This window comes from Ranitomeya variabilis, chromosome 1 (assembly GCF_051348905.1).
Source record: "Ranitomeya variabilis isolate aRanVar5 chromosome 1, aRanVar5.hap1, whole genome shotgun sequence".
Taxonomy (NCBI): domain Eukaryota; kingdom Metazoa; phylum Chordata; class Amphibia; order Anura; family Dendrobatidae; genus Ranitomeya; species Ranitomeya variabilis.
In genome coordinates, this window is record NC_135232.1 from 65473644 (window position 1) to 65541204 (window position 67561).

At 43.5% G+C, this 67561-nt stretch overlaps 1 protein-coding gene across 1 annotated transcript; it reads left to right on the top strand.

Annotated features, from left to right (window-relative positions):
- The first annotated feature begins 25404 nt into the window (after window positions 1-25404).
- Window positions 25405-59545, top strand: UBAP1 (ubiquitin associated protein 1). Its single transcript, XM_077284434.1, has 7 exons — window positions 25405-25682; window positions 35027-35067; window positions 37391-37515; window positions 39105-39983; window positions 52257-52457; window positions 56443-56544; window positions 59238-59545. Exons 2-7 carry the CDS (start codon window positions 35034-35036, stop codon window positions 59376-59378), a joined length of 1482 nt encoding a protein of 493 aa, XP_077140549.1. The 5' UTR covers window positions 25405-25682; window positions 35027-35033; the 3' UTR covers window positions 59379-59545.
- Window positions 59546-67561: the final 8016 nt, after the last annotated feature.

Genomic DNA, 67561 nt, shown 5'->3' on the forward strand with positions numbered 1-67561 from the left:
GAAATTATTTTCACCACATAGATAGAAAAGAGCCTAGACATGTTTGGTGTCTATAAACTTGTAATGACCTGGAGAATCATAATTGCAGGTCAGTTTTAGCATTTAGTGAACCTAGCAAAAAAAACAAAGTAAAAAACCATTATGGAATTGCACTTTTTTTGCAATTTCAAGGCACTTTGAATTTCTTTCCCGTTTTCCAGTACATGATATGTTAAAACCAATGGTGTTGTTCAAAAGTACAACTCGTCCCGCAGAAAACAAGCCCTCACATGGTCATATTGACCAAAAAAATAAAAAAAAGTGATGTATTGGGAAGAAGGAGAGCAAAAACAAAAATGCAATAACGAAAATACCTCACGTCATGAAGGGGTTAAACCAAATAGTTATACCACACAAAACAGATAATAAATAACATAATCACTAATCCCGCCCATCGGCAACGCCTGTGTCACATGACCTCGGGTTGCCAATAAATTGGCATGACAACCCAGGGTCAGCATCAGCGGTCAGTGCCTGTAGCAAGTGAGAATTTCTGCTACACACAGCAGGGCTGCAGAACTGCTGTGTGTAGCAGAGGCGATCGGAAGATTGCAGCTTCTAGTCTACCATGGAGACTATTGAAGCAAGTGAAGAGCAAAAAAAAAGTTTTAAAAAATACGAAAACAATAAAAAGTAAAAGTTTAAATCACCCCCATTTGCCCCATTTAAAATAAAACAATTAAACAAAATATTAAAAATACACATATTTGATATTGCCGCGTTCAGAATTGCCCGATTTATCACTATTGGTGATGAGCGACTATAGTCGTTGCTCAGGTTTTACCGAGCACGCTCGGGTGACCTCAGAGTATTTATGACTGCTCGGAGATTTAGTTTTCATTGCCGCAGCTGAAAGATTTACAGCTACTAGCCAGGATGAGTACATGTGGGGGTTGACTGGTTGCTAGGGAATCCCCACATGTAATCAAGCTGTCTAGTAGCTGTAAATCATTCAGCTGCCGTGATGAAAACTAAATCTCCGAGCACTAACAAATACTCGGAGGTCACCCGAGCGTGCTCGGAAAAGCCCGAGCAACAAGTACACTCACTCATCACTAATCAATATATAAAATTAATTAATCTGATTGGTAAACGGCGTAATGAGAAAAAAAATCAAAATGCCAGAATTACGTTTTTTTTGCAACATTGCATTAACCCCTTTCTGACCTTGGACGGGATAGTACGTCCGAGGTCAGATTCCCCACTTTGATGCAGGGCTCCGGAGGTGAGCCCGCATCAAAGCCGGGACATGTCAGCTGTTTTGTGAATCGCACATATTTGGTATCGCCGAGTTCAGAATCGCCCGATCTATCAATAAAAAAAAAGCATTAACATGATCGCTAAACGGTGCAGCGAGAAAAAAATTCAAAACGCCAGAATTACGTTTTTTTGATCGCCGCGACATTGCATTAAAATGCAATAACGGGCGATCAAAAGAACGTATCTGCACCGAAATGGTATCATTAATGGAGAAATGAAAGCGGCACTCACCCGATGATGCTGTGCAATAATGTCCTTTATTCAGAGCATATATTCGCAGACACATGTCCTCTTGCCTCCTCCTGCACCCCTCTCCTCACCAGCCGCCTCTCCATTTTATGTCTGCGAATATATGCTCTGAATAAAGGACATTATTGCACAGCATCATCGGGTGAGTGCCACTTTCATTTCTTCATCTTCAGGATTTACATTGCTCTACACGTTGTGCACCTCCCTAATGCTACTGAATGTTGCATGCCGAAGTGGTTCTGAATTGAGTCTTATGTGCCCTATGCTATAGCGTTTTAAAAACGGGCAAGGCACAGGCTGTATTGATTCGTGGAGAAAACATCTAGTGCCATTCTACTCCAATTGCTACAGGTATCATTAATGGTATCATTAAAAATGCCAGCTTGGCACGCAAAAAATAAGCCCTCCCACCGACCCCAGATCATGAAAAATGGAGACGCTACGAGTATCGGGAAATGGCGCACTTTTTTTTTTTTTTTTTAGCAAAGTTTGGAATTCTTTTTCACCACTTAGGTAAAAAATAACCTAGTGATGTTAGGTGTCTATGAACTCGTACTGACCTGGAGAATCATAATGGCAGGTCAGTTTTAGCATTTAGTGAACCTAGCAAAAAAAGCCAAACAAAAAACAAGTGTGGGACTGCACTTTTTTTGCAATTTCACCGCACTTGGAATTTTTTTCCCGTTTTCTAGTACACGACATGGTAAAACCAATGATGTCGTTCAAAAGTACAACTTGTCCCGCAAAAAATAAGCCCTCACATGGCCAAGTTGACTGAAAAATAAAAAAGTTATAGCTCTGGGAAGGAGGGGAGCGAAAAACGAACACGGAAAATGCCAAGGTCATGAAGGGGTTAAAATGCAATTACGGGCGATCAAAAGATCAACCCACACCAAAATGGTATAAATAAAAACATCAATCCCACGCGCAAAAATGATGCCCTCACCCAGCATCAGATCACCAAAAATGGAGACACTACAGGTCTCAGAAAATTGCGCTTTTTTTTTTTTTTGCAAACTTGGATTTTTTTTTTTCACAACCTGTAAATGTTTGGTATCTACAAACTCATAATGACCTGGAAAATCATAATGGCAGGTGAGTTTTAGCATTTGGAAACTAAAAAACAATTGTGCACTTGGATTTTTTTCCCATTTTACAGGACATTATGTGTTATAATCAATGGTGTCATTCAAAAGTATAACTTGTCCCGCAAAACAAACCCCTCACATGGCCATATTGATGGAAAAATAAAAAAAGTTATGATCTGTACTTACATTGAGTCGCGGTGAGGCGCCCTCTGCTGGATGTTCTCATGAACTGCAGCCTTGGAAAAGTTCCCACGCTCGAGTTCATGTGAGTTCATCCTGCAGAGGGCGCCTCACCGCGACTCAATGTAAGTACAGATCACCCAGCTTTCCTTTCAGCACCCGGGGAATTACAGGCACGAGCGAGTGCTTTAGCACAGCTCCTGCCTGTAAAATGATTTAACCCCTTCAGATGGATTTACTTCGTGGGACGTGACAGGTCATCAGAGGGTATGTATATTGTTGTTTTATTATTTTGCCAAGCGAGGGTCTTCAGCTGGATTGAGAGAGCAATAAAATATTAAAACAACCTGTGTGTTTATTTCATTAAAATACCTTTTAATAATGTGTGTGTGTGGTTTTTAACCCTTTCATACAATTGGATTAATGATGGATAGGTGTCATAATTGACGCCTCTCCATTATTAATCTGGCTTAATGTCACCTTACAATAGCAAGGTGGCATTAACCCTTCATTACCCCATATCCCACCACTACACGGGAGTGGGAAGAGAGTGGCCAAGTGCCAGAATAGGTGCATCTTCCAGATGTGCCTTTTCTGGGGTGGCTGGGGGCAGATGATTGTAGCCAGGGGGGGCCAATAACCATGGACCCTCTCTAGGCTATTAATATCTGCCCTCAGTCACTGGCTTTACCACTCTGGCAGAGAAAATTGCGCGGGAGCCCACGCCAATTTTTTCCGCCATTTAACCCTTTATTTTAGCAGCTACAGCACCCAAATTTTGCACATACACACTACTAACATTAGTAGTGTGGAATATGCAAAAAAAAAGGGATATGAGATGGTTTACTGTATGTAAACTGTTGTGAATTCCGTTCCTGAACTCCCTCCTTTGGTCATGAATGGTACTTCGGTGAGTTCTGTCCGTGGACTCCCTCTGGTGGCTGTGAGTGGAGCTGCTGGTTCTGAGATTCCTTCTCCAGCTGCCCTCGTTTGGGGCTAGGCTGATTCTCTATTTAACTCCACTCAGATCGTTACTCCATCCCAGCTGTCAATGTTCTAGTACTGGTTCAGATCTCTCCTGGATCTTTCTGAGGACCTGTCTACTCCAGCACAAGCTAAGTTCCTGCTTGTTCATTTGTTACATATGGTTTTTCTTGCTAAGTCCTTGTCCAGCTTGCTATCATGAAACTACCTGGCTAGCTGGAAGCTCTGGTGGTGCAGAGTGGCACCACCGCATCGTGAGTCGGTGCGGGGGTATTTTTTGCACACTCTGCGTGGTTTTTGTAGCTTTTTGTGTTGACCGCAAAGATCCCTTTTCTATCCTCAATCTGTTTAGTTAGTCTGGCCTCTCTTTGCTTAAACCTATTTCATCCTGTGTTTGTGATTTCCTCTTATCTCACAGTCAATACTTGTGGGGGGCTGCTTTTACCTTTGGGGAAATTTCTCTGAGGCAAGTGAGGCTTTGTTTCCTTTCTTTAGGGGTAGTTAGCTCTTAGGCTGTGAAGAGGCGTCTAGGCAGAGTCAGGCACGCTCCACGGCTATTTCTAGTTGTGTTGATAGGAGTAGGATTTGTGGTCAGCAGAGTTCCCATTTCCCCAGAGCTCGTCCTGATTCCGTGTTTAACTATCAGGTCATTCCTGGTGCACCTAACCACCAGGTCCATAACAGTACAGCTGGCCCACAAAGTGTTAATGCATCTCAATAGAGGGAAAAGAGAAGTTCTGAGACCATTTTTTTTTCTCTGCAGTGTGTTTTGCCTTTCTTTTCCCCTTAAACTCTGGGTGGTTCAGAACTTAGGTGTGGATATGGACATTCAAGGTCTGTCCTCTAGTGTAGATCAACTCGCTGCAAGGGTACAAAACATTCAAGATTATGTAGTTCAGAATCCTATGTTGGAGCCTAGAATTCCAATTCCTGATTTGTTTTCTGGGGATAGATCTAAATTTCAGAATTTCAAAAACAATTGTAAACTGTTTCTTGCTCTGAAACCCCGCTCTTCTGGTGACCCTATTCAGCAAGTAAAAATCATTATTTCTTTGTTGCGTGGCGACCCTCAAGACTGGGCATTCGCCCTGGCGCCAGGAGATCCTGCATTGCGTAATGTAGATGCGTTTTTTCTGGCGCTGGGTTTGCTTTATGATGAACCGAATTCTGTGGATCAGGCAGAGAACATTTTGCTGGCTTTGTGTCAGGGTCAGGATGAAGCGGAGGTATATTGCCAGAAGTTCAGAAAGTGATCTGTGCTTACTCAGTGGAATAAGTGTGCCCTGGCAGCAATTTTCAGAAAGGGTCTTTCTGAAGCCCTTAAGGATGTTATGGTGGGGCTCCCCACGCCTGCTGGTCTGAATGAATCAATGTCCTTGGCCATACAGATCGATCGGCGCTTACGTGAGCGCAAAACTGTGCACCATTTGGCGGTATCCTCTGAGCAGAGGCCTGAGCCTATGCAATGTGATAGGACTTTGACCAGAGCTGAACGGCAAGAACACAGACATCAGAAGGGGCTGTGTTTTTACTGTGGTGACTCCACTCATGCTATCTCTGATTGTCCTAAGCGCACTAAGCGGTTCGCTAGGTCCGTCACCATTGGTACTGTACAGCCTAAATTTCTTCTGTCCGTTACTCTGATTTGCTCTTTGTCATCCTATTCTGTTATGGCATTTGTGGATTCAGGCGCTGCCCTGAATTTGATGGACTTGGAGTTTGCCAGGCGCTGTGGTTTTTTCTTGGAGCCCTTGCAGCATCCCATTCCTTTGAGGGGAATTGATGCTACGCCTTTGGCCAAGAATAAGCCTCAGTACTGGACCCAGTTGACTATGTGCATGGCTCCTGCGCATCAGGAGGATATTCGCTTTTTGGTGTTGCATAATCTGCATGATGTGGTCGTGTTGGGTTTGCCATGGCTGCAGGTCCATAATCCAGTATTGGATTGGAAATCAATGTCGGTGTCCAGTTGGGGGTGTCAAGGGGTACATGGGGATGTTTCATTATTGTCAATTTCTTCCTCCACTCCTTCTGAAGTCCCTGAGTTTTTGTCGGATTACCGGGATGTATTTGATGAGCCCAAGTCTAGTACCCTACCTCCTCATAGGGATTGTGATTGTGCTATTAATTTGATTCCTGGTAGCAAGTTCCCTAAGGGACGACTTTTCAATTTATCTGTGCCAGAACACGCCGCTATGCGGAGTTATATAAAGGAGTCCTTGGAGAAAGGGCATATTCGTCGTCACCATTGGGAGCAGGGTTCTTTTTTGTGGCCAAGAAGCATGGTTCTCTGAGACCTTGTATAGATTACCGCCTTCTTAATAAAATCACGGTCAAATTTCAGTACCCTTTGCCTCTACTGTCTGATTTATTTGCTCGGATTAAGGGGGCTAGTTGGTTCACCAAGATAGACCTTCGAGGGGCGTATAATCTCGTGCATATTAAACAGGGCGATGAATGGAAAACAGCATTTAATACGCCCGAGGGCCATTTTGAGTACCTGGTGATGCCATTCGGCCTTTCTAATGCTCCCTCTGTGTTTCAGTCCTTTATGCATGACATCTTCCGAAAGTATCTGGATAGATTCATGATCCTGTATTTGGATGATATTTTGGTCTTTTCGGATGATTGGGAGTCCCATGTGAAGCAGGTCAGAATGGTGTTTCAGGTCCTTCGTGCTAATTCCTTGTTTGTAAAGGGATCTAAGTGTCTCTTTGGAGTTCAGAAGGTTTCCTTTTTGGGCTTCATTTTTCCCCTTCTACTATCGAGATGGATCCTGTTAAAGTCCAAGCTATTTATGATTGGACTCGGCCTACATCTGTGAAGAGCCTTCAGAAATTTCTGGGCTTTGCCAATTTTTACCGTCGCTTCATCGCTAATTTTTCTAGTGTTGTTAAACCATTGACTGATTTGACCAAGAAGGATGCTGATGTGGTGAATTGGTCCTCTGCGGCTGTTGAGGCTTTTCAGGAGTTGAAACGTCGTTTCTCTTCGGCTCCTGTGTTGTGTCAGCCAGATGTTTCGCTCCCTTTTCAGGTCGAGGTTGATGCTTCTGAAATTGGAGCAGGGGCTGTTTTGTCTCAGAGAAGTTCTAATGAAGCCATGCGCTTTCTTTTCGAGAAAGTTTTCGCCTGCTGAGCGTAATTATTATGTTGGCAATCGGGAGTTGTTGGCTATGAAGTGAGCATTCGAGGAGTGGCGACATTGGCTTGAAGGAGCCAAGCATCGCGTGGTGGTCTTGACAGATCACAAGAATCTGACTTATCTGGAGTCTGCCAAGCGGTTGAATCCTAGACAGGCTCGTTGGTCACTGTTTTTCTCCCGTTTCAATTTTGTGGTTTCGTACCTTCCGGGTTCTAAGAATGTGAAGGCTGATGCCCTTTCAAGGAGTTTTGTGCCTGATTCTCCTGGGGTTCCTGAGCCGGCTGGTATTCTCAGAGAGGGGGTAGTTCTGTCTGCCATCTCCCCTGATTTGCGGCGGGTGCTGCAGAAGTTTGAGGCTGATAGACCTGACCATTGTCCAGCGGAGAAACTGTTTGTCCCTGATAGATGGACTAATAGAGTTATCTCTAAGGTTCATTGTTCGGTGTTGGCTGGTCATCCTGGGATTTTTGGTACCAGAGATTTGGTGGCTAGGTCCTTTTGGTGGCCTTCCTTGTCGCGGGATGTGCGTTCTTTTGTGCAGTCTTGTGGGACTTGTGCTCGGGCTAAGCCCTGCTGTTCTCGTGCCAGTGGGTTACTTTTGCCCTTGCCGGTCCCGAAAAGGCCTTGGACGCATGTTTCCATGGATTTTATTTCAGATCTTCCTGTTTCTCAAAGGATGTCGGTCATCTGGGTGGTTTGTGATCGCTTCTCTAAAATGGTCCATTTGGTACCCTTTCCTAAATTGCCTTCTTCCTCTGATTTGGTTCCATTATTTTTCCAACATGTGGTTCGTTTGCATGGCATTCCGGAGAACATCGTGTCTGACAGAGGTTCCCAGTTTGTTTCAAGGTTTTGGCGGTCCTTTTGTGCTAAGATGGGCATTGATTTGTCTTTTTCTTCGGCTTTCCATCCTCAGACAAATGGCCAAACCGAACGAACCAATCAGACTTTGGAAACTTATCTGAGATGCTTTGTTTCTGCGGATCAGGATGATTGGGTGACCTTCTTGCCATTAGCTGAGTTCGCCCTTAATAATCGGGCCAGTTCGGCTACTTTGATTTCGCCTTTTTTTTGTAATTTTGGTTTTCATCCTCGTTTTTCTTCAGGGCAGGTTGAGCCTTCGGACTGTCCTGGTGTGGATTCTGTGGTGGACAGGTTGCAACAAATTTGGACTCATGTGGTGGACTCATGTGGTGGACAATTTGACCTTGTCCCAAGAGAAGGCTCAACGTTTCGCTAACCGCCGTCGCCGTGTTGGTCCCCGACTTCGTGTTGGGGATTTGGTTTGGTTATCATCTCGTTATGTTCCTATGAAGGTTTCTTCTCCTAAGTTTAAGCCTCGTTTCATTGGTCCTTATAAGATTTCTGAAATTCTTAATCCTGTATCATTTCGTTTGGCCCTTCCTGCTTCTTTTGCCATCCATAATGTGTTCCATAGGTCGTTGCTGCAGAGATATGTGGCGCCTATGGTTCCCTCCGTTGATCCTCCTGCTCCGGTGTTGGTCGAGGGGGAGTTGGAGTATGTGGTGGAGAAGATTTTGGATTCTCGTATTTCGAGACGAAAACTTCAGTACTTGGTCAAATGGAAGGGCTATGGTCAGGAGGATAATTCCTGGGTTGTTGCCTCTGATGTCCATGCTGCCGATTTAGTTCGTGCCTTTCATTTGGCTCGTCCTGATCAGCCTGGGGGCTCTGGGGAGGGTTCGGTGACCCCTCCTCAAGGGGGGGGTACTGTTGTGAATTTCGTTCTCGAACTCCTTACTGTGGTCATGAATGGTACTTCGGTGAGTTCTGTCCGTGGACTCCCTCTGGTGGCTGTGATTGGAGCTGCTGGTTCTGAAATTCCTTCTCCAGCTGCCCTCGTTTGGGGCTAGGCTGATTCTCTATTTAACTCCACTCAGATCGTTACTCCATGCCAGCTGTCAATGTTCTAGTACTGGTTCAGATCTCTCCTGGATCTTTCTGAGGACCTGTCTACTCCAGCACAAGCTAAGTTCCTGCTTGTTCATTTGTTACATATGGTTTTTCTTGCTAAGTCCTTGTCCAGCTTACTATCATGAAACTACCTGGCTAGCTGGAAGCTCTGGGGGTGCAGAGTGGCACCACCGCATCGTGAGTCGGTGCGGGGGTATTTTTTGCACACTCTGCGTGGTTTTTGTAGCTTTTTGTGTTGACCGCAAAGATCCCTTTTCTATCCTCAATCTGCTTAGTTAGTCTGGCCTCTCTTTGCTTAAACCTATCTCATCCTGTGTTTGTGATCTCCTCTTATCTCACAGTCAATACTTGTGGGGGGCTGCTTTTACCTTTGGGGAAATTTCTCTGAGGCAAGTGAGGCTTTGTTTCCTTTCTTTAGGGGTAGTTAGCTCTTAGGCTGTGAAGAGGCGTCTAGGCAGAGTCAGGCACGCTCCACGGCTATTTCTAGTTGTGTTGATAGGAGTAGGATTTGCGGTCAGCAGAGTTCCCATTTCCCCAGAGCTCGTCCTGATTCCGTGTTTAACTATCAGGTCATTCCTGGTGCACCTAACCACCAGGTCCATAACAGTAAACCATGTCTCATATCCTGTCGGGTTTGGTAAGGAGAAATGAGAAGCCGGCAATTGAATTCAGCAATTGAATTACCGGCTTTTCACATATATCGCGCTGAATATAAATATATATATATATGTGTCTCAATGACATATATATATATATATATATATATATATATATATATATATATATATATATATATATACTGTATATATGTTTTACCGAACATTTGAGCACATAAATCCATTAGATGTCGGTTTTGCAAGCCTGCGAGAAAATATCGTAGTACGGATGCCATACGGATTACATACGGAGAATGCCTTGCGCAAAATACGCTGACACACCCTGCCTACGGATGACATACGGACCACTATTTTGCAGACTTTTCTGCGTATTACTGCCGTAAAAAACGGACCGTATTTACATACGCTGAGTGTGACGCCGGCCTAAGTGACCCTATTTTACAAACTGCACTTCTCAATGAATGGATGAATGGAGTCATCATATTGAAGCCACGGGTGTGTCACATACAGTGGGTATGGAAAGTATTCAGACCCTTTTAAATTTTTCACTCTTTGTTTCATTGCCATTGAGTAAATTCAAAAAAGTTATTTTTTTTTCTCATTAATGTACACTCTGCACCCCATCTTGACTGGAAAAAAAAACTGAAATGTAGAAATTTTTGCATATTTACTAAAAAAGAAAAACTGGAATATCACATGGTCACACGTATTTAGACCCCTTGCTCAGACACTCATATTTAAGTCACATGTGGCCATTTCCTTGTGATCCTCCTTGAGATGGTTCTACTCCTTCACTGGAGTCCAGCTGTGTTTAAATAAACTGATAGGACTTGATTTGGAAAGGCACACACCTGTCTATATAAGATCTCACAGCTCACAGAGCATGTCAGACCAAATGAGAATCATGAGGTCAAAGGAATTGGCCAAGGAGCTCAGACAGAATTGTGACAAGGCACAGATCTGACCAAGGTTACAACAGAATTTCAGCAGTACTCAAGGTTCCAAAGAGCACAGTGGCCTCCATAATCCTTAAATGGAAGAAGTTTGGGACCACCAGAAGTCTTCCTAGACCTGGCCATCCAAACAAACTGAGTAATTGGAAGAACCCCAAGATCACTGTGGCTGAGCTGCAGAGATGCAGTAGGGAGATGGGAGAAAGTTCCACAAAGTCAACTATCACTGCAGCCCTCTTCCAGTCAGGCCTTTATGGCAGAGTGGCCCGACGGAAGCCTCTCCTCAGTGCAAGACATATGAAAGCCCGCATAGAGTTTGCAAAAAAACGATGAAGGGCTCCCAGACTATGAGAAATATGATTCTCTGGTCTGATGAGACGAAGATAGACCTTTTTGGTGATAATTCTAAGCGGTATGTGTGGAGAAAACCAGGCAATGCTCATCACCTGCCCAATATATTCCCAACCGTGAAACATGGTGGTGGCAGCATCATGCTATGGGGTGTTTTTCAGCTGCAGGGACAGGACGACTGGTTGCCATTGAAGGAAACATGAACGTGGCCAAGTACAGAGATATCCTGGATGAAAAACTCTTCTAGAGTGCTATGGACCTCAGACTTGGCTGAACATTCACCTTCCAACAAGACAATGACCCTAAGCATACAGCTAAAACAACAAAGAAGTGGCTTCAGAACAACTCTGTGACCATTCTTGACTGGCCCAGCCAGAGCCCTGACCTAAACCCAATAAAGCATCTCTGGAGAGACCTGAAAATGACTGTCCACCAACGTTCAGAGGATCTGCCAGGAAGAATGGCAGATGATCCCCAAATCCAGGTGTGAAAAACTTGTTTCATCATTCCCAAGACGACTCATGGCTGTACGAGCTCAAAAGGTGCTTCTACTCAATACTGAGTAAAGAGTCTGAATACTTATAACCATGTGATTTTTCAGTTTTTCTTTTTTAATAAATTTGCAAAAATGTCTACATTTGTTTTTTTCAGTCAAGATGGGATGCAGAGTGTACATTAATGAGAAAAAAATGAACTTGTTTGAATTTACCAAATGGCTGCAATGAAAAAAAGATTGAAAAATTTTAAGGGGTCTGAATACTTTCCGTACCCAATGTAGCTTTATATAATTGGGCAGTGAAGAAAAAATAACTACATTTGTACCACAAAAGTTTTGTTTTAGCCCCAGATTTTACATTTTCACATAGGGAAATGGATAAAAATGGCACCAAAATTTGTCTCACAATTTCTGCTGAACGTGGCAATACTCCATATGCGGATGTACAGTAGCCACATGGCGAGACTCATGAGGGACGGAGCGCTATTTGATTTTTGGAGAACAAATTATGGTAGAATAGTTTGCTGACTCCATATACAGAGCCCCTAAGTGCCAGAATAGTAGAATCCCCCTAAAGTGACCCAATTTTGGAAGTTACACCCCTCTAGGAATTTATCTACAGGGGTAGTGATGATTTTTACTCCATGGGTGTTTTGCAGAAACAAGCAGCAGTGGATGTTGCTGAGTGACAAATTGCAAATCTGGTATTGTAGTGCCCGTACGTTGTAGTGCCCAGTACATTGTAATGCCCATACATTGTAGTGCCCACACATTGTAGTGCCCAGTATGTTCTAATGCCCATACACTGCAATGCCCATACACTGTAGTACCCAGTACATTGTAATTCCCATACACTGTAGTGCCCGTACATTGTAGTGCCCAGTACATTGTAATTTCCATACATTGTAGTGCCCGTACATTATGTCCAGCTCATGATTCTGGAGACACTCACCTGTAAGTTATGCAGGCTCTCATCGCTACAGAAATGCCAAACATTTACCTGCTAAACGTGGTTTAGGCACAATGGGGATCAGAAGAGAGGGGACATTTGGATTTGGGAGTGTATAATTCTGTTCATTTCTTTTAGGGAGCGAGGAGCCATAGTGCTTTTCCAGAGCCTTTGTGCTGCCAGTAATATGGAAGCCCTCTATATTTCCATTGACAGATGATGGACCTGAGTGGGGACCTGCTTTTTTTTGTGGATTGAATTGAAGCTTTCATTGGGAACATTTTACATAACATATTGGATCACATTTATCCTGTGCTCTGTGCTGAGCACTAACATTGGGGTTTCCATCTGAATCTCTGAATGACATGATTCAGATGAAATCCCCAAGGGAGCCACTCACTATAATGAGGCAGCAGAGCTACTCTGGACTCTGTGTGGTCTCCGTTCAATGATGTCTTTTTTTTTCAGAAGTATTCAAAACTGTAGCCGACCACGCTTTTATGCACACTTAAAAAGATGGACACCGCCTGATCATAGGCCAGATGGTGTCCACAGTGCCTAATTCTGCCTCGATATAGGGAATCTTCCATCAGGAGTTCCATCCGAATCAAGTATTTCAGAGATTTAGAAGGAAACCCTGGTACAAGCGCTCAGCGCAGAGCGCAGGATAAATCTGGGCCGAACCTTACTGCGATCTATGGGAGGCAGAATGAACAAATCGACAGCAGGTGAAAAATTGGCTTTATTTATTTTTGACACCATTCCTCGTATAAGTGATTAGACAACTTTATTCTTTGGGTTGGTGCGATTACAGCGATACCAGACTTATATAGTTTTTTTATGTTCGGCTTCTGTAACACACTAAAAACCGTTTTTTTTTACAAAACATAGTTCTTGCATCGCCATATTCTGAGAGCTATATTTTTTCTATATTTTGGCAGACATGTTATTTTTTTATCGCTTTTTATTCTGATTTTTGAGAGACAGAATGAAAAGAAACAGCAATTAAGATTTTTACTTAATGTTGTTCACTTTGTGGTAAAAGCGTTAATACAGCTTTATTCTTCGGGTCAGTACACGATAACGGAGATAGCACATTTATATAATTTTTAGATAGTTTGCCACTTTTACACAACAAAAATTGTGTAGAAAAAAGAACTGTTTTTGCATCTCCATATTCTGAGAGTTTTTTTTATTTCTTTCCTGATGAAGCTGTATGGTGGCTTGTTTTTTTTGCAGGACAAGATGACTTTTACAACTATACCAATTTTATTTTCATTCGTCTGTTTGATCGCCTTTTATTTCACTTTTTGTTTTCGGTGGTTTGATGAGAAAGCACATTTTTTGCCATGTTTTTTATTTTTTACAGTGTTTCCTAAAGGGGATAAATAGTGTGACAGTTTTATATGTAGGGTTCCTCTGGACGCGGCAATACTAAATATGCGTACTTTTTAATTTTTTTGTTGTTACATAAATAGATGTATTTATTGGGGGAGGTTTTGTTCTTTATTTTGTAATTTAAAAAATATATATTTTTACAATTTTTTAAAAACTTTTTTTTTTTTAACTTTGTACCTTTATAGAACTTTAACTTTTTTTTACTCTGAACGCTGGTATAATGTATTGCTGGTATCATGCTCCTTGCAGTGATTGCCGAGTCTCAGCTATCACTTAGGCTACTTTCACACTTCCGTCTTTTGTCCTCCGTTGCAATCCATCGTTATGGGCAAAAAACGGATCCTGTAAATGTGCTTGCAGGATGCGTTTTTTGCCCATAGACTTGTATTAGCGACGGATCGCGACAAATGGGCACACGTCGCATCCGTCGTGCGACGGATCCGTCGTGTTTTGGCGGACGCGACGCACAAAAAAACGCTCAATGTAACGTTTTTTTGTGCGACGTGTCCGCCATTTCCGACCGCACATGCGCAGCTGGAACTCCGCCCCCTCCTCCCCGCTCATCACAATGGGCAGCGGATGCGTTGTAAAACTGTATCCGCTGCCCACGTTGTGTTAAATTTAGCACAACGTCCGTCGGGCCGACGGTTTGCGACGGCCCCGTACCGACGGAAGTGTGAAAGTAGCCTTAGCTGTTAACCTGCAGATATGGCATTAATCTACAGGTTCATAGCTTTATTAACCTGCCCGCACTTAGCCGAACGATGCATGTAGAAAATGAACTTTCAATCACGGTGGCAGTGCCAGCGCTGGTTCAGTCACCGCTCTGAGTATACAGAGTGGCGGATGGAACCGCGCCCCCCGACCTGAGGGACAACCGGCCCTAATGCTGACACTGGTCAGTCAGTCCAGGGGGCATGGTTACAGCCGCCGCTCTGTATTCTCAGAGCGGTGACTGATCCAGCGCTGCTGCTGTGACCTAAACCAGAATGTTGAGGGGGGAACAAAGTTAATTTTCTTCCCGCTGGTTTTGGCTAAGTACAGGTGCCTGGCAGGTTAGTAACGCTAGTAACCTGTAGATTAACTCCATATCTGCAGGTTAATAGAGTTTTTTCTGGTGACAGGTTCCCTTAAAGCCGATCTCCCGGTGCTGACCGCTTGGATGTACCAGTTCGTCCATTTGTGAGAACGCACTGCAACAGAGGACTTACCAATGCATTCAATGTTGGGGAGGGGATAAGATGGAATAGATTATGGATGCCATGTTGCCATGTTTCTCTCTCTCTCTCTCAACTCTATCCCCAGGTAAAAAAATGATCGAGCAGAAAAACGGATCTGTCGCATCAGTTTTTCACAATTTGAAACGGATCCTTTTTTTTTTTTTTAAATAGCCGGATTGTGCCTGACAGCTAAAAACTGATGTGTGAAAGACGCCTAATACTCATCCCACCGCTCACATCTCCGGTCGCCCGTTTCTCGCACTCTTTCCGCCACTGTCACGCACTGAATGAGGCCAGAAGTCCTTTAGTGAAGAGGCCGGAGCTACAGAATTTACTGACAGTGGAAAGAAGAGGGACCGCTAGAGATGAGTATTAGTTTTTTTTTGTTTTTTTTTTGCAGAGCCTGTTACTACTTACATACAAATTTGGGTTATGAACAAACCTACAGAACCTATCTAGTCTGTATCTCAGGGACTGCCTGTACACAACTCAAGCAATTCATCTAATGGCATGGTGACCATATTGAACCTACAGGTGCTTCACAGAGTTTCATATTTTTCTGTGAAGATGAAAAATTACATTTTTTTTTCCACCAAAATGTTGCTTTAACCTTGATTAAGATATTTAAAAAAATGCTTTCCTTATACACTGTACTAATTATGCAGTCTTTATCCTATCTCATCATTAATTCTCGGTCAGATCTGGATACTAACAAAAAAATAATATACTTTTTATACCGTGTGTAATCTTTTACTAATAAATGTTTCTTTTTTTAATATTTTATTATCATGATCCCTTCCTCTTGTGGGAACTCAAGTCTTTTCTATCCCTTGAACCTGATTGCCTTGATGCTATCTCCATGCTTATCCCACATGTCTAGAAATAGCAATGTCTTTGTTTCTTCTAATATCTCCTATGTGTTCTAGGATTCTTTTTCTGAACTGTCGACTAGTTTTCCCAACATAGCTTTTTGGGAAATCACATTTTTCCAGATACACAATCCCCTCTTTTTGACAATTAATGAACTCCCTATTCGAATACGTTTTTCCAGTGACATCACTGGTAAAGGAGTTCCTTAAATCCACAAAATCACATGCCTTACACGATCCCCATTTGTAAGAACCCGTATGATTAAGCCATGTTGGATCTGTTTGTCTCGGCTGCAGACGACTATGGACCAAACAATCTTTCAAATTCCGACCTCTACGGTATGTAACTGATAGTCTTGATGCCACCATCTCCCCCCATATCAAGGTCCATCTTCAAGACATCCCAATACCTCTTTAGGATGTCCATCACTTCTTTTGATTTATGGTCATACACACCTATCAGAAGAATTAAACCATCACTCTCTTGCTTAGGGTTATGGACTAATAATGATGTTCTATTCACGACCTTCGCATGGTAGTATACTGACAATAATACGTTATCCACATAACCTCATTTAACAAACCTACTGCCTAGATCCTTTGCCCCTCAAAATCCTCAAGAGAGGAGCAATTCCATCTTACCCTCAAGTATTGACCTTTTGGGAGTCCACATTTTAAAGGCAGTGGATGGTGGCTTCTCCATTGTAGTAGGTTATTCATTGCCATTAATTTCCTGAATAAATCAGTAACCAAACGACTATTAGAATTTTTTTTTTAATCAAGATGTCAAGAAATGGTAGCTGGTATTCATGTATCGTGGAAGTGAGTCTCAGGCCAACATTGTTCTTGTTCAAGATTGAGACAAATTGCTCAAACTGTCCAGTTGTTCCAGTCCATAGGATCAGGACTTAATCTATAAACCTTAACCGAAGCAATACTTTTGACATCCACTCCTCCTGATCCTCCTTAAAGACTAGAACCACCTCCCACCAGCCCAGGAATAGATTTGCATTTGTGGGAGCACAAGGGATAAGGAATAAGAACACAATGGATGTTGCAGAGTATGTTGCAAATATGTCATTTTAATTCTTCATACACTGATGGTGGTCTGATTTTGTGAAGGAACAAATTATGAAAGGTTCTCCATTTTGTGCTAGATTCTCCATTTTTGTGTTTTTGACTCCATTTTCTTGTTGCTTAAAGATAAATTCTGTTATTTAATTAGGTAAAAGGTTACAGCTGCCATGAAGTAATTTTATCTTGTTGTTCACAAGCCTGGTATGCAACTAGGCTATGGTTCATAATTGGTATAAAGACCTTGGGTCTTCTGACTCGAGCCAGATAATAGATTCGGGGGTGTATCACTATACAAGACTGAGGCATCTGTTAGAAAAACACATACTATGCCAAAAAGACATGACCATATCTGTAGTTTCCATTTTTCCTGTATTCTCATGGGTTAAGTTTTTCCTGTATTCTTATAGGTTAAGAACTGTGAGCGTGTTCTTATGCTGATTGGTTGAAGTATAATTTCTATGACTATGAAAACTCATACACAATAAAACGGGGGCCAGAGATCTGCTCGATCCCCCATACAGAGGCACACGTCTCCGTCTGGTCATTTTCAGTTGCCGGCAATGCCCTGTAGATTAATTTGGAAATCACTGAGTTAACCGTGAAGGATCAATTTAGATCCTCCCTCAACAGTTGGCGCCCGAGAACGTGGGGCCCCAAGCAGGAAAGCCTCTGCCCCCCGGAGGACAAGACAAAGGACCCTCGGACCGGACACAGGCACTGGAAAATTGGGACTGATCATCCCCCACAACAACCACGGTAAGTTGGCAGTTATACTGTCCAGACTGACCGTTTGGTGTGGTTTTCCTGTGTTTGTTGCTGCAAAGAGAATCTGAGGTTTGTCCCCGAAGGTTGGGTGGAATCATATAGAGGTGTAGTTCCGTTGGGAGCCCAGTGCTCGAACCGTACCTCATAAGGGACGGACACCCCGGATTGACCAGTGATGTAATTCTCTTTACAGTCAAAATATCCTGAATTCCTGATCACTGTTAGAATCAGGCGCGGTGAGGTGATCGAAGATTGGGTAGGATACGTAACTCAGGTATATATTGATTTAAATATATCCAGAGGTGTCCGGAGGGAAGTCTAAGACGCCCTCCTCCTTTCACTGAGTACCGCGTTTTTGGGTTGTCCCAGCGGGGGACAGAGAGACCCAGTGGAATAAAACCGTAAGGCCGTCGGTATTATGTACAACTAAGTAAGGGTATTTAGCTCTAAAGGAGAATCAGTTTCCGTGGAAGAAAAAGATTTTGAATTTGTGTGATGAAGATTTGATATTGTTAGCCCAAAGATGGGGAAAGAAATCTGTCAGGAATGCAGGGAAAATATTCTCAATCTGGCATGTGAATTGTGTGATGAAGATTTTGTAGAAATTAATTAAGTCTGAGAACTGCTGTATTCCGTTTCTGTGTTTATCTCTAAAATATCCGATGGGAAGGGTCAAGCAGCTGCGCTGTTGCTTTCTCCCTTCTGCGCTGAGGAATGCTGTGATTTTCTTATCTATGCTGTGTTTCTGGTGTGGAGGGGGCACGCACGTGGCTGCGCTCTTGAGTTTCACTGTATTTTCTTGGTGTAGTACGCGCTGGTAGATCTGTGTTTTGTTTAAGGCGACAATATTGTTTTGAAGTACAAAGAAATATTGTAAATTGAAAGTGAAATCTAGTGTCTAGTTTTAGAAGGAAATTTGTAAGTGATTGTTTGATTATCAGTGTAATTGAAAGATTCGTAAAGGATTTACCTGTTTCAAGTTGAGTGGTTAATATATAGTAAATTGAGGATCAACAGAGGAAGTGAATTCTGATTGTTTTGTCACGTTGAAAAAGGGAAGTTGTCTATTACTATGACAAAAACTGGATGTTTTGTGGTACCAGAAGGAATTGAGAAAGTGATTGAGGGTAATGTGTTAGAAAGACAAATATTTAAAAATAATAATCTGAAACAGGGGGGCTCCCTGTTAGATGATATGGTCCCTCCCCAGGAAATCAAGCCTCTCCTCCCGACTGTAAGCTCCGTGCCCCTCAATCCCAAAGCACCAATATATACTGGGTTGCCAAAACTTAGTGCGCCCCCACCCTATGATCCTGCTGGGTGGATTTGTGATGTATGCGGAGTTACTAATTCTCAGTGTAGAGAGGTCTGTTACAATTGTGGAGCGAGGAGATCCGGGGTTGTAGCCCCCACCTTTCCCTTGCTAAACGCTGACGGCATCTATTATCGGCCACCGCCAGCACCAGCTCCTGTTATGCCTAGTATTGCTAGTGGTTATGAGTATCCGCCCCCACCTACCTTAGTTATTTGGTCAGAGACAGGATATACAGAGGAGATAGAAGATTTCCAGGAAATGTATTCTAATGTTATTCCTGGACCCCACCGTCATGATGTGCTCTTTAGGATAGGGACAGGGGATCTCACAAAACAACACGTTGGGGCCATAGTAAATGCCGCAAATAATCAACTCCACCATGCTGGAGGACTGGCTGCAGTGATTTCACAGAAAGGTGGACCCATGATACAGGAAGGATGCCGCCATGGTTATAGTATCAGCAATAGAGCGCTGTATACAGGAAAACCCCATAAAATTGGAGGAGGTCCGATTTGTCTTTGATAGCCGCCTAACGGCCCATTAGGCAATACAATCTCTAACTGTAACAGAGCCTTCTGCCCCGCTTCCGCAGCAGATGCCTCTTGTACCGCCACCTCCTCCCGCCCCCGAGTCAGTAATATCAGAATTTGAAGAAGATGATGTGAAAGCTACTCCTGACAGGGCAAAGTATACCCCCTTTTCTCCATCCCAGATAGACACCCTTTGTAACCAGTTACCCGATCCAGAAACCTCCCCCTTGGTTTTCTATAGATAAATAGCAGCAAATCGAGAGATTTATTCCACTCCCCGGAGAGATCTGTTACACTTACTACAAGTGAAGGCTGGGAAGGGGTATTTTCCAATTATTGAGGGTGGCATAATGTATAATGTGAACCTGGATGGGGGAACAATGAGAGTGGTGTTGATTTCTGTAATGCTTTAAAAGTTTGGGCACAAGATAGATTAGCGGACCAAGCTAAAGGCAAGGGTTAAACCAGTAGCCACAGCAATTCCCGCTCCAAATACAGCCCCCCCTCACAGCTGCAAGGACGCAGCTCCATTCCTTATCAGTGGCCCATGTAACAGACTCCAGCTCTGCCCTCCTCCCATCGTACACAAGTCCAGTCTCACATTCCAATATTCTTTTTTAACCCTATGTATGGGAATCTCCCTCCCAAGCCCTGTTATGTCAATTCTCAGATCAAGAGCTTGTTTTAATTGGAGTAGATGGCAGGCCCAATAAATATACTCTTACAAAGCCCATCCCTGTGGGACCCTTCCCTGAAGTCATGGCTCAGTTCCTAATCTCTCCGTCATGTCCGGTAAATTTACTGGGGGCAGATTTATTATCACAGTTCCGCTCCAGAATACAATTCCAAGATGATGGTCAGCTGGTACTTACGTTATATAACCCCTATGCAGATGAATATAATGTGGCTGATCTTTTGTGTGTGCACAAACAGAGCAGGAAGCCATTGCTGCCACTGTTAGTCTTCTCAAGTATCTGGCAGATCTGAACTGTCGGGTTTCGGCCTCGAAACTTCCGTTCTGCCTTGGTCAAGTGATATTTTTGGGTCACTGTCTCCTTCAGGGTGTCAGACACCTCTCAAAAGAAAGAAAAATAGCCGTCAGCTGCCTTCCTTTTCCAAAAGATGAGACTGAACTCCAGCGTTTTCTTGGACTATGTACTTATTGTTGTCAGTGGATACCGGACGTATCCCGCATAATGCAATTTCTCTATAATGCCCTAAAAGACGGTTCAAGATATGCTGATGATTTTGGCAGATTCCACCCTGATACGCTGTTACTACGGAAGATACTGTAGTGCACGGAGCTGCACTCCCTCCCTCACTGTCAGCACAAGAAGCAGAACTTCAGGCTCTGTCTACTGCATGTGTTCTGACCAAAGACAGGCGGGCTAATATTTACACGGACTCACAGTATGCATTTGGTATTGCTCATGATTTCGGAGCCCTATGGGCCAATCGAGGGTTTATTACTACCGCCGGGACTCCAGTGAAGAATGCTGAAGCTGTTAAAACCCTCATGGACTCAATCAAATTACCTACCCAGGTGGCCATTATCAAAGTTAAGGCGCACGGTCCTAGGAACAGTCCACACACTGTTGGTAACGTCTTTGTGGATATGCAAGCAAAAGCTGCTGCTCTCCTACACGGTGAACTGACCATACCAGCTACGGTGACCACACGCTCTCAGCGTAAACAGTTACAAGAAACACTGACTCACTGACTCTACAGGAAGCTGATGATCCACGCCAGACTGAGGTTTTCTGTCGGACATCGCGAGACCGCTTAATGACGCTGCAGAGAATGTCTCCAACGGAAGAGGTGAAGCAGTGGAAGGCTGATGGAGCACGTATGGACAATGGTCTCTGGAAAAAGGACCAACTTGTGTGTCTCCCTAAGCGGATGTACTCTGCTATTGCCATGTGGGCACATGGGCCCACACATCGAGGAAAAAACCAGGCCCTAGCCCTGGTACAAAAATTCTACTGGGCTCCAGGTATTTCTCCAGTCCTGACAGCACACAACCGTGCATGTAATATCTGTCAGACCTGCAATCCTAGTCAACTTCAACATGTACCCCCGAAGCATCTTGCTAAGCCCGACTATCTGTTCCAAAGGCTCCAGGTGAACCATATCACGTTGCCTAAGTCTGGAAGGTATGAATATTGTCTGGTGGTTGTCGACATGTTCTCCAGTTGGCCGGAAGCATTCCCGGTTACCAACATGACTGCAAAGACTACAGCGAAGAAACTGGTGATGGAAGTTATATGCAGATATGGTGTTCCAGAAGTCGTTGAAAGTGACCAAGTCCTATGTGTATCAGGAGGTTCTGACAATGTTTGGATCCACTGTAGCCCTCCATACTATCCATAATCCAGTGGGAAAGTTGAGAGGCTGAATGGCACACTGAAGGGACAATTGACCAAAAAGATGCAGGAGACTACGGCTCCATGGCCAGAGCTCCTACCCATTGTACTGTACCACATTCCTACTACCCCTAAGGCAAAACATGGCCTGTCCCCATATGAGATATTGTTTGGTGCTAGGCCCCCAGTTGTAAATTTTCAGCCTCAGTAGTTATCAGAGGAAACTGACCGTGCTGTTCAATATGTTATTCAGCTTAGTAAAAATCTTGCTAACACCCATGTTTTAGTTTCTTCTTCCCTTCCAGATTAAGCAGAAACCGACATTTGTTACAACTTAAAGTTTGGTGGTTTTGTGGTCATGAAAAGCCATGTCAGAAAACACGGACTAGAACCCTTGTATGATGGTCCCTACCAAGTCCTCAGTATCACTCCTATGTCAGTAAAGCTGGAAGGAAGGCCGACGTGGATCTACGCATCGCACTGCAAGCTGGTCAAACAGACTAGTAGCAAATAAGGGGACATAATGTTTTGGTTTTTCGTATTTCCATATAATAATATTGGTAACCGCATGGGACAGCCTAAATTCCCCAATATCCTTGAATAATAAGTTTGTACAATATCATGAAAGATTAGTAGTACAGATGGGTATAGCCAATAAAATTGTCAGTTCTATTTTCATTTGCCCTATGTTTACACAAATGTGGGATACATTGGTTAGGGCCACAGATTATCTAGATGATCACATTTGGGATATATTGGATATACTTAATACTACTGTTGTTGTCCAAAACCAACTTATCATAGTCACTAATCAATATACTGTATTACTTAACAGCAGCACAGGGTGGTATGTGTCAGGTTATTGGACCCGCTTGCTGTTATTATATAGACCCCAATAGCACAATGAAGTTAAACTTAGAGGATATTCAAAGACTCAGAGATTAATATAATAAAGACAATGACCGTAATAAGGACAGTTGGTGGGCAGACACCTTCTCCTTTCTTAATCCAGCAAATTGATTTGAGGGACTTGGGGGCTGGATAGCTGGAATCTTGCAAAGTTAGTTATATATTGTTGCCTTTATCCTTGTTATATATGTAATACTAAAACTTGGTTTTTGGTGTATTTCTGTATGTATTAGGAAATTCTGCACTAAGACAATTAATGATGGAACCAAAAGCGTTGCCACCCCTGCTCTTCTCTACACCGATTTCACCAAGTTTACCTGATGAAGATGTTGAAGCCAAGCGCATGGCTATCTTCAAAAGATCCCCACTACTGTTATCAATAATTGTTATTCGTAAATTCTAGTATACAGGGGGGACGGGTATGCCACAACAGCCATGGCTGGTAACATGGCACCAGTCATGTGAAGACCAGTACCCCTCGAGCTTAGAGCTTGGGATAGTACCTCTGATGCTGGACATTAATTAACAAAATTTATCTAGGGGGGAATGTGAAGGAACAAATTATGAAAGGTTCTCCATTTTGTGCTAGATTCTCCATTTTTGTGTTTTTGACTCCATTTTCTTGTTGCTTAAAGATAAATTCTGTTATTTAATTAGGTAAAAGGTTACAGCTGCCATGAAGTAATTTTATCTTGTTGTTCACAAGCCTGGTATGCAACTAGGCTATGGTTCATAATTGGTATAAAGACCTTGAGTCTTCTGACTCGAGCCAGATAATAGATTCGGGGGTGTATCACTATACAAGACTGAGGCATCTGTTAGAAAAACACATACTATGCCAAAAAAACATGACCATATCTGTAGTTTCCATTTTTCCTGTATTCTCATGGGTTAAGTTTTTCCTGTATTCTTATAGGTTAAGAACTGTGAGCGTGTTCTTATGCTGATTGGTTGAAGTATAATTTCTATGACTATGAAAACTCATACACAATAAAACGGGGGCCAGAGATCTGCTCGATCCCCCATACAGAGGCACACGTCTCCGTCTGGTCATTTTCAGTTGCCGGCAACGCCCTGTAGATTAATTTGGAAATCACTGAGTTAACCGTGAAGGATCAATTTAGATCCTCCCTCAACAATTTAATTTTTTTTTATAGTCACCGTATGGGTTAAATATACTAAATATGTGCCCTTTGTTGCTTTACTTTTGTTCTTACATGAAATTTATATTATATTTTATTTTTTTCTACTTTAAGACTTGAGCACTGAATATTCTGATCGCTAGTCTAATGCACTGCTATACTCACGTGTTGCAACACTGCAGACCTGTCAGCTTTTCAGTGACCGGAGGCCTGTTAGATCCTGCTTATGCCTTATTGTTTGACCTCTGGCTACCATAATAATCATCGGCACCTAGCCATTGAGGCTCTGAGGTGTTTATGTGGTAAAAGAGGTGCCTACGATGCACTGAAATACCTTAGTATTACAGAGTATTGTAAAATCACTGCACTGGGCTTCACAGCAGATTTCACATGGCTCCAGCTCCCGCATTGATTGCCACTAGTTTTTCACAAATTAAACAAAAATGTTGTGGCCCCTTCCTTACCCCAAGACTGATCTCCCCTGATCTCAGAGCATTAGCTAGTCCTAGCCTTTTTCTGGAAAACTATTGTTCCCCCATGTGTTCTGTCCACCTGACATGGTGAGGCGCTCCTGTGTTCCAAGTGGCAAAATGGCCATGACAACCATACCAGACCAGACAAATATTGTGCGTGGCTCTATTTCTAAGTAGATATATGCCCCATACTGCCCTGCTTCTGCCCACGGCAGCTGCACCGCAAAGAGTAAAGACAAACAATATCAGATGGTGGGAGAACGCTACGCCTACAGTCTAGAGTGCTGGGATTCCCACCTTTCTCACATGGTTTCAATAGAACAAAGACTTGCAGACGTATGAAATAACACACTGGGCTTTTTCTCACCCTCCCCGGGTGCAGCGATACTTCTCCAGTCTGTTGATCTAATGCACTGGTGACACCACGTCTACAGCGCTCATAACCACTGCACCAGTCATTGTGCTAAGATGATCGGGTCCAAGGACTAATAGAAATTGAAACAATAATTGCCTCCTGGAGCGGTGAGGCTGCATTGCTCTGAGCCCAGTACCACGCATTGGTCTCATGACAAAGACCACCACATAACCGCTGCAGCCAATCGCTGACCGCGCCCTCCCGGTATAAAAATGCTGTCATCTGCTGAACGCGGATGGGTTTTGGCCACATGAGGCTGCAGTAATTTTACCAAAACTATGTGCTCAACCTGCAGGTTTTGGTGAGCAGAGCAAGATAATCCAGGGCCGGACTGCCGATCATTAATGCTGTGAGCCCTGTGGCCCATGCTCGGATTTTGACAGTTATGTGCTGATCGACTGCAGCATTGACAATTAAGGCAGTGCAGAACAGCGCTCCGATTGGCTGCAGCGGTTTTGTGGGTTTTTTTACATATAAAAGTGGGAGATGGTTGTTTTAATGAAAGCACTGCTTTCATTTTTAACCTCTAAGAGCTGTAACCCAGTTGCTATGGTTACCACTTCTGAGTGATCACGGCGTGAGGTAAGTAATGACGTCACTCATTGAAGCCAATCAAATTCCAGCTCTTACTGTTTGGAGGGTTTTTGGAAGATATAAGAAGTAAATTGATTGGTGGCCACAGGGTGTGTGCTGCGCCCATCATGTAGCATCACTGATCACGTGCAGCCATGTTGTGTTGCCCTCACCTTCTATTTATCGTGAGTGACGTCGTGTCATGTATCACGTGACTGCAGGCGTAAGAGCGCATTGGTCACATGATTAACGGGATTACGTCATACGCCACCGTTTGCAGGAAGGAGGAAGTGTTCCAAGATGGCGTCGCGCACTGAGGCTGGGGCAGACGAGCTGGGTGTGTAGGAAAGTGACGGATTCACCCCGGGTAGAGGAGGCAGCTCAGCGGGTGAGTGCAGCTGTTAGTCTGGCTTTCGGGTGTCTGTCACCCCAGTTTTCTGCTCCCGGTGCCGGAAACGATTTCAGTTGTGGGTGAGAAGAGAAAGCAGATAAACGGCTCTCGGCACAACACGTACACCGGAGGCCCGGCTGTCTGCTCAGTGTCCTCCGCATCTCCGGGACTGGAGAACATCGCTGGTAACGGGGGCTGGATCACATCATAGGTGACAGGTAACGGGGACTGGATCACACCATAGGTGACAGGTAAAGAGGACTGGATCACATCATAGGTGACAGGTAACGGGGACTGGATCACACCATAGGTGACAGGTAAAGAGGACTGGATCACATCATAGGTGACAGGTAACGAGGACTGGATCACACCATAGGTGACAGGTAACGGGGACTGGATCACATCATAGGTGACAGGTAACGGGGACTGGATCACATCATAGGTGACAGGTAACGGGGACTGGATCACATCATAGGTGACAGGTAACGGGGACTGGATCACATCATAGGTGACAGGTAACGGGGACTGGATCACATCATAGGTGACAGGTAACGAGGACTGGATCACATCATAGGTGACAGGTAACGAGGACTGGATCACATCATAGGTGACAGGTAACGAGGACTGGATCACATCATAGGTGACAGGTAACGGGGACTGGATCACATCATAGGTGACAGGTAACGGGGACTGGATCACATCATAGGTGACAGGTAACGGGGACTGGATCACATCATAGGTGACAGGTAACGGGGACTGGATCACATCATAGGTGACAGGTAACGGGGACTGGATCACATCATAGGTGACAGGTAACGGGGACTGGATCACATCATAGGTGACAGGTAACGAGGACTGGATCACATCATAGGTGACAGGTAACGAGGACTGGATCACATCATAGGTGACAGGTAACGAGGACTGGATCACATCATAGGTGACAGGTAACGGGGACTGGATCACATCATAGGTGACAGGTAACGGGGACTGGATCACATCATAGGTGACAGGTAACGGGGACTGGATCACATCATAGGTGACAGGTAACGGGGACTGGATCACATCATAGGTGACAGGTAACGGGGATTGGATCACATAGGTGACAGGTAACGAGGACTGGATCACATCATAGGTGACAGGTAACGAGGACTGGATCACATCATAGGTGACAGGTAACGAGGACTGGATCACATCATAGGTGACAGGTAACGAGGACTGGATCACATCATAGGTGACAGGTAACGAGGACTGGATCACGCCATAGGTGACAGGTAACGGGGACTGGATCACGCCATAGGTGACAGGTAACGGGGACTGGATCACATCTTGGGTAATGTGGATTGGGTCACATCTCAGGTGATGGGTAGCCGGGGACTGGATCCCAGCACGGGTGATTGTAGTTTGGTTATTGAAGGATGAGAGCTGCTTTCTTTGGACATATCCTCTATCCTCCTCTCCATTTTCCATTGTTTTGATCTTACTGCGATATCAGAGATGGATTGGGATGAAGTTCCCAAAACTATATGATGTAGATCATAGAATCAAAGAGCTTTTCCAATGTTATATGACTACGCCACCACTTTTTGATCTATCCGGAAGTGTTCTTGCTGATGAAAGGGCAGCACAGATCAGAACTATCCGTTTAGTACAGTTTACTATGTTTCTTTTATTTTTTTGTCAGTTTGATATTTTTCTGTTTGTGTGTCTGCTGTTTTTGCAAAAGTAACTACAAGTAGGTGCTGCCATATTTGTTGTCACTATGAAGTTAACTTGTCAGATTATTTCTGTTGAAGAGTGAAAGTTACTGATATAAAGCTGATCACCAGGACGGTGTCACTTCTTATTGTTGCTTTTGCAATGGTGGCAATCGTCAAACAGGAAAATGCCAACATCTCTAAGTATGAGACACAGCAGCAGCCAAGGTCTGCGGATGATCACTTGTATTTTTGGTCACTTTTACATTTGCTAAAAATTTAGGAAATAGTTTGTTTTAATTTATCAAGTTACCGTATTTTTCAGACTATAAGACGCGCTAGACCATAAGACGCACCACAAATTTTCAAAAAGGAAAATAGGCGGAATAAAAGGTCAAATGGGCTTCTGCCTTACAGTCCGAAGTAATCTTACCGGGGGGGATAGGCACAGGTGAAGGAGTGGTCCAGGCTGATGTGGTGCTCTGTGCGGCGGCAACAGTGCTTCGCCGGCATTTTGTCATAGCCCGGAGGTCCCCGCAGCTCCATTGCTGCGATGCGGTGGCCTCCGGGAATATGGCCGCTGGGGGCGGCGCATGCTCAGATTCAGATCTCGGCAATGTGATCTCGTTGCCGAGATCTGAATCTGAGCATGTGCCGCCCCCCAGCGGCCATTTTCCGGAGGTCACCGCATTGCAACAATGGAGCTGCGGGGGCTTCTGGGCTTTGATAAAATGCTGGTGGAGCACAGAGCGCCGGGCAGAGCACCACTGCCGCAGCATTTGTAAGTATATTCCGACTATAAGACGCGCACCCATCCATTTCCCCCCAAAAAATTTTGGGTAAAAAGTGCGTCTTATAGTCCGAAAAAATATGGTAAGTTGTGTACAAGAAGAACCTTTTTGGTATTTTGCCAGTATGCACTTTGCTGTTTATGGGAATCTGTCAGTAAGATCAACTCACCCAAACCACATATATGGCACCCATGTCTTTGAAATTTAAATCCATTCACACCTTTTATATCTCATCTTTTACTGCATTGTCGAGAAATTAGAGTTTTAATTTCACATGAGGCATTACGTTCTCTGTACATGGCGGGTTCTTTCCCCACCCAGCATTAGCCTCTTTAGCTGGATTGATAGCTCATTATCTGTGTGTTACTGGGCAGGAGGCAAGAAAATCAGTCAGTGAGTGCTCAATCAAGCTACTGGATGGCGAAATAACCCAGAAGGTCACGCCCCACAGAGCACTCAGCGTCTCATCTGCTTATCAGTTAAAATACTTATCTCTCAGCAATGCAGCAACAGATATAAGAGGTAAAGATGTCAACTGATTTATATTTCAAAGACCTGCGTGCCCATATCTGTGGGCTGGTGGGGGGTTGATCATACTGATAGATTCCCTTTAAGATGGTCAGGTTTAATAATTATGGCGTCAGTCATGTCACATAGTTATACTTTATTTTTATCATGATTTATGTGATTATCATGAGGTGCTCCGAAGGTAAAGTTGCATTTATACATCCCTGTTTCTGCTGATTGGGAGTTGTTGTGGACTAGCCTGTTTACACAGCCGACCGAACTTCCGTGCACACAGAGCTATTACCGCAATATTTCTGTACATATAGGATATTGTAATCCGCAGTACGTGTCCTGTCTACACTGGGTGATCTGCTCTTGAAAATGTGTATTTTTAAGCAAGTTGGAAAGTTATTTCACCCGACTATTGAGCGTTTCTCATTCTCCTGTTGATTGCCGGCCTGTTTAGACAGGTTGATTGGGAATGGGCAGCCCAGGGAACCCTTGTACCGGGTTATCAGCGTAACTGGGCCATAACTTCTTTATGATTTAGGTCTTTCCCTCTGCCAGATTCATGAACTATATTGTGTAGGGTAACGATTATCTTGTAGATTAACCCTGTAGGATTCCTTAACTTGTTAATTTTGTTTTTGTTTTGGTCGGCAATTCTGGAGCACACGGCCTCCTGGCAGATGGGAGACTGTAGGTAGGGGATTGGTGAGCTCCTTAAGATTCTCTGATGACAATCCTGTCCAGGACTCCAGGGTGATACATTGTAGCAAACCATCAGGACAGGAAAGAGATTAGTGCTGCCTGGCCCAGATCACATAGGATTGTTTATACACTGGATACAATTGTAACAAAACGTCATGTCTGTATTTAGGTCTTTATGGTTTTCTTCCTCTTTTGTGTAAATAATGAGTTCCCATTCATTGCGAGCAAGCGATGAGGGATATTACAAAGATTTCATTGTATCTACTTTTATTCTGGAAAAGCCCTTTTGCGTGCCGGTCCACATTTAGAAGACATTTTATCAGACTGACGTCTAATTGCGGAGACCAGGTATCAGTTGCACTACTGGTAGAACCATGCTCCTGCTCCACCGAAGCCTCCTACCTACGGCCTAATGTACCGTTGTGATGTTGTAAATATATTTCCTGTTAAGAAAAAGGCTGATCTGTAAGGAGTTCGCTTTAAGGTCATTGATTTTAGTGGGACAAAAAATTCTCCCTGAGCGTTAAGTATTTCTCAGAACATCCAAGAAACAATGACGGCAGTGCGCCTGCAGCAGGAGATCTACAGCCGGCATATAAAGCCGACTCAATTTTGGTTTGCACAGTTTACTGCTTGTGTTTTTTAGATCTGTTAGTCGGATGTTTCTCCAGTTACTGAGGTACAATTATGTTTTTTAAGTTTTTAAACTTTTATTGACAGACATCAGGTTTATGCAAATGCTCAATATTTACAGTGTTGTCCTTATTTCTCCCGACTTCTGTGCTTCCCCTGGCAGCTGGATATCAGGATCTGGTCCAAATCCTGGTTCTTGTCTAATTAGTTCTTGCAGTTTATCATAGCTGTGTTTGCAGTATTTAAGGGCTTATTTATACATCATAATCAGTGCAATTTTTTTATTTTACTTTTATGAAACATGCAATATGGATAAAACCTAAGGGTACCTAAACCTTCAAGACATGAAGGTATTGTTCCCTTACAGAAAACTTTCTGCTATATGCTCAGTCAGTTGTAGACATGTATCCTGAGACTGGAGCAGGGTGAGCAATGCTATAATATCTGACTGGGCATATCGCGGAAAGTTTTCTGCGAAGGGACAACCCCTTTATCACCCATCCACACACTATTTGACAAGCTGCTGATTGCAAGAGTTTCACCAACCACAAATGGAAATGGACCGATCATGAATGCGCTATCACTCCGTGCAGTCTGTGAGCGGAGAAAGCTGACTGCCACATTCTGCCATTTCTGTTAGTCCCATAGGTTTTTTAATGGATCGTCAGGGTATTATGCTCAACCAATGCACCTGTCATTTAGTGCTTAGGACCCCCCTTCTTCTGCTTAGTGATGCTGCTCATTTAGGACCGAACAATGATCATAGCTCCAACTTTGCTATATTCTGTAATAAAGTGTGAGACGGCTGTCAAGTTTCTTCTCTATCATCAAATCTTCAGGCTGCTGGTGTATCCTTACACCAAGCTTTACACTGCAAAACCAAAGAAATGGGACAGAGCACAAGTATAAGCGCATGTTCACACTGGCCGTTTAACAGACAAAACCCAAGAGGGAAACAAAATGAGCATATGCCCTGCTGTTTAAATAGTAATAGTGCAAAGGAATAACATGAGGTACTTAGTAAACACTGTTTTTGATTAAAAAAAAAAAGCGTAAACGCCATCCCACCGGGATAATTTGTACCCCAATCAGGGCAGTCCTATCCTCTAGCATTAAAGCCTCACCTTGTGTCAGAAGACCTCAATGTAGATGGGTGCAGAGCAGGACCTGCCACAAGAAGCTTCCCATGACCACAGGTGTCTGAACAGTTGGGCTCCAGTCTTGCTCTGCCCCATGAATAACAAGCACGACTCATTTCGGTGGCTCAGATTGGCTACTGTCTGAGCAAAACTACTTTTTACTCCACCCTCCCCTGTCCACATACTTTTAGAACACCCAGTAATAAGTTTCGGTGATCCGTCAGTGCGTAACTAAAAGTGGGGTGAAGATTTAATCCAAGTCTGTAATTGGATCATTGGTTAAGTTCTTGTTATTTTTGTGCTGATCAGGATGTAAATGGCTGCACTTTCCTCCAGAGCTGCACTCATTCTGAGATCCCCGTTTTCTCTCCTTGTTTTCTATCTGCTTTGTTCACCAGTTATCTGAACATATCCTGCTTTCAGTTTGTAATCTAGGGAAAAGTGAATAATCTGTGGCTTGCGTTGCACAATGCCATCTGCCGATGCTGAAGACACAGCATCGCAGTTTGTGGCAGGCTCCATGTTTGGCTTCACTGCTTTTTGTTTTGATTGAAAGAAATATTTAACACTGATGTGTTAATAATGGATGCAATGGTGTCGGCTGCCAGAGCGTAGCTGCTTCGTGGGCTGGGTCAGTGGGTGACATACATTTCTCACCCTCTAGAAAGGGCGATGAGCTCCTCATGCATCTGGCAAAGTCTGAGAAAAATGTCAAGTTCTACACCTTTTGTTCTGTCCTGGTAACAGCATTGCTCAGATACTTGTTGTTCGGTCTAGTCGCAGCCTGAATGAACCAAGAGATTGTGGCTTTAACTATGTTGTTGGCCCTTTATTTTGAGTGAGGATTTTGTGTTGGACCTGGCACTTAGTGATTTTTTAAGGATCTTTTTAAAGAAACATTTTTTTTCTTTTTTGCTCAGTGGCTTGCCGTGTTTAAGGGTATGTGCACACGTTGTGGATTTGCCTCTGGAATTTTTTGTGCGGATTCTGCATCTCTTGGCAGAAAACGCAGATGCGTATTTGATGCGTTTTTTTTTATGCGGATTTTGTGTGGATTTGCTGCGGATTTCATGCATTTTTACCCCTGCGGATTTCTATAATGGAATGGGTACAAAAACGCTGCAGATCCACACAAAAGTGACATGCTACTTCTTTTAATCCGCAGCATTTCCGTGTGGAATTTACATTGTACTGTAAATCACTTGCGGATCTGCAGTGTTTCTGCATGGTAAAAAACGCTGCGGATCCGCAGGAAATCCGCAACATGCGCACATACCCTAAAAATAACGCTACTTTTCTCCCGCTCTCTGCTGCTGTCCTGGTCTTTAACAGGCTGCAGCTGTGACATCAGGAGGACTACAACACGCAGCAACACTGCTACCGATCGTTGGGCTGAGTGGCCTCGTGCAATGGTATTTATCAAGTAATGGATCTGGACGTATGTATTTGCTTTTATGTCAAAGTAGTTTATGTCCAAGTAGTTTGTAGACAAGCGTGAAAGTGTGCATTTGGTTTGTGATCCAAATCAGAAATGTTGTTTCAAGTGGTCTGCTGAAACTATTGGACCAGTCACATCTGCAATTACGCGTGTTCCTTCCTGCTATTTACATGCACTGGTTTGCTCCATAAGTCGGACCAGGCTAGAGCACGCGGCCATGTAGAATAGCGCCCAGGTTAACATTGGGTCCATGCACTACCAGCTCTCCGCACTAAGAGCACAATACATTTGTCTGCACATACCCTAATTAAGGTGTTTTTTTATGCATGCATTATTCTTTGTATATTGTAGGAAAGTTGTCTTTCCAGAATGAAGAGGTAAACCAGGAGCAAACATCAAGCCCTTCTCCACCCTTCTCCATCAGTTTATAAACCTGTAATTTAATGATCTAAAAATATCGCTCCTCCCGTCTCGCCCTCCTTACACATATTGGATATTGCTCATGTTAATGAGACGGCTGATGCCTGTCCATAGCTCTGCCAGTTCTACCTTTACATCTATTCTCGCATTATAAATCAGAATATGTGAAGGTGTGAAATCTGATGCCGGGACATTCCTGGACTCAAGCATGATAAAGGTGACGACGTACGCTCCTCATAATGAAGTTAATCTTTGTGTCCTGGGTTATTTTCTAAAAGGAAACTGTATGTGGTCAGTTTACCGCCAGAGCCAAGAACATGAGAGGTTTCTCTGCTGTGCAGAAGAATTTACTTTTGGAAGATGTTGTATAATCTTCCACATGTTCTTGAATGGTGTTACTTTGTTTCCATTTCGGACCTATCACCAGTTGCTGAATGTAATAAGTACTGGCACGTTCTCTTACTCTACGGACACGGGTTGTGGGCCAGTGATTTTGCACAGCTCCTCACTTTAGGCTGAGTTTGGTACTCTGTATATTAGTCTTTTCACGGCAAAAAGTGAATATATATATATATATATATATATATATATATATATATATATATATATATATATATATATATATATATATATATATATATATATATATATATATATATATATATATATATATATATTTTATTACTTTTTTTAAAATGTATGATAAATCCTCTTTAATATTTACACCGGTAAATGATGAACCAGTGGCTTCACCAACAGTTCAGTGGTGGTCGCCATGCCCAAGAAAATAAAAAATGTGAATAAGTAGTATAAAGGACTTCTAAATTACAGTCACAGTAAAGTGACATGGCTTTTCACGCCCACTGCTGCTGTGCTCGTGCCCCCGATGTTTGTAAAGCCCTACCCGAGCGAGCTGCATAATCACATGCTGGTTGGTTTAGTAGCCCCTGTACATGGCTTGTTGATCGGCGGACTGTGGTGTACGGAACCTGTAGAGACCTAGATCTGTATCACGTCTCATACACGAGCGCCCGTCTGACGAGCACAGAGATGGTTTCCTATAAACGTCAGCTCCAAAGTTCAGCGAGGAATCATTCACATGACTTGGAGAAAGTCTTTAAAGTGTTTACATAATGAATCATGTGAGCGGTGAAGTGTCCGGGTGTTGGTTATTGACTTGGCACAATATACATCATCATACTAATGTATCCTGGTATAAACAGGTCTTTCCAGGATGATTACAAGTTCATTCTGTGTAGCCCCTAACCACTAATTAGTTGCTGTCATTTATATTGGCCCAGGATAGCTATAGGAGACACCTAGGATTTTGCAAGTAGTATTAATATTTTCATGGGCTTCATTTAGATTTATTATACCAAATGCGTTAACAGGTTAGGCTACTTTCACACTAGCGTCGTTGTGAATACGTCGCAATGCGTCGTTTAGGAGAAAAAACGCATCCTGCAAAGTTGTCTGCAGGATGCGTTTTTTTCCCCATAGACTTACATTAGCGATGTATGGCCACACGTCGCATGCGACGGATGCGTCGTGTTTTGGTGGACCGTCGTCACGAAAAAACATTCAAGGGAACGTTTTTTCGTACGTCCTGCATTTCCTATCGCGCATGTGCCGCCGGAACTCCGCCCCTCCTCCCCGGACATTACAATGGGGCAGCGGATGCGTTGAAAAACTGCATCCGCTGCCCCCATTGTGCTTTTATTTCACAGCATGCGTCGGCCCGACGCATTGCGACAGGCCCATACCGACACTAGTGTGAATGTAGCCTTACTTTATCAGTTTCCCATATGACGAGCACGCTCTATTACACGCAGATACTGAAGAAACAATAATTCCTTGTAATTTCCTTACCTAACCAGATTTGTATCTGAGGATCAGACTCATGACATCCTAATACCCATTAAATGAATATTGCTAGTTTGCTTGTCATGTGGCTGTCATGTGAATCCTGAGTTGCTCTGCCCTCACTCCTGTCTTTTTGTTCTTCCAGACTCTAAATGGCTTCTAGGAAGTCAGCTTCAGATTTACACGGTAAGAATGGACGCTGGTTTGTCATCTGCCCCTTGTTATCCCGCATGTAAATGTATTCTGATGTGCTGTATGTGTTTTCTATTCTGAAACAAATCTATAGATTTTAAAGGGAACCTGTCAGCAGGATTGTGCACAGTAACCTACAGACAGTGTCAGGTTTGTACCGTTATACTGATTACAATGATACCTTGGTTGATGAAATCCGTCTTGTGGTTGTTGTTTAATCTTTATTTTCAGTTTTGAGTTAATGAGATTCTCGTGCTTCAGGGCAGGCATGAACGCATGTATTATGTATATTAAATTGTTTTATTAAGTCATATACATTGATTATGAAAAAAAAAAAAATAAAATCTTAAATGGCATCCGATAGATGCTGCTGCGCTTGCTGCGCCATTTTGGTAGAGGGAAAAAAAATGGTCTGCACCAAGATGGCGCAGCCTGCACAGTAGCATCTATTGGATCGCCAATAGATGCTACTGCCCAGACCCGACCAGTGCCATTTTGAGAGATTTTTTTTTTCCATATTCTATTTATATGACTAAATAAAACAGTTTAATATACATTATACATGCGATCATGTTGCAGCTCAGGCGCCTGCCTGCTGAAGGTGATTTCCCCCCCCCCCCCCCCCCCCCCCATACATATAATAACCAGCATGTAAAATAGGGGACAGGTCACAGACGGATCAGTGACCTGTCATAAGCCATCAGTATGAATAGCTAAACAGAGCACCAAATGAAGATTTCTCTCACACACACACGCCGCCCCGGAGCATGTGAATATCATTAACTCAAAACTGAAAATAAAGCTAAAACAACAACCACAAGACTGATTTCATAACCAGGTATCATTTTAATCAGTATAACGGCACGGTTACTGTGCACAATCTGCTGACAGGTTCCCTTTAAATATGTACAGATATCCCTATCTACAATATACATATTCACTCCTCAACATTAAAATTGCAGCACCAAGAATTATGGAAATTGCAGGATGGGTAGACATGTTAATGATATGCAAATTGAGAAATGGAAACCTCCCAATTTTTTTTTTTTTTTTCCTTCAATATGGAGTATGAGTATCACACGCAGAAATTCCCTCGCTTCCACAACTTGGCTGCTATCAGAAAGTTTATTAATGGTCGTCTGAGGAATATCCTGCCACGCTGAATTCACTTGAGAAAATCCTCAAGATCCGCTGGTGGCAGGTCCTGTGTAATTGCCGACCAGTGACATCCCAGATATGCTCGATGGGAGACAAATCTGGAGACACTGTAGGCCATAATGACAAGTTTAGGCCATGTAGGCTGCTCATGTTACCGTGAGCAGCATGCCCCCTGGAGAAATAGCCATACCACTGGTTCCACGACCAAATCAATGTATCACCAAGCTGCTAGTGTACCTGGAATGGAGACTAGAGGGGTCTGACTACTATAGATTATGACACTCTACAGCAACATTTAAGAAATGGGAGTGGTGTGATGTTCCTTGGTGAAGGAATCTTTATGGTGTTGGCCACGTGTTCTCCAGACAAATCTGACTGTCATTGTGTCCAAGATAAAAGCAGGAATCATCACTGAAGAGAATAGACCTCCATTCCACCTTCCGATCTCCATCTGGAGACCACGTGTATATCAATAACATGTCTATAGATCAGATGATTGCCATCACTACATGACTTTTACTTCTTGGTTTTGGGATCTAAGGGGTAACGTTTCTCCTTGTGGAGAGTGCCAAGCCAAGCCATGCATGTCATCGTGAGGAGTTAAATCGCATATTAGAGTTGCACACGGGGTATGTCTCTGGGTTTTCCAAGAAAATAAAAGTTGTTTTGAAATTTTCCTTATAGAACTGATACTTTTTGGCTCCATTGTGATGATTTCCGATCTCCTTCTTACTGTCCCAGTAGCTCCACTTCCTCATCGTTCCTTCACAAAGCCCCCCTCTCAGAAGGCAAGCTAAGCCCTCTTTTCTGTCTCTCCTTCAGCCATGATGAAAAGGGGACTTTCTTAACAAATTATCTACAGAGGGGAGGGCTGTCTGACTGACTGTATTATAAAGTATGCAGACATGGGGCGGCCAGGGTGCTGAAGGGGTCTGTAAATAGGACTTCTGAGCCACTGTCATAATGAGTGTGGTTCTCCCAAGTGTCTTTTTTTTAATTATTGATAAATGACATAAATTGGGCTATACACAACTGCAGCTTAACGTTTGTAATTTACTTTTGAAAGAATGCCTGTTTTCCAGTGTGGCTGCACATTACTTGGCTGTGACATAATGTCTTGGTCCCCGGTTAATGCTCCTCTGCTGTTTCTTTGTTCTAGGGCCATTCAGTTACCTAGAGGACGTCCCGTTTAAGATTGGTGACAAGTTCAGAGTACCGGATAAAGTGGGTTTGCCTGTTGGTTTCTGTGTGCCGGACATCAGCCAGCTCATCGGTGAAGTCCAGGTAAGGGTCTGTAGGTTTATTCATTGTGTGAAAGCCAACAATTGTCTAATTGGCAATATGTATATTTCTCCAGTGTTCTTCCAAATCCTCCTCTATAAGGTATATATTACATTATTTAATACTTTACCTATGCTGTATCACTGCTGGGTTACTGCAGGTACTTTTACAGCCCAGAGCTTCAAAATTCTCCTTATTCCATAGATGGTCAGTGGAAAAAAAAACTCAGAACACATATAAAATAGACTTAAAAATGGCTTAAAGGGACACTGTCACCCCCCCCCCTCCAGCCGTTATAAACTAAAAGAGCCACCTTGTGCAGCAGTAAAGCTGCATTCTACCAAGGTGGCTCTTTTAGTTTTTGTTGCTGTTATTCCCAAAATAAAGCGTTTTATAACTTCTCCAAAATACCTTTCTTTACACCTGGAGGCAGGTCTGAACCCCCCTCTTTGAAGCGCCAAACTGCCGTCAGTCATATCTTCTGGGGCGCAGGTCGCCGCCCCCTCAGCGCTGTTTTCCTCGGAAATCCGGCGCCTGCGCTGTGCTCTTCTGCCTTGGGCAGGCGCATTGAGCATTGGCCGTCTGACCTCACCTGCTGGGTTGCAGACTGCGCCTGTGCGGGCAGTGCGGCCACCCAGCTACTGAATCCCCGCCCCGCAGTGTGTTATGCATTATGCACAGTGCGGGGCTGGGATTCCTGGGCATGCGCACTGCGCTTGTCAGACGCTCCCCCAGGTCCCCCGCCTTCCAGCCCCGCACTGTGCATAATGCATAACACACTGCGGGGCGGGGATTCAGTAGCTGGGTGGCCGCACTGCCCGCACAGGCGCAGTCTGCAACCCAGCAGGTGAGGTCAGACGGCCAATGCTCAATGCGCCTGCTCAAGGCAGAAGAGCACAGCGCAGGCGCCGGATTTCTGAGGAAAACAGCGCTGAGGGGGCGGCGACCAGCGCCCCAGAAGATATGACTGACGGCAGTTTGGCGCTTCAAAGAGGGGGGTTCAGACCTGCCTCCAGGTCTAAAGAAAGGTATTTTGGAGAAGTTATAAAACGCTTTATTTTGGGAATAACAGCAACAAAAACTAAAAGAGCCACCTTGGTAGAATGCAGCTTTACTCCTGCACAAGGTGGCTCTATTAGTTTATAACGGCTGGAGGGGGTGACAGTGTCCCTTTAAAAGGAAAGATGAAATTGGTGAAAACACAAAAAACACCAAAAAATAGACAAAAAAAAGTGCTAATGCAATAATGGATCTGGCCCAGAGTTTCGCTCTGAAGCCTTCAGAATTTTGACTACAACTCTAGTATAAATGCAGCATTCATCTTGGTATAAATACCTAATAACAATTTTGGGGGGAATTTAAGATTCAGGTGAATTTCAGAAAACTTACTATGCTCTATGTAGGGATGAAGATTTAATTTAGCTTACTTTTTATCTCGTGTATAAAGGATCTTAATTACATTGCGCCCAATTAAATCCATTGGCCTCCCACAAATTTGTCCCCCTCCAACATCTGTATTTTCTAGTAAACACATGGGAAGGCTGCGGTTTTGTCCATGGATATATTGATAAATCACTCTTTCTTCTTGACAGTATGACTTTACCTTGGAGAAGAAAACTGTCCAGTGGGCAGACGAAGTAAAACGGATCAAAGCTGCTCAGAAGGAAGCTGAAAGGAAGGCTGAAGCAGCCCGTTCCCAAGCTATTTCCGATACTCAGGCAGAGAAAGGGGGAGATGAAGGTTTAGGATTCCCTCCCCCTATCAACCATATCCTCAGGGCAAGCCTCCAACACAACAGCATCCTGACCCCAACGCCCGCCAATAGTAGTGCCATACCGCAAAAAGTGCTGAGCCCCCCTCACGGCAAGGCAGATTTTAACCCTGCCGACTTTGAGTGTGAGGAGGACCCGTTTGACAAGTTGGAATTAAAAACCATCAATGATAAAGAAGAGTTAAAGACAATTCTTGACATTCACGTGAGGCCTGTCGTGAGCCCAGACTCGAGTAATGCTGACGCAGTTCAGAGCTCCCCGTCACCGCTGAAGGACGAGGACGCCCTCTCTCACCTAAAAGAAGAAGCTTTAGACTTTAAGTATCTCCACAAACCCAATGGTTTTATCACTTTACCACAGTTGGATAACTGTGAACTGCCCCCGTCTTCCAAAGTGTCACTTGCCCCCATGACTACGGTCAGCAATATCAAATCCCTGTCGTTTCCCAAACTAGACTCTGACGAGAGCAACCAGAAGATAGCACATGCAAGCACTAACTGCCTGCCTAATGGCACTTTCCTTAATTCCTTAAAATCCCGCTCGCCTCATAATGACGATGAACTGAATGGACACCTCGTGTGGGGCTCCTCCCCGTTGTCAGACAGTGGGATGATGAAGTGTGCATTACAGCCTTCCACCGTAGGACCAGTCACTGGTACCGAAGGCATTTCGAGGACCTACCTAAGCGGTGACATAAAGGTAAGGTGGCTGTTTCCTATAGAGATGTTATAGGACTCCATGGGGGAGTTTCTTTGTGTAGGTCAGTTTTCTGTACTAAAAGAATGGCACATTTTTCTTAAAGGGGTTGTCCATTACTAGTTTTATGGATGTATGAGAGGCGCAAAAACAACGCATTGCACACGGACCAATGATTCTCTCTGGGGCAGCTCCTATCTGCCGTATATTTCGCAGCCGCATTTTACGGGCTGAGAAAATCACAGCATCCTGCGTTTGTCAGCATATTGCGGAAACAATCCGCCAATGAAAGTCTATGGGGGCGAGAAAAATACGGATTACACACGGACCATCAGTGTGACTTGCGAGAAATACGCAGCAGTGTTCTATAGAAAAGCCATTAATTCAGTGCGGTGTACAGTAAAATCACACTGACAGGTTAGAATAGAATAGAGAAAATAAATGTCTACACATAGTGTGTGTGTGTATGTATATAGATATATATCTATCTATCTACCGTATATACTCGAGTATAAGCCGACCGAGTATAAGCCGACCCCCCTAATTTTGCCACAAAAAACTGGGAAAACTTATTGACTCGAGTATAAGCCTAGGGTGGAAAATGCAGCAGCTACCGGTGAATTTCAAAAATAAAAATAGATGCTCCATACCATTCATTATGGCCCCATAGCTGTGCCATATAGTGCTCTGCACCGTTCATTATTGCCCCATAGCTGTGCCATATAGTGCTCTGCACCGTTCATTATTGCCCCATAGCTGTACCATAGAAAGCTGTGCCATATAGTGCTCTGCACCGTTCATTATTGCCCCATAGCTGTGCCATATAGTGCTCTGCACTGTTCATTATTGCCCCATAGCTGTACCATAGAAAGCTGTGCCATGTAGTGCTCTGAACCGTTCATTATTGCCCCATAGCTGTGCCATATAGTGCTCTGCACCGTTCATTATTGCCCCATAGCTTTACCATAGAAAGCTGTGCCATATAGTGCTCTGCACCGTTCATTATTGCCCCATAGCTGTGCCATATAGTGCTCTGCACCGTTCATTATTGCCCCATAGATGTACCATAGAAAGCTGTGCCATTGCTGCTGCTGCAATAAAAAAAAATAACATGCCTCTCTTGCTTGCAGCTCCTCAGCTTCCCGTCCCGGCGTCTCTCTGCACTGACTGATCAGGCAGAGGGCGGCGCGCACACTATATGCGTCATCGCGCCCTCTGACCTGCACAGTCAGTGCGGAGAGATGCCGGGAAGATGGAGCGGCGCCCGGCGTGTGGAACGCGGACAGGTGAATATGTAATACTTACCTGCTCCCGGCGTCCCGCTCCTTCCCCCGGACAGCTGGTCTTCGGTGCCGCAGCCTCTTCCTCTATCAGCGGTCACCGTTACCGCTCATTAGAGAAATGAATATGCGGCTCCACCCCTATGGGAGTGGAGTCCATATTCATTTCTCTAATGAGCGGTCCCACGTGACCACTGAACAAGGGAAGAGCTGAGGCACCCGGAGACCGTGGGATTGCAGGGACAGCGCCAGGTGCCCCGGAAGCAGGTAAGTATGCCTCAGCGCCCTCTCCCCCTCACCCGCCGACCCTGCCGCTGAACGTGACTCGAGTATAAGCCGAGAGGGGCACTTTCAGCCCAAAAAATTTGGGCTGAAAATCCCAGCTTATACTCGAGTATATACTCTCTCTCTCCCTCTCCCTCTCTCCGTTAACGGATTGCGTTATGCCGCGGGTAACGCACTCCGTTAACGCTGCTATTAACCCTGTGTGACCAACTTTTTTACTATTGCTGCTGCCTATGCAGCATCAATAGTAAAAAGATCTAATGTTAAAAATAATAAAAAAACAAAAAACCTGCTATTCACACCTTCCGTCGTCCGCCGAGGCGCACGGCTGCCGCCAGCTTCCGTTCCCAGAGATGCATTGCGAAATTACCCAGATGACGTAGTGGTGTATGACGTGTATTTCGTAATGCATCCTGGTAACGGAAGCTGGCGGCAGCAGCGCGCGCATCGACAGCTTCGCTGGACAACGGCGGGTGAGTATATAACTATTTTTTTAAATTTTTTTTTTAACAGGGATATGGTGCCCACACTGCTAAATACTACGTGGGCTGTGTTATATACTGCGTGGGCTGCGTTATATACTACATGGCTGCTATATACTACGTGGGCAGTGTTATATACTATGTGGGCAATGTTATAAAACACAGCCCACGCAGTATATAACATTGCCCACATAGTATATAACACTGCCCACGAAGTATATAGCAGCCAAGTAGTATATAACGCAGCCCACGAAGTATATAACACTGCCCACGTAGTATATACTGTTTTGGGATGTGTTATATACTACGTGGGCTGTGTTATATACTGCATGGCTGTAATATACTACGTGGGCAATGTTATATACTACGTGGGCAGTGTTATATACTGTGTGGGCAGTGTTATATACTGTGTGGGCAGTGTTATATACTGTGTGGGCAGTGTTATATACTGTGTGGGCAGTGTTATATACTGTGTGGGCAGTGTTATATACTGTGTGGGCAGTGTTATATACTGTGTGGGCAGTGTTATATACTGTGTGGGCAGTGTTATATACTGTGTGGGCAGTGTTATATACTGTGTGGGCAGTGTTATATACTGTGTGGGCAGTGTTATATACTGTGTGGGCAGTGTTATATACTGTGTGGGCAGTGTTATACACTGTGTGGGCAGTGTTATATACTGTGTGGGCAGTGTTATATACTGTGTGGGCAGTGTTAACGCATCGGGTATTCTACAATATGTCGTGGCCTGTGCTATATACTATGTGGCTGATGCATGCAGACAGACAGACAGACAGACTCAGTCAGTCAGTTAGGTCCATATATATTTGGACAGAGACATTTTTCTCATTTTGGTTATAGACATTACCACAATGAATTTTAAACAAAACAATTCAGATGCAGTTGAAGTTCAGACTTTCAGCTTTCATTAGAGGGTACATACATTAAAATTGGATGAAGGGTGTAGGAGTTTCAACTCCTTAACATGTGCCACCCTGTTTTTAAAGGGACAAAAAGTAATTGGACAATTGACTCCAAGGCTATTTCATGGACAGGTGTGGGCAATCCCTTCATTATGTCATTCTCAACTAAGCAGATAAAAGGCCTGGAGTTGATTTGAGGTGTGGTGCTTGCATTTGGAAGGTTTTCCTATGAAGTAAACATGCGGTCAAAAGTGCTCTCCATGAAGGTGAAACAAGCCATCCTTAAGCTGTGAAAACAGAGAAAAAACCCATCCGAGAAATTGCTACAATATTAGGAGTGGCAAAATCTACAGTTTGGTAAATCCTGAGAAGGAAAGAAAGCACTGGTGAACTCATCAATGCAAAAAGACCTGGGCGCCCACGGAAGACAACAGTGGTGGATGATCGCAGAATAATCTCCATGGTGAAGAGAAACCTCTTCACAACAGCCAACCAAGTGACCAACACTCTCCAGGAGGTCGGCGTATCAATATCCAAATCTACTATAAAGAGAAGACTGCATGAAAGTAAATACAGAGGGTTCACTGCACGGTGCAAGCCACTCATAAGTGTCAAGAATAAAAAGGCTAGACTGGACTTTGCTAAAAAACATCTAAAAAAGCCAGCACCGTTCTGGAAGAACATTCTTTGGACAGATGAAACCAAGATCAACCTCTACCAGAATGATGGAAAGAGAAAAGTATGGCGAAGGCGTGGTACAGCTCATGATCCAAAGCATATCACATCATCTGTAAACCACGGCGGAGGCAGTGTGATGGCTTGGGCATGCATGGCTGCCAGTGGCACTGGGTCACTAGTGTTTATTGATGATGTGACACAGGACAGAAGCAGCCGAATGAATTCTGAGGTATTCAGAGCCATACTGTGTGCTCAGATCCAGCCAAATGCAGCCAAACTGATTGGTCGTCGTTTCATACTACAGATGGACAATGACCCAAAACATAAAGCCAAAGCAACCCAGGAGTTTATTAAAGCAAAGAAGTGGAATATTCTTGAATGGCCAAGTCAGTCACCTGATATCAACCCAATTGAGCAGCATTTCACTTGTTAAAGACTAAACTTCAGACAGAAAGGCCCACAAACAAACAACAACTGAAAACCACCGCAGTGAAGGCCTGGCAGAGCATCAAAAAGGAGAAAACACAGCGTCTGGTGATGTCCATGAGTTCAAGACTTCAGGCAGTCATTGCCAACAAAGGGTTTTCAACCAAGTACTAGAAATGAACATTTTATTTAAAATTATTGAATCTGTCCAATTACTTTTGGTCCCTTTAAAAACAGGGTGGCACATGTTAAGGAGCTGAAACTCCTAAACCCTTCATCCAATTTTAATGTGGATACCCTCAAATGAAAGCTGAAAGTCTGAACTTCAACTGCATCTGAATTGTTTTGTTTAAAATTCATTGTGGTAATGTCTATAACCAAAATGAGAAAAATTTTGTCTCTGTCCAAATATATATGGACCTAACTGTATGTACATACATACATACATACATACATACATACATACATACATACATACATACATACATATTCTAGAATACCCGATGCGTTAGAATCGGGCCACCATCTAGTATATATAGATAGATAATCTAATTATACCTACCTATACTATGTGTAGACATTTATTCGATTTATTCTTTTCCCACACTACAGTTCATATGAGTTTATGCCACCGGGGGGCGTATCACCGCAAGTTTAGGTAGCTACGTTCCCCTGCATTCCATTCATTCCCCAGTTTTTACAACCTGGAGCAACAGCTGCATTAGCAGGCTCCTGGTTGTAAAATTATTTAACCCCTTCAGATGGATTTACAGCGTGGGACATGACTGAACGGCGGACAGGTATGGGATAATGTTGTTTTTTCATTTTATTTTTTTTACAGAACGAGGGTCTTCGGGTGGATTAAGCGTACAATAAAGATTTTAAAACCCCATGTGTTAATTTATTTCATTAAAATACTTAATTCATAATGTGTATTATTAACCCTTTACTACTATTTGATTAATAATGGATAGGTGTCTTATTGACAGCTTTCCATTATTAACCAGGCTTAATGTCACCTTACATTAGCAAGGTGACATTAACCCTTTATTGCCCCATATCCCACCAATACTCGGTAGTGGGAAGAGAGTGGCTAAGTGCCAGAATAGGCGCATCTTACAGATGTGCCTTTTCTGGGGTGGCTGGGAGCAGATTTTTTTAGCCGGAGGGGGGGGGGGAATAACCATGGTCCCTCTCTAGGCTATTAATATCTGCCCTCAGTCACTGGCTTTCCCAGTCTGGCGGAGAAAATTGTGCGGGAGCCTAAGCCAGTTTTTTCTGTGATTTAACCCTTTATTTTAACACCTAGAGCCCCCAAATTTTGCACATACACTTCAAACGTTATTAGTCAGGAATATGTAAGAGAATAAGGGATATGAAATGGTTTACTGTATGTAAACCATGTCTCATATCCTGTCGGGTTTGATAAGGAGATAGCAAAAGCCGGCAATTGAATTACCGGCTTTTAAGCTATCTAATGCTATTTGAGCCCATGGATCCATTCTATGTCCATTTTGCAAGCCGGCAAGAAAATCTCGCTGTACGGATGCCATACGGATTACATACGGAGGTTTACATGGGCAAAATGCGCAGCCACACCCTGCCTACGGATGACATACGGATCACTGTTCAGGGAACATTTCTGCGTATTTGGTCTGTAAAAAAACGGACCGTATGAGTGTTATCCTATTTTGCTTCCTTTTCACTCCCCATTATTATGCTGAATGTGCTGTTTTAATTGCCCATTTCTTGCTCCTTTACACACCGCTTTGAGCTGCTGTTCTTGCAAGAATCCAAACTCGATCACAAACTTTCCTGTAAGAGCATGTGGGTGATGCAGAGCAGCTCACACTTTGTAAATGTTGTAATACTTGTAAATATTGCTTCAATTTGGATTCTTGCTAGAGCCACAGTTCAAAGCCGCTTCAAAAAGAGAATGAACTAAGCAGTTAAAACAGCGCTTTCATCATGGTGTTCGGGAAGGGAGTCAAAATAAGGTAAATTAATATATTATAAAGATACATAACTTTGCAAAAGCTGTTCAGGTAAATAATACGTTTAGTTACTAAGTTATATGTTCTCCAAAATGCCGCCACTAGCGTACAACTCCTCTCAAAAACAAACCCTTACATTGGTAAATCAACAAAATGGAAGAAAACCTTGGTTTCTGGAATGCAATGATGAAAAAACGAAACAGCCCGATTCATTAAGACTTGTGTTTTGTACGCTAGTTGTAATGAATGCGCTGGAATAAGATGCTCCTAATTCATTAAGTGGCTTACTCCTATTAGTGAATTAAGCGCATCTTACATCTGCTGTTCTCCGCAGCACTCCATCCCGCCCCAGCTCTGCTCACTTTTGGTTGCAAAGTTTTTATGCAACTTCAAAAATGTTGTAACTCTTCAAGAGGTTTGGCATAACGAAAAAAAAGGCCACAATGAATTGGGGCTTGAATTATTGCTTTGCTTTTGAAAAGCCAAAATAGGCCTATAGACCCTTAACCCCTTCGCGACCTTGGGTTTTTATCCGTTTGAGTTTTTGTTTTTTACTCCCCTTCTTCCCAGAACCATAACTTGTGCAATTCCAAAATAGGTTTGTTTTTGTTTTTTTACCACGTTCACTAAATGCTAAAACTGACCTGCCATTATGAGTCTCAAGGTCATTACGAGTTCATAGACACCAAGCATGTCTAGGTTCTTTTTAAAGTGGTGGAAAAAAAATCCAGAGTTTAAAAAAAACCCAAAAAAACGCCATTTTCGGATCCATTTTTTCATGATCTCGGGTTGGGTGAGGGCTTAGTTTTTTCACAGCACGCTGACATTTTTATTGCAACCATTTTGGTGCAGATACGATCTTTTGATCGCCCGTTATTGCATTTTAATGCAATGTTGCTGTGACCAAAAAAGCGACCAAAATTTTGGTGTTTTGACTTGTTTTTGCGACCACAGAATTCAACTGTTTATGTGCTGCTGTCAAAACCACTGCTTTGTCACCCAAGCTTGAAGTAATATAGTGAGTGCAGCTCTTGAGAATAAAATTGGGTGTGATTTAGAATCAGTCCAGGATAAGTAATGTATGTACACAGTGAGTGCAGCTCTGGGGTATAATACAGGATGTAACTCAGGATCAGTAATGTATGTACACAGTGACTGCACCAGCAGAATAGTAAGTGCAGCTCTGGGGTATAATACAAGATGTAACTCAGGATCCGTACAGAATCAGTAATGTATGTACACAGTGACTGCACCAGAATAGTGAGTGCAGCTCTGGAGTATAATACACGATGTAACTCCGGATCAGTAATGTAATGTATGCACACAGTGACTGCACCAGCAGAATAGTGAGTGCAGCTCTGGAGTATAATACAGGATGTAACTCAGGATCAGTAATGTATGTACACAGTGACTGCACCAGCAGAATAGTGAGTGCAGCACTGGGGTATAATACAGGATGTAACTCAGGATCAGTAATGTAATCTATCTACACCGTGACTGCACCAGCAGAATAGTGAGTGCAGCTCTGGAGTATAATACAGGATGTAACTCAGGATCAGTACAGGATCAGTAATGTATGTACACAGTGACTGCACGTGCAGCTATGGAGTATAATACAGGATGTAACTCGGCATCAGTAATGTAATGTATGCACACAGTGACTGCACCAGCAGAATAGTGAGTGCAGCTCTGGAGTATAATACAGGATGTAACTCAGGATCAGTAATGTAATGTATGTACACAGTGACTGCACCAGCAGAATAGTGAGTGCAGCACTGGGGTATAATACAGGATGTAACTCAGGATCAGTAATGTATGTACACAGTGACTGCACCAGCAGAATAGTGAGTGCAGCTCTGGAGTATAATACAGGATGTAACTCAGGATCAGTACAGGATCAGTAATGTAATGTATGTACACAGTGACTGCACCAGCAGAATAGTGAGTTCAGCTCTGGAGTATAATTAATACCAGGGTGTGACGTGGGATCAGTTGAAGATACAGTAAGCTACACTACCCTTCAAACGTTTAGGGTCACCCAGACAATTTTGTGTTTTCCATGAAAACTCATACTTTTATTAATCCAATGAGTTGCCAAATGAATTGAAAATCTAGTCCAGACATTGACAAGGTTCGAAAAAAAGATTTTTATTTGAAATAATAATTTTCTCCTTCAAACTTTGCTTTCGTCAAAGAATTCTCCCTTTGCAGCAATTACAGCATTGCAGACCTTTGGCATTCTAGAAGTTAATTTGCTGAGGTAATCTGGAGACATTTCACCCCCCATGCTTCCAGAAGCCCCTCCCACAAGTTGGTTTGGCTTGATGGGCACTTTTTGCGCACCATACGGTCAAGCTTCTCCCACAACAGCTCAATGGGGTTGAGATCTGGTGACTGTGCTGGCCACTCCATTACAGATAGAATACCAGCTGCCTGCTTCTTCCCTTGCATAATTTGGAGGTGTGCTTTGGGTCATTGTCCTGTTGCAGGATGAAATTGGCTACAATCAAGTGCTGTCCACAGGGTATGGCATAGCAAAATTGAGTGATAGCCTTCCTTATTCAATATCCCTTTTACAAATCTCCCACTTTACCAGCACCAAAGCAACCCCAGACCATCACATTACCTCCACCATGCTTGACAGATGGCATCAGGCACTCTTCCAGCATCTTTTCAGTTGTTCTGCGTCTCACAAATGTTCTTCTGTGTGATCCAAACATCTCAAACTTGGCTTTGTCTGTCCAGAACACTCTTTTCCAATCTTCCTCTGTCCAATGTCTGTGTTCTTTTGCCCATATTAATTTTTTCCTTTTATTAGCCAGTCTCAGATATTGCTTTTTTTTTTTCCACTCTGCCCTGAAGGCCAGCATCCCGGAGTCGCTTTTTCACTGTAGACGTTGGCACTGGCATTTTGCGTGTACTATTTAATGAAGCTGCCAGTTGAGGACCTGTGAGGCGTCGATTTCTCAAACTACAGACTTTAATGTACTTGTTTTGTTGCTCAGTTGTGCAGCGGGGCCTCCCACTTCTTTCTTCTCTGGTTAGAGCCTGTTTGTGCTCTCATCTGAAGGGAGTAGTACACACCGTTGTAGGAAATCTTCAATTTCTTGGCAATTTCTCGCATAGCCTTCATTTTTAATAGCAAGAATAGACTGTCGAGTTTCACATGAAAGTTCTTTTTTTTTTCTGGCCATTTTGAGAGTTTAATGGAACCAACAAATGTAATGCTTCAGATTCTCAACTATCTCAAAGGAAGGTCGGGTTTATAGGTTCTCTAATCAGCCAAACTGTTTTCAGCTGTGCTAACATACTTGCACAAGGGTTTTCAAGGGTATTCTAACCATCCATTAGCCTTCTTACACAGTTCGTAAACACAAAGTACCATAAGAACACTGGAGTGCTGGTTGTTGGAAATGGGCCTCTATACACCTATGAAGATACTGCATTACAAACCAGACGTTTGCAGCTAGAATAGTAACAATGTATAGAGTGTGTTTCTGAATCATTTAATGTTAGCTTAATTGGAAAAAAAACTTTGCATTTCTTTCAAAAATAAGGAAATCTCTAAGTGACCCTAAACTTTTGAACTGTAGTGTATGTATGTACACAATGGGGCAGATTCATCAAAACTTGTGTAGTACACGCTTGTGCTAAGACAGTCTGGCTAAGAGGCTCGCACATCATCTGAGTGGCACACGCCTCTGTGTGCAGCCACTGAAAGGTTATGTTTCCACGGTCAGGAAACCTTCAGGATTTGCTGCGGATTGGACGCTGCTTACAGCCCCAGCATCCAACCCACAGCGTCCAGATGTTACAGCATAGTGGAGGGGGTTTTATGAAATCCCGTCTCCACTATGCGTGCAGGGCCCTGCGTAACCTGACATGCGGCGCATCTTTATAGACCGCAGCATGTCTATTTATCTTGCTGAGATGCTCCGTCTCTGCAAGATAAATAAACCGTCTATGAATACGATGCAGTGATTCCGCCTGTGTTCAATGAACACAGGCGGAATCACCGCGCATACAACAGGGGGCAGCGCTTTGGGCGGAGCGGGGTATCCGCTGCGTCCAAAGCGCAGGGAATCCTGAACGTGGAGACATAGCCAAATTATTTCTGCTGTACTAAACGCTGGCACACTTGATGACTGACAGGTGGGTGTGGCCACTCCCCTGTACTGGGTCCTCCCAATTTAAGTTGCAGTGGAACGGAATCTGTTAGCAGGTTTTGTTATGTAATCTGAGAGTAGCATGAGATAGGGGAAGAGAGCCTGATGGATGGCAGCGATGTCACTTACTGGGTTGGTCCAGCTTTGATAGAAACCGTTTTCTCTTTTGTAAATGTAACAGTAGAAATATCAGTTAAAAAACACCCTCTGATTTAGAAAAAAACTTTGTTAGATAAACCAGGTGGACTCATGGTCTCAAACAGTGAGGGCTGTTTGTTTGTGTCACACCTTGGTGTTTAGGTCATGAAGGGTGAGTCTATGGTGAGCAGGGGCGCTACATTGGTAATTTAGGGTGCCAATCTCTGTGTCAAGGCAGGGTACAATCTAGGTCCTCTATAGGGTAAGTACGGTACCCTTGCCCTATCTGTAACCCCCCTGTTTAAGACGATGAGCCCTACCTCCCCCCCCCCCCCCCCCCCCTTTGTCTAATAGTTATTGTAGATATTAGGAGGGTCTTTTTTTTTTTTTTTACTGATATTTCTATAATTTGGGAGCTGCTGTGATATCTCCTCTTTAGGTTTTGTCGATGTAGCAGTGCTCAGAATACTGAGCTCTGTATAACCCCGCCCACACCCGATTGGCAGCTTCCTGTGTACACTATGCATTGTCCGCAAGCTACCAATCGGTGGTGGGGGGGCGGGGTTACACAGATCAGCCTGACTGGCCAGCATGTGACACCTAGTCGTGCAGCGATTTACAGATGATAAAACACTGATTTTATTGGGGGAAAAAAGCAGTAAGATACTGATCAATGGACGCATCCCCGGAGTCAGGCTCTCTCCCCTCATATTATATTGTTCTCCAATTAAATAGCAAAAACTGCTGACAGATTCCCCTTAAATGGTCATTTTCAACAGATATAAGAATCTGTATATAATTACTTTTACCACTAATTACCTTTTTTTTTTCATTTCCCCATCTCCTGATCTCATTATTCACTTTGAAAAATCACTAAAATGCATCTTGCAAGAAGTACTGTTAGCTCACCAAGGGATCAGATTAATGCTGCCTCTTGAAGTTTATGCAGTATTGTTGGAGGGGAGGAGCAGCAGAGTGAGAGAGACCCACATAGATGGTGCTGCAGCTTTCTAGTAAGTGTTGGTCTCGGCTGTTCTGAGCATTGTAGCTGGGAATCCAGTTTTGGGCTAGGTAACTGCCTTCTTGCTGTTGCTTCTGATCATGTGTTCAGAGAGCAGGATTCCCTTTGTGTGCCTTGTGTATAGGGGACATTATAGCGGCTAGTCTCCACTCACTAACTTAGATATGGGGGCATTGATGAAAAGTACAGGACACAAGTCATACAGCAGCCAGATAAAGGTTTATTCTTCATATTATTATTATTATTATTATTATTTATTGTTATAGCGCCATTTATTCCATGGCGCTTTACAAGTGAGGAGGGGTATACATAATAAAAACAAGTACAATAATCTTGAACAATACAAGTCATAACTGGTACAGGAGGAGTGAGGACCCTGCCCGCGAGGGCTCACAATCTACAAGGGATGGGTGAGAATACAGTAGGTGAGGATAGAGCTGATCGTGCAGCGGTTGGTTGATCGGTGGTTACTGCAGGTTGTAGGCTTGTCGGAAGAGGTGGGTCTTCAGATTCTTTTTGAAGGTTTCGATGGTGGGCGAGAGTCTGATGTGTTGTGGTAGAGGGTTCCAGAGTAGGGGTGATACGCGAGAGAAATCTTGTATACGATTGTGGGAAGAGGAGATAAGAGGGGAGTAGAGAAGGAGATCTTGTGAGGATCGGAGGTTGCGTGTAGGAAAGTACCGGGAGATGAGGTCACAGATGTAAGGAGGAGACAGGTTGTGGATGGCTTTGTACGTCATGGTTAGGGTTTTGTACTGGAGTCTCTGGGCAATGGGGAGCCAGTGAAGGGATTGACAGAGGGGACACATGACGGGTGATTTAAATGATTGTGAAAAATGAAATATAATTGTGTTTTCTTAGATTTTCTATCTCTCATTCACAGACGTCGGCTTATCAGGTCTCAGTGTCCAAAGTGCCCAATAGTGTAACAAATGTGAGGCGGCTCAGTGTCCCGGGCTACGAGGAGCTTCTTCAGGCGCTCTCCAGCAGCGAGCGGCAATGTGCCGAGACCATAGTCAGTATGGGCTATTCCTATGAACACGTGATGAGAGCCATGCAGAAGCAAGGACAGAACGTGGAGCAGGTGAGCGAGCCGGCCGGACATGGGGAGGAGACCTTCATTTATGCTGGATGTGCCAACCTGCTGGAGAACTTGGTCTAAATAGGAGGTATTGCAGGAAGAACGACTCAAAGGGAAACTGTCAGTAGGTTTTTGCTCCCTCATCTGAGAGCAGCGTCACAGAGAGAGAGACCCTGATTCCAGCGATGTATCACTTAGGTTACTGGGTGAAGCAGTGGTGACAGAGTTCTTAGATGTAGCAGAGCTCAGAAAGCTGTCCCTGCCCACACCCCTGATTACCAGTTTCTGTGTACATTTGTCTATTGGCAGTAAGCTGCTAATTAGTGCTGGAGGCGAAGTTGGACCAGGAATCAAATAGGCACCTAGTCCAGCAGTGATAATATTGGTATACAGGGATTATATTAAGATTGTGGTGCTGATTTAAGAATATGACTTCAGTTTTTCCAGATTGGATCTAGTGTCTGAGATATTTAATAGCTAATTTCAGTAGAATTCTGACTACAAAAAGTTGCTTTACAGCACTGTAAGCTACAAATTGAAATACAGAAAATTATATGGGATATTTCATTACCTAAGACCCTGTTATAGACTCAAAAGACCAAAAGCTATTATATTTATTACACACAAGTCACATTGGGGGAATACGTAATTTTCATTACCGTGTTTTTCGGACTATAAGATGCACTTTTTTCCTCCCAAAATGGGGGGTGCGTCTTATAGTCCGGATATATTGGCTGTGGTGGAGAGGGGAGGTGGGAGAGCGGTATCGGAGGAGCAGCGGGTCACAGAGGCTAACTCCTGTGCCCGCTGCTAAAGAGAAATTAATATACACTGCATACCACGCCCATGGGGGTGGAGGGCAATGAATATTCATTCATTCCTTCCTGGTATGATTGATTGGACCCCATCCCCTGGCTGGTATGATTGGCCCCATCAGAAAAGTTAAAAAAAAAAAAAAAAAAAAATATTTTCTCTTACCTTACCTTATTCTGAATATTTCTCTTAAGTATTGGCACACGTGACCGCCGGCAGCAGCAGGAAGCAGGCGGCTGACAGTGCGCGCTACTGAAGAGGAATGGATACTGACCGCGATCTCTGATCACCCGGTGAGTATTCTGGCAGCTGTGCTCTGCTTGTGAGCAGCGCATGATGTCCATGCCATGCGCTGCTTACAAGCATTAAGCAGCTGCTGGCAGCGGAGCAGGACGCTGCGACTGCGAGGGAGCAGAGGAAGGTAAGAGTAAAGGTTTTTTTTTTTTAATCTTTTCTGATGAGGCCATGGATACCAGGGACGGGATGGGGCCAATCAATCATCCCAGGGACGGGATGGGGCAAAATCAGTCATCCCAGGGACGGGATGGGGCCAAATCGGTCATCCCAGGGACGGGATGGGGCCAAATCGGTCATCCCAGGGACGGGATGGGGCCAAATCGGTCATCCCAGGGACGGGATGGGGCCAAATCGGTCATCCCAGGGACGGGATGGGGCCAAATCGGTCATCCCAGGGACGGGATGGGGCCAAATCGGTCATCCCAGGGACGGGATGGGGCCAAATCGGTCATCCCAGGGACGGGATGGGGCCAAATCGGTCATCCCAGGGACGGGATGGGGCCAAATCGGTCATCCCAGGGACGGGATGGGGCCAAATCGGTCATCCCAGGGACGGGATGGGGCCAAATCGGTCATCCCAGGGACGGGATGGGGCCAAATCGGTCATCCCAGGGACGGGATGGGGCCAAATCGGTCATCCCAGGGACGGGATGGGGCCAAATCGGTCATCCCAGGGACGGGATGGGGCCAAATCGGTCATCCCAGGGACGGGATGGGGCCAAATCGGTCATCCCAGGGACGGGATGGGGCCAAATCGGTCATCCCAGGGACGGGATGGGGCCAAATCGGTCATCCCAGGGACGGGATGGGGCCAAATCGGTCATCCCAGGGACGGGATGGGGCCAAATCGGTCATCCCAGGGACGGGATGGGGCCAAATCGGTCATCCCAGGATGAGGGGACCATATTTACCAGGCTAGGTGATCTTAAGTACAGAATTGACCACATTTTTTGCTTCAGTTTTTTTTTTTTTTTTCCTAATTTCCTTCTCTAAGACCTAGGTGCGTCTTATGGTCTGGTGTGTCTTGTAGTCCGAAAAATATGGTAATTATCTCAAAAATTAAACCAATTCAGCAATTCAGGATTTTTTAAGTCAGCACCCTCAAAATACCCTAAATAAATTCCAAAAAACCTTGGCACTGGGAAAATATTTTTTTGTTCCGTAGATCTATATAATCTCCTGCTGCTAAAACACTCATTGTATTGACACAACAGAACACAGCCTAATAAGAGACACATTGCTGAAATCAGTGTCTAAGCCCTTATGCTGCCCTCTAATTAAATGGCACAAACCTGCTGACAGATTCCCTTTTAAACAGTGAAGTTTCTCTGACTGACATCCATTGTGGCAGCAGACACTCGATCTTGTGAAATGGGCGATGTCTATTCACGTTGCTATAACACAGGTCTCCTCTTACGGTCACAGGATTAACCATTTTTTTCTGAGCTTTTACAGCATTTTAAACATAGATCTAAACGACAGCACCAAAATTTGGTAAATTTTCTGCCATTGTCAAGGCCCCACTCACTATAGTAAATCTGCCTCAGTACTCCAAATATGATCTCACTAAAGCTACAGTCAGACGGCCGTATGTTCTCTCTTTTGAGAGAATCTGGTGGATTATGCTTGTGACACTCCAATCAGAATGTGACCCGGTGTCAGCATAGTGCGATCCTATACTCTCATGTGAGAGGAGAAGACTGAGAACAAAATTTCTCTATCTTAAATCAAGCTGCAGTCAGATGTCATCAGTGTGTATTCCAATGCTTTCCACATCCATAGACTTGAATGGGACAATGAAAAGAACTGTGCATCAGCACTGCCTCATATAATATAATGATATAATAATAAGGCTGTCGGTAATACCCAGGGAGGTCTGGTTAGAGTATCTATGGCAGGACTGTTCCAGGGGGAAGAGACCCCTCACCGGACTAGTCCTTTCTCAGCATATAGAACATTGCGGAATAAAACTGAATTCTTGAAAGATTTCAATGTTAGTAAGTTTAAAAATATAGAATTGTACCACCCATACCACTGTAGTAGCATTCGAGGACAGTTGGGGACCTGACAGGCTCCCTTTAAAGCCAACATGTAATCAGGGTTTTGCTAAGTAAACTACAGACATTGTCAGGCTGGCAGTGTTAAACTGATTAAAATATCTGGGGTGAAGAAATCTGTCTTGTGGTTCTTGTGTAATCAGTGTTAGAAGTTTTCAGTTAATGATACGCCCCCTTGCTGCGAGGCAGGACTGTAGGCAGAGTCTTATCTTCCTGCTCGAAGCCAGAGAAACCAAGGAAAGACCTGCTCACAGGCTGCCCCGAATCACAAACATGTTCCTCATCACAGACAGACTGTTTGTGCTTCGGGGCGGCCTGTGGGCAGGTCTATCCTTGGTTTCCCTTGCTTAGAGCAGGAAGATAAGACTCTGCCTACAGTCCCACCCCAGAGCACGGGCGTATCATCAACTGAAAAGTTCTAACACTGATTACACAAGAACCACAAGACAGATTTCTTCACCCCAGGTATCATTTTAATCAGTTTAACAATGCCCCCTGGATTTTGTAGTTTACTTAGCAAAATCCTGATGACAGGTTCACTTTAAGTCTTGTATAAAGTAGTGGAATCCATTAACAAAGCAATTGTGACATTTTCCCCAGGTGCTTCTCGGACTAGCTAAGAAGCGTTCTAGGACTGTATATTTGAGCCCTTCTGGGTAGACTTTTATTTCCCTGAAATTTTGGGCAAGTTATGCTTTATGGTGACTTCAGCTATTACTTCACCTGAGCTTATAAGATGTGAATTATGCAGGTTTTATTGCTTACCAGATCACATTCTGGTGGATTATATTGATGTTGACAATTTATGTATTTTATGGCAGGTGCTGGAGTACTTGTTCATCCACTCCCAACTGTGTGAAAAGGGTTTTGATCCATTGCTGGTGGATGAGGCTCTAGAGGTGCATCAGTGTTCAGAGGAGAAGGTATGTGTCCAGCGTTTAGTTCTACAGTCCTGTTATCTTTCCTGCCTGACGTTACTGCTGTTAAAATAAAATCTTCTGAATCACACCGCCCTGTAATGTAAGCATCGTCTACAAAGCATCGGATATAGGTGTGCTCATTCAGGTATATCCTGCCATTTGTCACAATCACTTTGATGATTCAAATGTGATCCAGTCAGAAAACAAGACAAAGATGTTCCCTGCCATATCTGTACTGGTTTTTTTTTGTTTTTTTTTTTCAACCTGCAGGCCCTTATTTTACTAGTATATTCCCCTCCCGTACAGACAAGAATGTCCGCTGTGTACAAGAATATAACTACTATAATACTGCCCCCTATGTACAAGAATATAACTACTATAATACTGCTTCTATGTACAAGAATATAACTACTATAATACTGTCCCTATGTACAAGAATATACAGTGCCTACAAGTAGTATTCAACCCCCTGCAGATTTAGCAGGTTTAATAAGATGCAAATAAGTTAGAGCCTTCAAACTTCAAAAAAGAGCAGGATTTATTAACAGATGCATAAATCTTACAAACCAAAAAGTTTTGTTGCTCAGTTAAATTTTTATAAATTTTAAACATAAAAGTGTGGGTCAATTATTATTCAACCCCTAGGTTTAATATTTTGTGGAATAACCTTTGTTTGCAATTACAGCTAATAATCGTCTTTTATAAGACCTGATCAGGCCGGCACAGGTCTCTGGAGTTATCTTGGCCCACTCCTCCATGCAGATCTTCTCCAAGTTATCTAGGTTCTTTGGGTGTCTCATGTGGACTTTAATCTTGAGCTCCTTCCACAAGTTTTCAATTGGGTTAAGGTCAGGAGACTGACTAGGCCACTGCAACACCTTGATTTTTTGCCTCTTGAACCAGGCCTTGGTTTTCTTGGCTGTGTACTTTGGGTCGTTGTCTTGTTGGAAGATGAAATGACGACACATCTTAAGATCCTTGATGGAGGAGCAGAGGTTCTTGGCCAAAATCTCCAGGTAGGCCGTGCTATCCATCTTCCCATGGATGCAGACCAGATGGCCAGGCCCCTTGGCTGAGAAACAGCCCCACAGCATGATGCTGCCACCACCATGCTTGACTGTAGGGATGGTATTCTTGGGGTCATATGCAGTGCCATCCAGTCTCCAAACGTCACATGTGTGGTTGGCACCAAAGATCTCGATCTTGGTCTCATCAGACCAGAGAACCTTGAACCAGTCAGTCTCAGAGTCCTCCAAGTGATCATGAGCAAACTGTAGACGAGCCTTGACATGATGCTTTGAAAGTAAAGGTACCTTACGGGCTCGTCTGGAACGGAGACCATTGCAGTGGAGTACGTTACTTATGGTATTGACTGAAACCAATGTCCCCACTGCCATGAGATCTTCCCGGAGCTCCTTCCTTGTTGTCCTTGAATTAGCCTTGACTCTTCGGACAAGCCTGGCCTCGGCATGGGAGGAAACTTTCAAAGGCTGTCCAGGCCGTGGAAGGATAACAGTAGTTCCATAAGCCTTCCACTTCTGGATGATGCTCCCAACAGTGGAGACAGGTAGGCCCAACTCCTTGGAAAGGGTTTTGTACCCCTTGCCAGCCTTGTGACCCTCCACAATCTTGTCTCTGATGGCCTTGGAATGCTCCTTTGTCTTTCCCATGTTGACCATGTATGAGTGCTGTTCACAAGTTTGGGGAGGGTCTTAAATAGTCAGAAAAGGCTGGAAAAAGAGATAATTAATCCAAGCATGTGAAGCTCATTGTTCTTTGTGCCTGAACTACTTCTTAATACTTTAGGGGAACCAAACAGAATTCTGGTGGGTTGAGGGGTTGAATAATAAATGACCCTCTGAAAAAACTTTTCACAATTGAAAAAAAAAATAAACAAAGAAATAACATTCTTTTTTGCTGCAGTGCATTTCACACTTCCAGGCTGATCTACAGTCCAAATGTCACAATGCCAAGTTAATTCCAAATGTGTAAACCTGCTAAATCTGCAGGGGGTTGAATACTACTTGTAGGCACTGTAACTATAATACTGCTCCTATGTACAAGAATATAACTACTATAATACTGCTCCCTATATACAAGAATATAACTACTATAATACTGCTCCTATGTACAAGAATATAACTACTATAATACTGCTCCTATGTACAAGAATATAACTACTATAATACTGCTCCTATGTACAAGAATATAACTACTATAATACTGCCCCCTATGTACAAGAATATAACTATAATACTGCTCCTATGTACAAGAATATAACTACTATAATACTGCTCCCTATATACAATAATATAACTACTATAATATTGCCCCTATGTACAAGAATATAACTACTATAATATTGCCCCTATGTGCAAGAATATAACTAGTATAATACTGCTCCTATGTACAAGAATATAACTACTATAATACTGCCCCTATGTACAAGAATATAACTACTATAATACTGCCCCTATGTACAAGAATATAACTACTATAATACTGCTCCTATGTACAAGAATGTAACTACTATAATACTGCTCCTATGTACAAGAATATAACTACTGTAATACTGCCCCTATCGACCAGAATATAACTACTATAATACTGCTCTTTTGTGCAAGAATATAACTACTACAATATGTAATGTAACAATATGTTTATGTAAACATTAGTTTTCTTTTCTTTTCCCCCAGACGATGGTATTTCTTCAGTTGATGAGTAAATTTAAAGAGATGGGTTTTGAACAGAAGGAGATAAAGGAAGTTTTGTTACTACATAACAACGATCAGGACAAGGCATTGGAAGAGCTAATGGCACGCGCCGGCCCAAGCTGAATCCCTATCCCCACCGCTATCACTATAGGCTCTTAACAAATGCTGGGATAGGAGAATCCTACGACAAGCTTTCCGTTCAGAGGAGTGCAAGGAGCGCGTAGCCAGACATGCTGCGTCCTACCATGTTATAATGTGTTCTATTCAGTTTTTCCCTTTTCACATAAAAACGCCAGCTACAGAAATATCTTAAGAAGTGCCCTTTCACACCCAAACCTTCACCCCCATCCAAGGAATGAGGAGGTTCCTGAACCTTTATATGCACGGCATATGTCATTTCTATTTCTTTGCAGTGTAAATGGGAACTGAGAAGAATTGATTTGTGAAGCTGCTGATGCTTATACTGGAATACGGACAGATGTACCCTGATATGGCAAATATTAGTGCAATTATTATTATTATTTTTTTTTTTTTTAATAGTTAGTGCTACACTGGTCATGAAATACTCTTGGGAGCGTAAGAGTAATATTCAGACTAACCTGTTCTGTCTCATCCACTGGCTCGGCCCTGATTCGAGCGGCTGCTTGGTGGTGGTTACAGTTTAGCACTTGTAAAGCTGTGACTGATTATCGGGATTGTTTATATGCTATAAGTTATTTAGTTTTCAGAGCTTTATTTGTGCAGCAAAGGACATTATTCACCCACCTCCTCTCAAAGGACCCAAAATTTGTAAGGTGTTAACGTAAAACAGGTTGATGCGTTGTCTGGTTCTAGCAGCTATTGAGCTGCGCAAGGAAAGCAGGTTGTAGGCCATTAATGTTACTTTTTTCCCCCCAAACATTGTTAATTTTGGTTGAGTTAACAATGTTGGTTATTGGTGTGGAAAAGACAGAAAAAATGCACATAAGGTGTTGGACTGTCTGAGCTCTCCTGCTGCAAAATGGGGATCACAAATGATCATTAGCGAAAGTAAGGGATGAAAGGACGAACCTCAGGGGACGTCTAAAGGTTAGAGGAACAATTGCCACCGGCTCTCCAACTATTGCAGAACTACTTCAGCTCTCATCATGCCTTGACTGCTTATGGTTTCAGGGCCTTGTTGGAGTTGGAATTTGGCCAGTAGCTGGTGACTATTGGCACATGGTAAGTTTCCATGAACAAGCATGGGAATTGATGGCCCCTGCAGCCCAGTAGCCGCTACGCCCAGATGTAAAGTTAGCGCCACCTGTCCACGTGAACCAAGTTTCTTTAAGCACTTTGTTCTCCCCGCTTCTGTTCCTTCCCAGAATTATATCTAGTATTTCAAATCATCTTTTTGATAGTACAAAGTGTATTATGTTGTACATTGTTTAAAGATAAAAGAAAGAACTTGTAAATCTTAAGTCTTGATGAATATATAAGTAATTTGCTAAATATTTTCTTTCTCCCTACAGAGGTACTAATAAAACTCTAAAAGAACAATCATTGTGTGCTTCATATTTCCTTGAATTTTTCCTGCTCCTCTTACCTACCTAACACCTGGTGTGGAGAGGTTGGGTAGGACAGCTGCCAGTGCAACTGCCTAATGTCTGGCAGGAAATTGTCATGCACGTTGATCGTGGACCCCCTCCTTGGAGGAGCGTCGCTAAGCAGCCACTTAGGTTTCGCTACAGCTCCCGATGGTGGAGTTATGTAGACTTGAGCGTCAGGTGACCAACAGGTACCATTCCAAGAGCAGTCCCAGGTACTTTCCTATAAATTTATCAGTAAGGTTGCTGACTTCCTGTTTAAAGTCCATATTATCTGTACAATTTTTGTGGAGGTGAATAAATTGTCCTCTATGGATATTAAGTAGCCAATGTGGCAAATGACAGCTGTTTAAGGCAATATAACCATTGCTTTCAGTTGTTTTGGTGAAATTGCAGATTTCATTTTCGCGGATAAAAATCGTTAAGTCTTAAAAAAAAATAATAATAATAAGGCATTCCCACTAATGGTAGATGTGAATTGTAGATTAAAAAAACCCAAACATTTATTTATAGAATCTAAAAACTGGCATAAAGAGAGGCAGTCCCCTGTTCAAATAAAAAAAACAAAAAAAAAAAAACCACATACATTATAAAACGTTTCCAGGTTAGCGCACAGCTTGACCTGAGGGTATATGTGCAGGTGTTCCCACAGGCCGACATAGGTTATCGTAACTGGGGGCAAACCTGGTCCCCATGGCGGTGCCCCACTACTGTAAATAATAATCATTACCATATTTTAAAAAATTGTGTGAGCATAAAATTCATACAATCTCCAATAACATTTACTTGGTCGATAGGGATTTGTTTACAAGGATTCAAGAAAAACATTGAGGCTTCACATCCTTTTTTTGTGTTAAATTACCGTATAAAGTGAGATAACGTGTTGGGTTAATTTGACGTATGTCTTCAGTGACTCCTATTCACGAAATCATGAATTAGATGGAAATTAGATTTCTTTTTGAGGATGTATGAGAGAAAGCTGAAGTAAATGTAGTACCTTGAATAATTGGATTTTTGATAGAAAGTTTGCGCATGAATTGTTTGACTCCGATATACGCGTGGAACTTATTAAACTTATTCGTTGGGGCGAATTTTAGACCTTTCTGGAGGGTGGCTTCCTCCTTGTTCAGGGAATATTGACTAAGGTTACATTTTTTTAATCTTTTTGAGGAGTTTCCCTCCTCTAGACCCCCTTTTTCGTTTCTTTGGCTATTTGTGACAGGGCTCCTTTTTTGGGAGTTGTTCATATTTCTACCTGTAGATGTTGGGGGGGGGGGGTGTGTGTAGCCCTTGCTTGCAGTGGTTTTCCCATTAGTTTTGTGATGTTTTTACCTTGTCTTGCGGGAGATTTAGTGTAATAATTATAGGGGATAATTCAGGAGACTCTTTGCGTGGAACAAGACAACAGGACACAGTTTTATAAGTGGTAAAGTTTATATTATCACACGGTGATTCAAGCAGGTGCAGAGAGAAACTCAAGTCCACAACACTTGGTGCAAATAATAAACGCAGCTTAGCAGTCTATAGGAAACTTCAGAGGTAGATGCAAAGAAAACCGAAAGTCTATGAAGCACAGTTATTCATGAGGAAACTTGACATGAATAGATCCTTGACTTAGTCCAGACACAGATATGCTATTAAGCAGTTCAAATCATATCCTAGCTCAACCAGGGAGGCCTGGTTAATAGTCTCAGGTTTTGCAGAGCAGAAACAGCTTACATGTCCAGCAAATGCAGATGGAAGTAACACGAGCAGCAGATGAAGGAGGATCACTGAACACCGGTGTATGCAGCAGGAACTCAGAGTAGAGTGGCAGGATCTCCAACACAGGTTCACAGGAGCAGGTGCAAGGCCAGGGAGTAATCAGGAGCTGGATGCAAGGCAGAATACTCTAGCACAGACTGAAGGCTGGGGTGGAGTTTTATAGTAGGAAGACAAGTGCACATGAAACCAAAGACGCCATGTTGGAAAAGGGCAGTAATGCACAAAAGGTAAAAGTTCAGAGTCCTGACATTACTCCCTCCTTAGAAGCGGCCTCAGGACGATCCTGGACCTGGTTTCTCAGGGAATCTCTGATGAAAACGAGAAATCTTCTGTTGGGCATTGATGTTTTCCACATGTTCCCAAGAGTCTTCCTCAGGGGGATATCCCTGCCATCTTATCAGATATTGGAGCCGATTCCTGCGAATCCTGGAATCAATAATTTCCTCCACCACGAATTGTTCTTGCCCATCAATCACCACAGGCTGCGGAGGTGGCACAACACGTCCCTGGAAGATATTAGGAGATACAGGCTTTAGTAAAGATTAGGGTTGAGCGAAACGGATCGGTCAATTTCATAAGTCGCCAACTTTCGGCAAAGTCGGGTTTCGTGAAACCCGAGCCGATCCCAGCGTGGGATCGGCCATGTGGTCGGCGATCTTTGCGCCAAAGTCGCGTTTCGTATGACACTTTAACCGCCATTTTTTTAGCCAATGAAGTGTGGGCAGCGTGATGACATAGGTCTTGTCTTGCTTTCTGCGGCGTCACAGGGGGTGGGGGTATAAACGCCATCTTAGCGTTTTGGATGTAGCGATTTACACAGTCCGAGGAATGTACTGATTTACACTCTGTCCAGAGAGAGAAAAAAAAAAAAATCATCCACATTGACTTGCATTGGGTTTCGTATTTCGGTCGCCCCCCCCCCCCCCCCCTGACTTTTCACAATAATCGGCCGATTTCACACAAACCGACTTTCGATCCTAAAAAAGTAAGTCGCTCAACCCTAGTAAAGATACATGAAAAACTGGGTGTACCTTCATTGTCCTAGGTAGCTTCAGACGGCAGGCCACAGAGCTCACAATACCGTTGATCTTGAAAGGGCCAATGAATTTCTGTCCAAGCTTTTGTGAAGGAACATTAACTTCAGATTCTTAGTTGCTAACCACACGGAATCTCCTACCTTGAACATGGGTGCAGGTTTACGGAATCTATCAGCCGATCTCTTATAACGTTCTTGAGCCGTGGTCAGGGATTCCTTCAGAACCTCCAGATTTTGTCTCATCGCAGTCAGCCTTTCCTCCACTGCTGGAACCGGATAATTAATTGGAGACCTAGGTAAAATACACGGATGATAACCCAGATTGGCAAAGAAAGGTGTAAATTTAGTGGAGGCACTCTGAGAATTATTATATGAAAATTCGGCTAACGGCAACAACTCCAACCAATCATCCTGGAGATGGCTGACATAGCATCTTAGATATTGTTCCAGCGTCTGGTTGGTACGCTCAGTCTGACCATTTGTCTGGGGATGGTAAGCAGAAGAGAGACAGACATTAATATTGAGTGCAGAGCAAAACCCCTTCCAGAATCTTGAAGTGAACTGTACTCCACGGTCAGAGATGATCTCATCCGGAACCCCATGCAACCGAAAGACATTCTGTATGACCAAGTTCACTGTATCTTTAGCTGAGGGGAGGCCGGTGCATGGAACGAAATGAGCAGCTTTAGTCAGGCGATCAACTACCACCATGATTGTATTCATGCCCCCCGATGTAGGCAGCTCCACAATAAAGTCCATTGATATAGACCCCCAAGGGCGGGATGGAACAGGTAATGGTTGTAGAAGACCCGTAGGTGCCACATGAGGAGTCTTGTAACGGGCACATACCTCGCAAGAGAGAACATAGTCCTTGGTATCCTTCAGGCAAGTTGGCCACCAGAAGAATCGGCTCAGGAACTCTTGTGTCTTCTGTACCCCCCTGTGACCAGCCAACTTGGAGTCATGTACCAACTTGAGGATCTGCAGACGGACCTCTGGGATGTAGATACGTCGATGTCTGAACCACATGCCACCCTTAAAGATAAGATTAATATCCACAGGTGGGTTGGCCAGAAATACATCACCTTCATAGGCCTCCCTGCACTCCTTCCACAAGTCCTGATCGTGGATAACTCCGATGAAATTGGCATCAGATATAATGGTCTTGGACGGGGCTCCAGGTACGGAATCCGCAGCATGGATTCGGGATAAAGCATCAGCCTTCCCATTACGAGAACCTGGACGGTACGAGATAACAAAGTTAAATTGATTTAAGAATAAGTTCCAACGAGCCCGACGAGGAGAAAGACATCTAGCGGATCTAAGGAACTCTAGATTGCGATGGTCAATTAGCACTATGATCTGTTGTGCAGCTCCTTGCAGATGATGCCTCCATTCTTTGAAAGCCGCAATAATAGCCAGCATTTCCTTGTCTCCCACGTCGTAATTCTTCTCTGCTGAGGTTAGTCTACGGGAAAAGAAAGCACAAGGATGTAGCAGACCCTTCTCTCCAGTTCTTTGAGAGAGCATAGCCCCCAAAGCATTATCAGAAGCGTCCACCTCCACAATGAAAGGATGTATTGGATCTGGGTGTATCAACAGCAGTGCTCATGTGAAACAGATCTTCAGCCGATCAAAAGCTTCTTGAGCCTGTGATGACCACTTAAAGGGCTTTTCCTTCTTTGTCAAGGAAGTAATGGGACGGACAATATCAGAAAAATTTCGAATGAAGCGTCTGTAGAAATTTGCAAAACCAATAAAACGTTGGACCTCTTTAACGTTCTTGGGTACCGGCCAGTCAAGGATAGCCTGAATCTTACCAGATTCCATGTTCAGCCCCTGGGGAGAGATGATATAACCCAAGAACTGTATCTCAGAACGATGGAACTCGCATTTCTCCGGCTTGATCTACAGTTGGTTCTCTTTCAGACGTCTTAAAACAGTTTTGACATGTTCTTCATGTTCCTGTAGAGAGTCAGAAAAGATTAGTATATCGTCCAAATAGATCACCACAAACTGGTCCAACAAATCTCTGAAAATGTCATTAGCAAGGTGTTGAAATGCTGCAGGGGCGTTACAAAGCCCGGAGGGCATCACAAGAGATTCAAAGTGTCCATACCGGCATCTGAATGCGGTCTTCCACTCATCCCCTGGACGAATACGCACCAAATTATAAGCCCCACGAAGATCCAGCTTAGAGAATACCTTAGCATGGCGGACTCTTTCCAGTAATTCGGGAATCAGAGGCAAAGGGTAACTGTTTCGTACGGTTACCTTATTGAGTTCCCGATAGTCAACACAGGGTCCCATCCTTCTTTACAAAAAAATGGGTGCCCCTGCTGGTGAGGAAGAAGGACATATGAAGCCTTTGGCCAGATTTTCATCAATATACTCCTTTAAGGCTTGAAGCTCAGGTGCCGCCAAAGGGTATATGTGACCAAAAGGAATATCTGCCCCAGGAAGCAACTCAATGGAACAGTCATAATGCCTGTGTGGAGGAAGCTGATCTGCATTCTTCTTGTCACAGAGGTCAGAGAACTCTTTATATGCTGGAGGTAAAGAAGATACCTGTTCATGTGGTTCTGTAGCCGTGGACTCAGGGACAGCTTCTGTTAACGCTGAGTTGCTCCTTGTTGGAAAGATAATTTCCTTTGTCTCCCAGTTGATAACTGGGCTCTGAGAACGCAACCAAGGAATGCCTAAAATCACAGGAAAATGAGAAGAAATTAGCAAGAAAGAAAGTTGCTCCTGATGATTAGACTCCAACAAAATTTCAAGGGGTACGGTCTCCTGATCCACAGGCCCTGAGATTAAAGGTGACCCATCCACTGTTTCCATGGTAATTGGAGAGGCTCTTTGCTGAATTTTAATACCATGTTCCTTGGCAAATGCGATATCCATGAAATTTCCACCTGCACCAGAGTCAATCATAGCTGCACTGGAAATCCACTGTCCTGTACACAGGATCTTAATAGGGAGAGAACAGTGAGAGTTCTTTTCCTTCAGCTCCTTGGGGGGTGAAGTCATAGAAAGTGAATGGAATACAGCGTTTAAAGGCAGGCTACATTCAGAGATGTCAGATTCATCATCACAGTTGTCATACTCCCCTATTGCTGCTAGCACCTTGTTAGGCCGTCTAGGACACTTAATCAAGACCACTGATAAATGGTTTACTGACCATGGTATTACTGTGCTCAATTGGCCTGCCAACTCTCCTGACCTGAACCCCATAGAGAATCTGTGGGATATTGTGAAGAGAAAGTTGAGACGCAAGACCCAACACTCTGGATGAGCTTAAGGCCGCTATTGAAGCATCCTGGGCCTCCATAACATCTCAGCAGTGTCACAGGCTGATTGCCTCCATGCCACGCCGCATTGAAGCAGTCATTTCTGCCAAAGGATTCCCGACCAAGTATTGAGTGCATAACTGAACATTATTCTTTGATGGTTTTTTTGTTTGTTATTAAAAAACACTTTTATTTGATTGGACGGTTGAAATATGCTAATTTATTGAGACAGGTTTTTTGGGTTATCAGGAGTTGTAGGCCAAAATCATCAGTATTAAAACAATAAAAGACCTGACAAATTTCAGTTGGTGGATAATGAATCTATAATATATGAAAGTTTAATTGTAATCATTACATTATGGTAAATAATGAAATTTAACACTATATGCTAATTTTTTGAGAAGGACCTGTATTGTATCCTCACCCATCCCTTGTAGATTGTGAGCCATTGCTGGCAGGGTCCTCTCCTCCTCTACCAGTCGTGACTTGTATTGTTTAACATTACTGTACTTGTTTTTATTATGTATACCCCTCCTCATATGTAAAGCGCCATGGAATAAATGGCACTATGAATAATAATATAGAAGAAAATACGTGAGAAGGGAACTAGAGTCATACTAATTGCCCCTTTTGGTTCAAAAGAGCATGGTT

Excerpts from the sequence above, each read along its gene's own strand:
- UBAP1 (XM_077284434.1), top strand. The coding sequence starts at position 35,034 with ATGGCTTCTAGGAAGTCAGCTTCAGATTTACACG. Across the intron at positions 39,984-52,256 it reads ACCTAAGCGGTGACATAAAG|ACGTCGGCTTATCAGGTCTC; the intron begins GTAAGGTGGCTG and ends TCTCATTCACAG. Across the intron at positions 52,458-56,442 it reads AAGGACAGAACGTGGAGCAG|GTGCTGGAGTACTTGTTCAT; the intron begins GTGAGCGAGCCG and ends ATTTTATGGCAG.